The following is a 72,089-nucleotide window of genomic DNA, read 5'->3' on the forward strand; positions in this document are numbered from 1 at the left end:
ATCACGGTGGCTAGGAGATGTTAACTACCTCGTCTGTTATCATCACGGTGACTAGGAGATGTTAACTACCTCGCCTGTCGTCATCACAGTGACTAGGAGATGTTAACTACCTTGCTTGTCATCATCACGGTGACTAGGAGATGTTAACTACCTTGCCTGTTATCATCACGGTGACTAGGAGATGTTAACTACCTCGCCTGTTATCATCACGGTGACTAAGAGATGTTAGCTACCTCGCCTGTTATCATCACGGTGACTAGGAGATGTTAACTACCTCGCCTGTTATCATCAGGGGGACTAAGAGATGTTAACTACCTTGCCTGTTATCATCACGGTGACTAGGAGATGTTAACTACCTCGCCTGTCATAATCACGGTGACTAGGAGATGTTAACTACCTCGCCTGTTATCATCACGGTGACTAGGAGATGTTAACTACCTCGCCTGTCATAATCACGGTGACTAAGAGATGTTAGCTACCTCGCCTGTTATCATCACGGTGACTAGGAGATGTTAACTACCTCGCCTGTTATCATCACGGTGACTAAGAGATGTTAACTACCTTGCCTGTTATCATCACGGTGACTAGGAGATGTTAACTACCTTGCCTGTTATCATCACGGTGACTAGGAGATGTTAACTACCTCGCCTGTTATCATCACGTTGACTAAGAGATGTTAGCTACCTCGCCTGTTATCATCACGGTGACTAGGAGATGTTAACTACCTCGCCTGTCATAATCACGGTGACTAAGAGATGTTAGCTACCTCGCCTGTTATCATCACGGTGACTAGGAGATGTTAACTACCTCGCCTGTTATCATCACGGTGACTAAGAGATGTTAACTACCTTGCCTGTTATCATCACGGTGACTAGGAGATGTTAACTACCTCGCCTGTCATAATCACGGTGACTAAGAGATGTTAGCTACCTCACCTGTTATCATCACGGTGACTAGGAGATGTTAACTACCTCGCCTGTCATAATCACGGTGACTAGGAGATGGTATCTACCTCACCTGTTATCATCACGGTGACTAGGAGATGTTAACTACCTCGCCTGTCATCACAGTGACTAGAAGATGTTAACTACCTCGCCTGTTATCATCATGGTGACTAGGAGATGTTAACTACCTCGCCTGTCATCATCACGGTGACTAGGAGATGTTAACTACCTCGCCTGTTGTCATCAAGGTGACTAGGAGATGTTAACTACCTCGCCTGTTGTCATCAAGGTGACTAGGAGATGTTAACTACCTCGCCTGTTGTCATCAAGGAGACTAGGAGATGTTAACTACCTCGACTGTTGTCATCAAGGTGACTAGGAGATGTTAATTACCTCGCCTGGCTTACAGGAGATCGTCGGTTTGCGCCCAGGCCCTGAGCACGCTTGCTCCTGCTGCTGTATATTTGGAGTCTGCGTCTCTCTCCCCATGTTGATTGCGTGGATTTGTCTCAGGGTCCTCCGATTTTTCCCGATACGGGGCCATCCATTTAGTTCGTTGTCATGGAGGGGGTTACCCAAAATGCGTACGCTTGCGTATGGGGGATCTACTCACAATGTACGCATAGGAAACGGGGGGGGGGGGGGGGTTGAAGCCTCGATAATAATGCAGCCGGCGGTGGACTATCTGTTTGCTTAAACACGTTAATATTAATAATTGATCGTTTCTGCGTGGATTACATATCGGCCGTTCTACAGGATTCTAGGGGGTGGGGGGGGGTGATGCGTCAGGCGAACGTACGTAGGCAGGTGGGGGGGGTGTGTAAAAAGCCCGCGTGCGTACGGGGTCAGGTTTTGACAGATTTTTGCGTACCCACGAAAGGGATGGCCCCTACACATTTAGATACTGTACAGCACTGTACACGGAGTGATCCCAGCTGTCCGGCAATGGTTTGTGTGATCACTCTCTGTACTACAGAGTGGCATGTGTGTGATCTCCATTGGTTTCCTCCGAGTTTCCCTCCCATAGCTAAACCCACAAACACAGTGGAACTGGTACTTGCCAGAACCACATCCCAAAGATAACAGATTACCTGGAAATGGCTCAGTGGGGGGATGACAGCAACATCGCCCCCTCTTGTGCAAACTTGGCAGGACCCCTCCTGAAGAAGAGTTGAGACTCAGTGGGGCTTTCCTGAGCAACAGGCGTATTCATACATTAACAATACGGATGAATACAGACGGCACATTGAGTGTGGCATGCAGTCATTATCCTCTGCCATTGTCAATCGACTTCTGGAACGAAAACCTCCCCAATTCGTCCCAATCTCAAGTGGTGAGGACTCAACACAGCCAGTCAGCCACTGACAAGCTCACTCACCCATTAACTCACTCACCCACCACACTGCAGGTCACAGCAGCACATTCGCGCAGCTAGTCAGCCACTGACAAGCTCCCTCACCCACTAACTCACTCATCCAACCACCCACTCATCACATTGAAGGTTACGACAGCACGCTAAGCCAGCCAGCCACTGACAGGCTCACTCACCCACTAATTCACTTGCACCCACTCACCAAACTGCAAGCACAACAAGACACTCACTGAGCCAACCAGCCACTGACTAGTTCACTCACTCACCCACGAACGCATCCACCTACCCACTCACCACATTGCAGGTCACGACAGCACACTAAAGCCAGTCGGCCACTCACAGGCTCACTCACCCACTAACTCACCCACTCACCAAACTGCAGGCACAACAAGACACTCACTGAACCAGTCAGCCACTGACAAGTTCACTCACCCAGAAACCCATCCACTCACCCCACCACCCTGCAGGTCACAACACACTCACCCTCGCAGAGGTTTTTGGGCAAGCGTTGCGCACTTTCAGATGCGCTTCTGCGTCCGTCTGGAACCATTTTCCTTCCGTTATTAGGAATCCACTGAAACTGTGCATTTTAAAATCATCTCGATTGAAAACTAATTTCTTTTGCACTGGTCTTTGTGTTTAGTTTCTTGTCCTCTACCCGTACCTCCGATTAGCACGGTTCGCTCTGTACGGTGTGAAATAAGTTCAACGTGCATACACCCAGCCCATCAGCCACTTACAAGTTTGCTCACTCACCCACAAACTCATCCACCCACTCACCAAACCGCAGGTCAGAACACTCCCCCTGCTCAGCAATTTATCCTCTAAAACCGTCGCTCTCCCAACTGATTTCTGTTTGCTTCGCCATCGTACTTTACCTCACTTGCTTCCGTCATTACGCTGACCAAGATCTCTCGCTGCCCTTAACGAACGAGACCGCACCCCGGCGCTCTCTCTGGAGCTCTCAGCCGGTCAATAAACGGCAGGAGCTCGCAAAAAAAAACGCGAACGCTTTTCGCGCGCTCCATGCGAAAACGTGTTTCACCCGCGATTCGTTTCCCTCAACCAGAACGGCGGCGACTGGAACAGAAGAACTGGCGGCCCCCCGGGGCCAGTGGTCAGGCGGGGAGGAAATGTCGGCGCACGAACAAATTCTGGTGTGCAACTTGAGGAAGTGCCGGCGCATTGTCGGCGACTTCGCCTGGGTCACCTCCTGCTCGCATCTCTTTTGCGACGAGGACGGCGAACGCGAGTTCAAGACGGGGGCGGCCGCCTGCCCGGCGTGCGGCGCCTTGCCGCGCGGCAGCCTGGACGTGGTGCGGGTCTGCTTGAACCCCCCCGAGGAGCACAAGTCCATGGTGCTGGCGGGCCTAGGGCCGGACGTCATCCAGGAGATATGTTCGCGGGCGCTTTCATTCTGGATCTTTCAGGTATCGGCGACGGATCGGTGACTTTTTAAAAATAAAAATTATTTTTAAAAAGTAACAAACTGAAATGTTTTATATTTTAGCGGATAAAGTCCCACTGAGCTACGTAACCTCTTTTTTTTGCAGAAGCGACCTGGCCATCACGAATGATAGCCCAACCCAAGCGGCTGTTATCATCACGTGGAAATTTACAGCAGTCAAATACTCTAAAACGCGTTAGATGTCGTTTCTAAACATTGGGAGGGAAAAATCAGAGGACCTGGAGAAAATCCACACGGCCACTGGGAGAACGTGCAAACTCCAAACATAAGTAGTGACTAACTCGGAGACAAAAAGACTTGGAGGCATTTCTTTATTTAGCGAGCACCATTGGAATGACGCAGTTAATATTTAGTCCGTCTATTATCGGTGGCACTACTTAGAACATGTACAGCGTTTAAGATGTCACTCTTGAATTAATTTGCGTGATTTATGAATATTTTTCTCCTGCTGGGTTCTTTCGGTAAAGTCACGTAGAATGGAGATAAAATAATAAAAATAATAACAGAATTTATTATGTTATTATTATTTTAATTTTTATTACAGAATAAATTCTGTTTTATTTTTTTATCTCAATTCTACGTGGTGACTTTACCGAAAGAACCCAGAAGATGAATCCCTGCAGTCACGAAAGCTTTAAATTGAAAATTATGAATATTTGTTTTTCATTCTTTCGAATTTTTTTTGGAGCTTCGTCATTCCCAGAGGCTTCGCTAACCGAGTTATTCTTCTACACGTAAGTCCCCTTGCGCGTACGGCTCTTTAACCGATAAAAAATACGTTTAATCAAATTTTCCATCTCGCAGGTGCACCAGGAGAGACTGTATCAGGAACACTTGGCCGTGAAATCAAAGAGGCTCAGGGTGCAGTCTGAGGACCGCTTCAAGCAGGAGATCCAGAACAAGGTCACGGAGGTCGCCACTCTGAAGCGGCAGTTCTCGCTTGCTAAGAGCGAGCTGGCCAAGTTCAAGAAGAGGTACAACGAGGCTGCCGAGAAACTGCTGGAGAGGGACCGGGAGCAGAAGAAACTGCAGGTTTCCTACGATCGCCTCCGCCTGCGATTCTCCGCTATCGACGAGGGGAGACGCGCTGAGGAGGAGGAGGCTCTGAACGGCGCGGCGTCCTCGCCATTCATAGTGAGATTCGGTAGGGCCGTTTGAACTTTAGTAATAGGTTTTTACCCTTTTAGCTGGCACAAAAACTGACACCTTTATTCAAGGCATCATGTTTGCAATAACCACAACACAAGCAGTCAAAATGCAAACAAAAGAGACAACTCTGATAATAATATGCACTGTCCTTGAATTTGATTGGTCCACACCCGAGACGGCTTTTCTTAGAGCCTAGTCTCCACTGGTGTTGGACCAGAAGACGCCAAAAGGCGTACAACTCAAAAACAGCGCACCATCAGGGAGTATTGAGGGCTCGGGCTAAACCTTTTCATTATGAGACTTCCTTTGCCAGTAACAAGATATAGGAATAGGTTTTTACCCTTTTGGCTGGCACAACAAAAACTGACACCTTTATACAAGGAATCATGTTTGCAATAACCACAACACAAGCAGTCAAAAATGCAAACGAAAAGAAACAACTCTGGTAATGATATGTTTGAACTTTGTTAGGAACCGACCAAGCAGGGAAAATGGGGATAGGTTCATACGGTGACGTTTTGTACGTAATGTAATTTTTTCCCCCACCCCCCCCCCCCCCTGTAGCAGAGACGTCGACCCCGCGAACATCGCAAGGCGCGGAGGGAAACGCGTGGAGCTGGATGATGAAGACGCCTCCGTGCTGCCGCCCTGAGGGGACGGAGTTTGCGCCGAGGCCGTTGTTTTTCGACGGCAGCCCCCCGGGCAGGTCGCCGCAATCCGACGGCTTCCTCCGCTTCCCCTTCCCCGCCAAAGCCGCGGTGACCGGAGCCAGGAAGTGACCTCCCCCCGGTAACAACGCGAGAGTCCTTCCCTTCGCGCCCGCCTCCTCGCCCTCCAATGCGGTCGCAAGGGGTTCCCCAAAAAAAAAACTCGTGGGGAAAAAAAACGACGCAAAAAGGACCTCGCCCACTGGCCTCACCGCTCATCAGATTCCTGTGGTCTTAACGCTGCCCGCAGGTCATCTGCCTACTACCCTGTGGCGCTTGGCAGGAGCCTCTCGTCGTCACCGCCAGTCGATTGCCTCCTCTGAGCGCAAACGGAATCCGAATCGGAAATATTTATTTACGCTGGAGGTAGGAATCCGACAAGCTGTGAAGCTCTTTTCCCACAGACTTCTGGTCGGGGGCCCCGGGGTAAAAACGTTACAGCGACAAACAAATACAAAAAACCACGTCGTGCACAAGCGTCACGGGGTCCACGCGTGCGAGCGCGCGCCTCGTCGCCCCCGTCAGTTGTGTTCGGAGAGCCGCTCGCTGGAGATTCTCACGCACGACGACGACGATAACGCCGCGTCATTGAGCTATCGTTTGTGATGGCCAGGTCGCTTATGAAAATAGCTGCGTGGGTCGGTGGGTCCTCGGCCTGGTAAAATGAAAAATAAATTTGTTGAGTTTAATAGTTTCAATTCGTTACTACTTTAGCGCACACCAATTGTGTTCTGGGAGAGCAAACCCACAACGTTGACAGTGGAGTTTGACGTCCCGCTTGGTGATCACCACCAGCGGCAGTAACTGAACGACCGCACTCCGTTCACGTGACAAACGTCTCCCATTGGCCGTGCCGGGTGGGGCTCACAGGGTTACGTCACTTTCACATCCATCAGAAACTTTTGTCTATACTGGAGGAATCCGTGCAGCCCTACAGGAGGTTGTAGGTGCGATCCCAATTCTGACAGCTGCTGCCGTATATTTGGAGCTTGCGTCTCTCTCACTCTCTCATCATCATCATCATCACCACAGTGGCTATGAGATGTTAACTACCTCACCCGGTCTACAGGAGGTCGTGGGTTCGATCCCGACTCTGACAGCTGCTGCTATAAACCGTGGCCGATGAGCTCCCGCTTTCGACCCCGCCGATTTGCGTGCTGGAGAGTAAACCCATGACATTTACCGCTTGAGCACCGTTAATTTTTTCCAGCGGGTAGGTTACCAGGTGTCGTCGTTGGCGTTCGGGGGAGGGGGGACAGGTCGGTGGTGGCGGCGCTCGTGACGGCACAGAGGGGTTTGCCGTTTAGAATCTCGCTGCGGCCGACCCAGGAGTTACCGTGGTGCGCGTTATGTCTCAATGTTGTGTTGGAGTAAGTGCTGTTCACAAGAGGGAACCTGTTCCATTTGTTTTTCATTAAAAAGTTTAGGACTTTGCGGCCGCCAAAAACACTTCCTTTACATTACACAGACCACCCATACAGGTCGACACAACAACCGCCATTCGCCACTAAGTGGCGGTGACCTCACCACATCGCTTGTGCCAGGCTATGTGCATGTTGAGGCCACGTGAAGTGTCGAAGGCCCACTGGTAGGAGGTTATGGGGCAGACCCAGGTGCCAGGGGTCCACTGACTGAAATGAATGGCCGATGCACCACCTGTGCCCCGTACTGTGCCAACTTGCTGTGCTTCAGCCACCCAATTGCCCAGCAGCAGCATTCACGAGCCTCCTCCAATTCGGCCGATCTAGACACCACTGGTACCAGTCTACTCAGCTCCACATCCTCTTGTACCACATCACTCCATCTCTTCTCGTTTAGCCCCCTCTATCTGGCTGAACAAAAGCTGTTTAGGCATGTGGGCTACATGACCCAACTAATGCAACCTTGCCTGCCAGAGGAGCTCACCGATGGGATTTTGTCCAGATCTTTTAAAGATCTGTGAGCTCCTCACACAATCCAGCCTGGTTAAACCCAGGATGGATCTTAGGCAGGCCAGCCTAAATGTTTCTAACAAGGGAAGATTTTCCTTTAGGGGGGTTTACATTTTGCAAGCGTAGAGAAGGGAGGGCATGACTGGCCGAGAAGATCCGAAGCTTCATAGGAAGTGACAGACCAGGTAGCTTTACGCAACTGATGGAAAGTTAATGCCGCTTGACTGATTCGGAATGAGACCTCTGTTGTCAAACCGGAGCTGGTCATGAGCACACTGCCCAGGTATGGAAAACTCTTCACTCTCTCCACAAACACAAAGATCCCCCATATAGCCTTAACAGGCCGGCATGGCACATGAAGGGGTGAGTGGCAAGCACAATGCCACGTCAGAATTGGGTATTACAGATAGGTAGCCTGCCGCCAACAAAAGAAAAGCTCCAGCAGAATTGCTTCATTATTTAGTTCTATCCATGGCTGGGTGAGCACGTCCCTACTTATCAAGCATTGTGCTCACCATTGTACCGAGTCACTTAAACGCAGGCGAGCTGCTGCTTCTCTACTGCATGAAAGTGACATGGCATGTTATCGTGAAACACCTCTATAGGCTTATCTTCCAAAGCCTCCAATTTGTGCGCAAGCTTTAACCCGCATTACATCGCCAATACTAACTAAAATAGCGCCTTCATCTACTGGCAGAAATTTAGTAACACGCTTTTCAAGATGATTACAAATCAGAACCTCTGAGTGCGTGTGATCCAGCCACCGTTTAACGCACTAAAACATCACCTATTGATAATACTCATGTTTAGTTTCATATCGCATCATCATTCATTGCAAATTGCATCTCACCATCGCTGAGGAACCTCAGGCATACAGGCTGTGAGCCAACACCAACAATTAGCCAAGCTCTGCAGTCCTCTGCAAATTAAGTTAATGAGTGTTGATCCCTCCAATTTGCACAATTGGCTCCGTACCGTGCAAAAGAAGTTCAACATACACGCATACAGAAGGGATCTACAATATTTAGTCTGCACTTTGCTGTACTGCCTTCTTCCGGCGTGCCGGGGAGTGGCACCTCGACGTCCATGGGAAGGGATTTTCGCAAAACGTGTGCGGTCCAGCCACCCTCACTGCCTCTGCGGTGCTGGATTAGAGGCTACATACAGCATAGCCATCACCACCAAGCTATCTGTGATCCCCGAGATGCCTTTGTCCGTCTCCAAATTACACGCACTTTGCCCGTCTTAATGCAATGGACGCCACAAATACAGACTCTGAAATATCGAATCTCACGAATGCTTACCTACCCTGCTTGGTGGGTTAGCACAGGGGCCCCCAACCCCCTGTTAGGAACCGGGCCGCACAGCAGCAGGAGGTGAGCAGTGAGTCCGCGTGTGGCCCGCCCCCATTATTTTATTATTTACCACTTCCGTCCGCGCCTCTTTCCCGCACTGCGCATTTGTCTCAGTCACAGTGTTGGTATAAAGCCCACAAGCTCTAACCCCCTAGTAGCCACAATGTGTAATAAACAAACGTCGCTGGAGAGCTTCTTTGAAAAGGGGGAAAGACCCAATGATGAACCCCCCCCCTCCCCCGGTCCGTGAAAAAAATTGTCTTCCACGAAACCGGTCCCTGGTGCCAAAAAGGGTGGGGGCCGCTGGGTTAGCACATTCCAAATGTAGCGTAATAGCGCCGTCTGCCGACTGAAAGTTATAAATACAGTGTACGGCAGTACATACGTCAGCAGGCGACAGTACACATGGGGGGAAGACCACTAGGACAGAGTTCATGGCCCCGATGATGGCAGCCTCGGCCGGTTGGTGCGCCCTGTTTTGTCCAGTTTTGTCTTGAGAGGGGCTTGCTGTTCAACACACTCGTGCTGGTGAGAGAGGCCTGCTGTTCATCACACCCGTGCTGGTGAGAGAGGCCTGCTGTTGAGAGGCCTGCTGTTCATCACACCCGTGCTTGTGAGAGAGGCCTGCTGTTCAGTACACCCGTGTTGAGGGGCCTGCTGTTCAGCACACCCTTGCTGGTGAGAGAGGCCTGCTGTTGAGAGGCCTGCTGTTCAGCACACCTGCGCTGGTGAGAGAGGCCTGCTGTTGAGGGGCCTGCTGTTCAGCACACCCGTGCTGGTGAGAGGGGCCTGCTGTTCATCACATCCGTGTTGGTGAGAGGGGCCTGCTGTTCAGCAAACCCGTGCTGGTGAGAGAGGCCTGCTGTTCAGCACACCCGTGTTGAGGGGTCTGCTGTTCAGCACACCCGTGCTGGTGGGAGGGGCCTGCTGTTGAGGGGCCTGCTGTTCAGCACACCCGTGCTGGTGAGAGAGGCCTGCTGTTCAGCACACCCGTGTTGAGGGGCCTACTGTTCAGTACACCCGTGCTGGTGAGAGGGGCCTGCTGTTCAACACACCCGTGCTGGTGAGAGGGGCCTACTGTTCAGCACACCCGTGCTGGTGAGACGGGCCTGCTGTTCAACACACCCGTGCTGGTGAGAGGGGCCTGCTGTTTAACACACCCGTGCTGGTGAGTGGGGCCTGCTGTTTTAACACACCCGTGCTGGTGAGAGGGGCCTGCTGTTCAGCACACCCGTGCTGGTGAGAGGGGCCTACTGTTCAGCACACCCGTGCTGGTGAGAGGGGCCTGCTGTTCAACACACCCGTGCTGGTGCGAAGATGGCGCCGATGATAGTAGCCTCAGCCGGTCGGTGCGCCCTGTTTTGTCTTGTTTTGTCTGTCAATTCAGTGTTTTGCCAAGATTTTCGGAGTTCTTTAAGAAGAGACGAACTTTTAAATATCAGGGAAACAACTCCTGTGGATTTAATTCCTACTTTTCTGCTTCCAGCGGCAGAATTAGTAGGCATTCTTGTCAATGCCGCGCTAGGCTTTGCTCAAGCAGCAAAACGCCGCCCAAGGGGTAAACGGTCGGGGGCTCTAGTACGGCTACGCAGACGCGGGATCCGAACAGTGCTTCTGAGCTTTTTCCTCTCCAACGTACGTTCACTGTACAACAAAATGGATGAACTTCAGCTACTGATGGTAAAAAACAAAGACTTTCTTTCAGCTTCTGCTTTGTGCTTCACGGAAACATGGCTGTGTGATTTGATTCCGGACACTTCGCTACAACTAGCAGGATTCCATCTTGTAAGATCGGATCGTGACATAGCACTCTCCGGCAAGACGAAAGGCGGTGGTATTTGTTTTTACATTAATAGTGGCTGGTGTGTAGATGTCACAGTGATTCTGCAACATTGTTCTCCACTCCTTGAATCAATTTTTATAACCTGTAAACCGTTTTACTCGCCTCGCGAGTTCGCGTCGCTCATTTTGGTCGGAGTTTATTTGCAGCCTTGTCCTCAGGTTAAAGAGGCCCAACGCATGCTCGCCGATCAGATTCTGAGTGTGGAGCGAGCAAATCCAGATTCGTTGGTTATCGTACTTGGCGACTTTAACAAAAGTAATCTCAGCCACGAACTCCCCAAATACATACAATTCATTAAATGCCCAACCAAAGAAGGGAACACTCTGGATCACTGCTACACTACAGTCAGTAGAGCCTACCACGCCATCCCCCGAGCAGCACTAGGACACTCTGACCATGCCATAGTCCACCTGATTCCTGCATACAGGCAGAAACTAAAACTCTGTAAACCTGCTGTGAGGACATCTAAACAGTGGACCAGTGAGGCTGTGGAAGATTTGCGGGCGTGCTTAGACTGTACTGACTGGGATATGTTCACGACTGCTACCAATAGTCTGGATGAACTCACAGCGGCTGTGACGTCCTACATCAGCTTCTGTGAGGACTGCTGTATCCCAACACGTACCAGGGTGAACTTTAACAACAATAAGCCCTGGTTCTCAGCAAAGCTCAGAAGGTTGAGGTTGGAGAAGGAGGAAGCGTTTAGGAGTGGAGATAGAGACAGATTCAAGGAGTCGAAGAACAGGTTTAGCAAAGCGGTGAGAGAGGCTAAACGACTGTACTCAGAGAGACTAAAACACCAGTTCTCTACAAACAACGCTGCTTCTGTCTGGAGAGGGCTCAGGCAGATCACCAACTACAAACCCAGAGCCCCCCACACCACTAACGACTCCCGCCTAGCCAACGACCTGAACGAGTTCTACTGTAGATTTGAAAGACAATTGGACTGTCCTGAACCACCCCTTCCAACCCAAGAGGCCCCATCCCCCACCAATACTACAGAGACGACTATCTCCTTTCAGGAGGGAGAAGTTAATAGACTTTTCAAGAGGCAGAATCCACGCAAAGCAGCCGGGCCGGTCTCTGTCTCTCCAGCCACCCTCAGGCACTGCGCTGACCAGCTGTCTCCGGTGTTCACCAACATCTTTAACACCTCCCTGGAGACATGCCATGTACCAGCCTGTCTCAAGTCCTCCACCATCATCCCTGTGCCCAAAAAGCTAAGGCCAACAGGACTAAATGATTACAGACCGGTCGCCCTTACATCTGTGGTAATGAAGTCTTTTGAGCGCCTGGTCCTGGCACACCTCAAAGCCATCACAGACCCTCTCCTGGACCCCCTTCAGTTTTCCTACAGAGCCAACAGGTCTGTGGACGACGCAGTTAACATGGCCCTCCACTTCACCCTACAGCATCTGGACGCCCCAGCATCCTACGCCAGGATCCTGTTTGTGGACTTCAGCTCTGCCTTTAACACCATCATCCCTGCCCTGCTTCAGGACAAGCTCTTCCAGCTGAACGTGCCCTACACCACCTGTAAATGGATCACACTTCCTGTCTGACAGGAAGCAGTGCGTTAAGCTGGGAACACAAATCTCCGACTCCAAGTCCTTCAGCACCGGAACTCCTCAGGGCTGCGTCCTTTCCCCTCTGCTCTTCTCCCTGTATACCAACAGCTGCACCTCCAATCATCTGTCCGTCAAACTCTTGAAGTTTGCGGACGACACCACCCTCATTGGGCTGATCTCTGGTGGGGATGAGTCTGACTATAGGTGGGAAGCTGACAACCTGGTGACCTGGTGTAGCCAGAACAACTTAGAGCTAAATGCTCTAAATACAGTTGAGATGGTTGTGGACTTCAGGAAGAATACAGCCCCCCTCACCCCCATCACCCTGTTAGACTCCCCAGTCAAAATTGTAGAGTCCTTCCGCTTCCTGGGCACTATTCTCTCCCGGGACCTCAAGTGGGAACTGAACATCAGCTCCCTCACCAAGAGAGCTCAACAGAGGATGCACTTTCTACGGCAGCTGAAGAAATTCAACCTGCCAAAGACAATGATGGTACAATTCTATACAGCGATCATTGAATCCATCCTCACCTCCTCCATAACCATCTGGTACGCTGCTGCCACTGCCAAGGACGAGAGCAGACTGCAGCGTATCATCCACACTGCTGAGAAGGTAATTACCTGCAATCTACCAACCCTCGAGGACCTGCACACAACAAGGTCCATGAGGCGAGCGAGGAAGATTGTGGCGGATTCCTCCCACCCTGGACACTCTCTGTTTCAGCTACTCCCCTCCGGCAAAAGGCTTCGGTCCATCAGGACCAAAACCTCATGCCATAAAAACAGTTTCTTCCCATCTGCTGCTGGCCTGTTAAACGAGGCCAAGGGCTAACACTGATTCTAACATTTTATCTACATGATGACACCTTGCCGATATTAACTATGTTAACCTTGTTGTATTTTTTTATTTTTAAATTATATCTTAAAGCTATTTTATATTCGATATTTATTCAATTTTATATACTTCAGCCCCTTGGTGTTAGACTTTTAACCCTTATAATAGTAAGACTTGTTTAAAACTTATTTAAGATTTTAGATTCCTATATGTTGAATGTATGCACCATCCTGCCAAAGTAAATTCCGTATTGGTGTGAACTTTCATGGCGAAAAAAACCCTTTCTGATTCTGATTCATAGACTACAATGTTATCTCAATAGGAATCGATTCAAACGCTCTCCTTTTCTAACACAATCGATTCTCATGGTAGGTATCCCAATGGGATTCGATTCTATACGCTTTAAATCACTAGCTAGATCGATTCCTATGTTATTAGAACAAATCGCCATAATCAATTCCCATGTTATCGAAAATGTATTCGATTCCATTTTACACTCACGACCAACGTCAATTCCAATGCAGTCCCAATAGGGATCGATGCCATCGGCTCGATTTTTGACCACTATCGATTCGCATATGTTATCCCCATAGGAATCGATCCTAGTTTTTAATTTAACCTTGAATCGATTTCCTCAGCACGTGACTTGGGTGAGGCGGACGCGTGGCTGCGTGTGGGGTTAATGGCGATGTCGAAACTCTACAAACTTGGCCTACTCTTCCCCTTCATCCTGCCTCTCCTCCTCCTCCACCACCTCGTCACGTGCAGCAGCCACGGTGAGCAGAGCCCGAGGTGGTCGATAAATCGGGTGCCAGGTTGTGATTGTGGGGGGAGTGGTGGTGCAGTGGTTAGCGCACTGTGTGTGAGTGGGGAGTGGTGGTGCAGTGGTTAGCGCACTGTGTGAGTGAGGAGTGGTGGTGCAGTGGTTAGCGCACTGTGTGTGAGTGGTGGTGCAGTGGTTAGCGCACTGTGTGAGTGTGTGGGGAGTGGTGGTGCAGTGGTTAGCGCACTGTGTGTGTGGGTGGGGAGTGGTGGTGCAGTGGTTAGCGCACTGTGTGTGTGGGTGGGGAGTGGTGGTGCAGTGGTTAGCGCACTGTGTGTCTGTGAGTGGGGAGTGGTGGTGCAGTGGTTAGCGCACTGTGTGAGTGTGTGGGGAGTGGTGGTGCAGTGGTTAACGCACTCTGTGTTTGTGGGGAGTGGTGGTGCAGTGGTTAACGCACTGTGTGTGAGTGGGGAGTGGTGGTGCAGTGGTTAGCGCACTGTGTGGGTGTGAGTGGGGAGTGGTGGTGCAGTGGTTAACGCACTGTGTGTGTGAGTGAGGAGTGGTGGTGCAGTGGTTAGCGCACTCTTGAGTGTTTTTCCCCATCTGCCCAGCTCCGCTGTTCCCACTGAATATTCGTTTGGAGTCTCGAGACCTCCTGGCGACCCTTTGCTGGGACCCCGTTGAAGCGGCTCCCAGTGGGGATGGAGGGGATAGACCCCCACTTGTTGATCCTTTAACCATCAACTCGACCACCACGACCACGACCAACTCAACGTTCCTGAATGTTACATACACAGTTCAGAGCAAACTGTGAGATGCTCACTCACTCACTCAGCCACTCACTCACCAACCCACTCACTCACCAACCCATTCACTCACCCACTCACTCAGCCACTCACTCACAACCCACTCACTCACCCACTCACCAACCCACTCACCAACCCACTCACCCACTCACTCACCCACTCACTTACCCACTCACTCACCAACCTACTCACTCACCCACTCACTCACCAACCCACTCACTCACCCACTCACCAACCAATTACCCACTCACTCACCAACCCACTCACCCACCCACTCACCCACTGACTCACCAACCCACTCACCAACCCACTCACTCACCAACCCACTCACTCACCAACCTATTCACTCACCCACTCACTCAGCCACTCACTCACAACCCACTCACTCACCCACTCACTCACCAACCCACTCACCAACCCACTCACCCACTCACTCACCCACTCACTTACTCACCCACTCACTCACCAACCTACTCACTCACCCACTCACTCACCAACCCACTCACCCACTCACCAACCAATTACCCACTCACTCACCAACCCACTCACCCACCCACTCACCCACTGACTCACCAACCCACTCACCAACCCACTCACTCACCAACCCACTCACTCACCCACTCACCAACCAACTTACCCACTCACTCACCACCCCACTCACCCACCCACTCATCCACTCACTCACCAACCCACTCACCAACCCACTCACTCACCAACCCACTCACTCACCCACTCACTCACCAACCCACTCACTCATCCACTCACCAACCAACTTACCCACTCACCAACCCACTCACCCACCCACTCACCCACTCACTCACCAACCCACTCACCAACCCACTCACTGACCAACCCACTCACTCACCCACTCACTCACCAACCCACTCACCAACCCCCTCACCCACTCACTCACCAACCCACTCAATCACCCACTCACTCACCCATTCAATCACCCACTCACCCATTCACCCACTCACTCACCAACCCATTCACCCACTCACCAACCCACTCACCCACTCACTCACCAACTCACTCACCCACCAACCCACTCACTCACACACACACCCATTCACCCACTCACTCACCAACCCACTCACCCACCAACCCACTCACACACACACACACACGTCTCTCTCACCCACTGGCTCCTCACCACCCTCACCACTCCTCCCTGTGTCTCTGTCTGCGCAGCTTCAGACGAGCCCGCTGGCAGACCGTCTGCGCTGCCACAACGGAGACGCGGTGCGACGTCTCCTCGGCGCTGGACGATCCCGGTGGCCGCTACCTCCTCCGTGTGAGATTCTCCTTCTCATCCTCGCCATCGCGATCCTCACCCTGGGTAGCGGTTGTGGTCGTGCCCTTGAGGGAAAGTGAGTGGCACGAGATTGTACATATGCCTGTGTCTTTGTGTGTGTCTCTCTCTCTGTGTCTCTGTGTGTGTGTGTCTCTCTCTGTGTCTGTGTGTGTGTGTGTCTCTCTCTTTGTCTCTCTCTCTGTGTCTCTCTTTGTCCGTGCCTGTCTGGTGCTCACTAACAGCACTTGCCCCAACGGTGTTTTTCAGGCTACACGGAGGATCTTTGTCATCTTTGTCTGTGTGGGTCTCTCTGTGTGTTTGTGTCTCTGTGTATGTCTGTGACTTTTTCTGCCTGTGTGTGTGTCTTCGGCTCACAGGGAGAGATCACACTAACTCCACTCACTCGCTGTGTAGGACAGGGGAAGATCACACAAACTCCACTCACACTGTAAAACAGGGGGAGATCACACAAACTCCACTCACTCGCTGTGTAGGACAGGGGGAGATCACACAAACTCCACTCACACACTCTGTAGGAAAGGGGGAGATCACACAAACTCCACTCGCTCTGTAGGACAGGGGGAGATCACACAAACTCCACTCACTCACTGTGTAGGACAGGGGGAGATCACACAAACTCCACTCACACTGTAGAACAGGGGGAGATCACACAAACTCCACTCACTCACTCTGTAGGACAGGGGGAGAACACACAAACTCCACTCACTCGCTGTGTAGGACAGGGGGAGATCACACAAACTCCACTCACTCTGTAGAACAGGGGGAGATCACAAACTCCATTCACTCACTCTGTAGGACAGGGGGAGATCATACAAACTCAACTCACTCACTCACTCTGTAGGACAGGGGGAGATCACACAAACTCCACTCACTCACTCTGTAGGACAGGGGGAGATCACACAAACTCAACTCACTTGCTGTGTAGGACAGGGGGAGATCACACAAACTCCACTCACACTGTAGAACAGGGGGAGATCGCACAAACTCCACACACTCACTCTGTAAAACAGGGGGAGATCACACAAACTCCACTCACTCACTCTGTAGAACAGGGGGAGATCACACAAACTCCACTCACTCACTCACTTTGTAGGACAGGGGGAGATCACACAAACTCCACTCACTCTGTAGAACAGGGAGAGATCACACAAACCCCACTCACTCACTCTGTAGAACAGGGGGAGATCACACAAACTCCACTCACTCACTCTGTAGGACAGGGGGAGATCATACAAACTCCACTCTGTAAAACAGGGGGAGATCACACAAACTCCACACACTCACTCTGTAGAACAGGGGGAGATCACACAAACTCCACTCACTCTGTAGGACAGGGGGAGATCATACAAACTCTACTCACTCACTGTAGGACAGGGGGAGATCATACAAACTCCACTCATACACTCTGTAGAACAGGGGCAGATCATACAAACTCCAATCACTCACTGTAGAACAGGGGGAGATCACACAAACTCCACTCACTCACTCTGTAGGACAGGGGGAGATCACACAAACTCCACTCACTCTGTAGAACAGGGGGAGATCACACAAACTCCACTCACACACTCTCTAGAACAGGGGGAGATCACACAAACTCCACTCACTCAATCTGTAGAACAGGGGGAGATCATACAAACTCCACTCACTCTGTAGAACAGGGGGAGATCACACAAACTCCACTCACACACTCTGTAGGACAGGGGGAGATCATACAAACTCCACTCACATACTCTGTAGGACAGGGGGAGATAACACAAACTCCACTCACACTCACTCTGTGGAACAAGGGGAGATCACACAAACTCCACTCACTCTGTAGAACAGGGGGAGATCACACAAACTCCACTCACTCTGTAGAACAGGGGGAGATCACACAAACTCCACTCACTCACACTGTAGGACAGGGGGAGATCATACAAACTCCACTCACACACTCTGTAGGACAGGGGGAGATCACACAAACTCCACTCACACTCACTCTTTGGAACAGGGGGAGATCACACAAACTCCACTCACTCTGTAGAACAGGGGGAGATCACACAAACTCCACTCACTCTTTGGAACAGGGGAAGATCACATAAACTCCACTCACTCTGTAGAACAGGGGGAGATCACACAAACTCCACTCACTCTGTAGGACAGGGGGAGATCACACAAACTCCACTCACTCTGTAGGACAGGGGGAGATCACACAAACTCCACTCACTCACTCTGTAGGACAGGGGGAGATCACACAAACTCCACTCACTCTGTAGGACAGGGGGAGATCACACAAGCTCCACTCATTCACTCTGTAGGACAGGTGGAGATCACACAAACTCCACTCACAAACTCTGTCGGACAGGGGGAAATCACACAAACTCCACTCACTCTGTAGGACAGGGAGAGATCACACAAACTCCACTCACTCACTCTGTAGTACAGGGGGAGATCACACAAACTCCACTCATTCACTCTGTAGGACAGGGGGAGATCATACAAACTCCACTCACTCTGTAAAACAGGGGGAGATCACACAAACTCCACACACTCCTTCTGTAGAACAGGGGGAGATCACACAAACTCTACTCACTCTGTAGGACAGGGGGAGATCATACAAACTCCACTCACTCACTGTAGAACAGGGGGAGATCACACAAACTCCACTCACTCTGTAGGAATGGAGGAGATCACACAAACTCCACTCACTGACTCTGTAGGACAGGGGGAGATCACACAAACTCCACTCACTCTGTAGAACAGGGGGAGATCACACAAACTCCACTCACTCTGTAGGACAGGGGGAGATCACACAAACTCCACTCACTCACTCTGTAGCACAGGGGGAGATCACACAAACTCCACTCACTCGCTGTGTAGGACAGGGGGAGATCACACAAACTCCACTCACTCTGTAGAACAGGGGGAGATCACAAACTCCATTCACTCACTCTGTAGGACGGGGAGATCATACAAACTCAACTCACTCACTCACTCTGTAGGACAGGGGGAGATCACACAAACTCCACTCACTCACTCTGTAGGACAGGGGGAGATCACACAAACTCAACTCACTTGCTGTGTAGGACAGGGGGAGATCACACAAACTCCACTCACACTGTAGAACAGGGGGAGATCACACAAACTCCACACACTCACTCTGTAGAACAGGGGGAGATCACACAAACTCCACTCACTCACTCTGTAGGACAGGGGGAGATCACACAAACTCCACTCACTGTAGAACAGGGAGAGATCACACAAACTCCACTCACTCACTCTGTAGAACAGGGGGAGATCACACAAACTCCACACACTCACTCTGTAGAACAGGGGGAGATCACACAAACTCCACTCACTCTGTAGGACAGGGGGAGATCACACAAACTCCACTCACTCTGTAGAACAGGGGGAGAACACACAAACTCCACTCACTCGCTGTGTAGGACAGGGGGAGATCACACAAACTCCACTCACTCTGTAGAACAGGGGGAGATCACAAACTCCATGCACTCACTCTGTAGGACAGGGGGAGATCATACAAACTCAACTCACTCACTCACTCTGTAGGACAGGGGGAGATCACACAAACTCCACTCACTCACTCTGTAGGACAGGGGGAGATCACACAAACTCAGCTCACTTGCTGTGTAGGACAGGGGGAGATCACACAAACTCCACTCACACTGTAGAACAGGGGGAGATCACACAAACTCCATACACTCACTCTGTAAAACAGGGGGAGATCACACAAACTCCACTCACTCACTCTGTAGAACAGGGGGAGATCACACAAACTCCACTCACTCACTCACTTTGTAGGACAGGGGGAGATCACTCAAACTCCACACACTCTGTAGAACAGGGAGAGATCACACAAACCCCACTCACTCACTCTGTAGAACAGGGGGAGATCACACAAACTCCACTCACTCACTCTGTAGGACAGGGGGAGATCATACAAACTCCACTCTGTAAAACAGGGGGAGATCACACAAACTCCACACACTCACTCTGTAGAACAGGGGGAGATCACACAAACTCCACTCACTCTGTAGGACAGGGGGAGATCATACAAACTCTACTCACTCACTGTAGGACAGGGGGAGATCATACAAACTCCACTCATACACTCTGTAGAACAGGGGCAGATCATACAAACTCCACTCACTCACTGTAGAACAGGGGGAGATCACACAAACTCCACTCACTCACTCTGTAGGACAGGGGGAGATCACACAAACTCCACTCACTCTGTAGAACAGGGGGAGATCACACAAACTCCACTCACACACTCTCTAGAACAGGGGGAGATCACACAAACTCCACTCACTCAATCTGTAGAACAGGGGGAGATCATATAAACTCCACTCACTCTGTAGAACAGGGGGAGATCACACAAACTCCACTCACACATTCTGTAGGACAGGGGGAGATCATACAAACTCCACTCACACACTCTGTAGGACAGGGGGAGATAACACAAACTCCACTCACACTCACTCTGTGGAACAAGGGGAGATCACACAAACTCCACTCACTCTGTAGAACAGGGGGAGATCACACAAACTCCACTCACTCTGTAGAACAGGGGGAGATCACACAAACTCCACTCACTCACACTGTAGGACAGGGGGAGATCATACAAACTCCACTCACACACTCTGTAGGACAGGGGGAGATCACACAAACTCCACTCACACTCACTCTTTGGAACAGGGGGAGATCACACAAACTCCACTCACTCTGTAGAACAGGGGGAGATCACACAAACTCCACTCACTCTTTGGAACAGGGGGAGATCTCACAAACTCCACTCACTCTGTAGGACAGGGGGAGATCACACAAACTCCACTCACTCTGTAGGACAGGGGGAGATCACACAAACTCCACTCACTCACTCTGTAGGACAGGGGGAGATCACACAAACTCCACTCACTCTGTAGGACAGGGGGAGATCACACAAGCTCCACTCATTCACTCTGTAGGACAGGGGGAGATCACACAAACTCCACTCACAAACTCTGTCGGACAGGGGGAAATCACACAAACTCCACTCACTCTGTAGGACAGGGAGAGATCACACAAACTCCACTCACTCACTCTGTAGTACAGGGGGAGATCACACAAACTCCACTCATTCACTCTGTAGGACAGGGGGAGATCACACAAACTCCACTCACTCACTCTGTAGGACAGGGGGAGATCACACAAACTCCACTCACTCTGTAGAACAGGGGGAGATCACACAAACTCCACTCACACACTCTCTAGAACAGGGGGAGATCACACAAACTCCACTCACTCAATCTGTAGAACAGGGGGAGATCATACAACCTCCACTCACTCTGTAGAACAGGGGGAGATCACACAAACTCCACTCACACACTCTGTAGGACAGGGGGAGATCATACAAACTCCACTCACACACTCTGTAGGACAGGGGGAGATAACACAAACTCCACTCACACTCACTCTGTGGAACAAGGGGAGATCACACAAACTCCACTCACTCTGTAGAACAGGGGGAGATCACACAAACTCCACTCACTCTGTAGAACAGGGGGAGATCACACAAACTCCACTCACTCACACTGTAGGACAGGGGGAGATCATACAAACTCCACTCACACACTCTGTAGGACAGGGGGAGATCACACAAACTCCACTCACACTCACTCTTTGGAACAGGGGGAGATCACACAAACTCCACTCACTCTGTAGAACAGGGGGAGATCACACAAACTCCACTCACTCTTTGGAACAGGGGGAGATCACACAAACTCCACTCACTCTGTAGGACAGGGGGAGATCACACAAACTCCACTCACTCACTCTGTAGGACAGGGGGAGATCACACAAACTCCACTCACTCTGTAGGACAGGGGGAGATCACACAAGCTCCACTCATTCACTCTGTAGGACAGGGGGAGATCACACAAACTCCACTCACAAACTCTGTCGGACAGGGGGAAATCACACAAACTCCACTCACTCTGTAGGACAGGGAGAGATCACACAAACTCCACTCACTCACTCTGTAGTACAGGGGGAGATCACACAAACTCCACTCATTCACTCTGTAGGACAGGGGGAGATCATACAAACTCCACTCACTCTGTAAAACAGGGGGAGATCACACAAACTCCACACACTCCTTCTGTAGAACAGGGGGAGATCACACAAACTCTACTCACTCTGTAGGACAGGGGGAGATCATACAAACTCCACTCACTCACTGTAGAACAGGGGGAGATCACACAAACTCCACTCACTCTGTAGGAATGGAGGAGATCACACAAACTCCACTCACTGACTCTGTAGGACAGGGGGAGATCACACAAACTCCACTCACTCTGTAGAACAGGGGGAGATCACACAAACTCCACTCACTCTGTAGGACAGGGGGAGATCACACAAACTCCACTCACTCACTCTGTAGCACAGGGGGAGATCACACAAACTCCACTCACTCGCTGTGTAGGACAGGGGGAGATCACACAAACTCCACTCACTCTGTAGAACAGGGGGAGATCACAAACTCCATTCACTCACTCTGTAGGACGGGGAGATCATACAAACTCAACTCACTCACTCACTCTGTAGGACAGGGGGAGATCACACATACTCCACTCACTCACTCTGTAGGACAGGGGGAGATCACACAAACTCAACTCACTTGCTGTGTAGGACAGGGGGAGATCACACAAACTCCACTCACACTGTAGAACAGGGGGAGATCACACAAACTCCACACACTCACTCTGTAGAACAGGGGGAGATCACACAAACTCCACTCACTCACTCTGTAGGAAAGGGGGAGATCACACAAACTCCACTCACTCTGTAGAACAGGGAGAGATCACACAAACTCCACTCACTCACTCTGTAGAACAGGGGGAGATCACACAAACTCCACACACTCACTCTGTAGAACAGGGGGAGATCACACAAACTCCACTCACTCTGTAGGACAGGGGAAGATCATACAAACTCCACTCACTCACTCTGTAGGACAGGCGGAGATCATATAAACTCCACCCACACACTCTGTAGAACAGGGGCAGATCATACAAGCTCCACTCACTCACTGTAGAACAGGGGGAGATCACACAAACTCCACTCACTCTGTAGGACAGGGGGAGATCACACAAGCTCCACTCATTCACTCTGTAGGACAGGGGGAGATCACACAAACTCCACTCACAAACTCTGTCGGACAGGGGGAAATAACACAAACTCCACTCACTCTGTAGGACAGGGAGAGATCACACAAACTCCACTCACTCACTCTGTAGTACAGGGGGAGATCACACAAACTCTACTCACTCGCTGTGTAGGACAGGGGGAGATCACACAAACTCCACTCACTCTGTAGAACAGGGGGAGATCACAAACTCCATTCACTCACTCTGTAGGACGGGGAGATCATACAAACTCAACTCACTCACTCACTCTGTAGGACAGGGGGAGATCACACAAACTCCACTCACTCACTCTGTAGGACAGGGGGAGATCACACAAACTCAACTCACTTGCTGTGTAGGACAGGGGGAGATCACACAAACTCCACACACTCACTCTGTAGAACAGGGGGAGATCACACAAACTCCACTCACTCACTCTGTAGGACAGGGGGAGATCACACAAACTCCACTCACTCTGTAGAACAGGGAGAGATCACACAAACTCCACTCACTCACTCTGTAGAACAGGGGGAGATCACACAAACTCCACACACTCACTCTGTAGAACAGGGGGAGATCACACAAACTCCACTCACTCTGTAGGACAGGGGGAGATCATACAAACTCCACTCACTCACTCTGTAGGACAGGGGGAGATCATATAAACTCCACCCACACACTCTGTAGAACAGGGGCAGATCATACAAACTCCACTCACTCACTGTAGAACAGGGGGAGATCACACAAACTCCACTCACTCTGTAGGACAGGGGGAGATCACACAAGCTCCACTCATTCACTCTGTAGGACAGGGGGAGATCACACAAACTCCACTCACAAACTCTGTCGGACAGGGGGAAATAACACAAACTCCACTCACTCTGTAGGACAGGGAGAGATCACACAAACTCCACTCACTCACTCTGTAGTACAGGGGGAGATCACACAAACTCCCCTCACTCACTCTGTAGGACAGGGGGAGATCACACAAACTCAACTCACTTGCTGTGTAGGACAGGGGGAGATCACACAAACTCCACTCACTCACTCTGTAGTACAGGGGGAGATCACACAAACTCTACTCATTCACTCTGTAGAACAGGGGGAGATCACACAAACTCTACTCACTCTGTAGGACAGGGGGAGATCATACAAACTCCACTCACTCTGTAGGACAGGGGGAGATCATACAAACTCCACTCACTCTGTAAAACAGGGGGAGATCACACAAACTCCACACACTCCTTCTGTAGAACAGGGGGAGATCACACAAACTCTACTCACTCTGTAGGACAGGGGGAGATCATACAAACTCCACTCACTCACTGTAGAACAGGGGGAGATCACACAAACTCCACTCACTCTGTAGGAATGGAGGAGATCACACAAACTCCACTCACTGACTCTGTAGGACAGGGGGAGATCACACAAACTCCACTCACTCTGTAGAACAGGGGGAGATCACACAAACTCCACTCACTCTGTAGGACAGGGGGAGATCACACAAACTCCACTCACTCACTCTGTAGCACAGGGGGAGATCACACAAACTCCACTCACTCGCTGTGTAGGACAGGGGGAGATCACACAAACTCCACTCACTCTGTAGAACAGGGGGAGATCACAAACTCCATTCACTCACTCTGTAGGACGGGGAGATCATACAAACTCAACTCACTCACTCACTCTGTAGGACAGGGGGAGATCACACATACTCCACTCACTCACTCTGTAGGACAGGGGGAGATCACACAAACTCAACTCACTTGCTGTGTAGGACAGGGGGAGATCACACAAACTCCACTCACACTGTAGAACAGGGGGAGATCACACAAACTCCACACACTCACTCTGTAGAACAGGGGGAGATCACACAAACTCCACTCACTCACTCTGTAGGACAGGGGGAGATCACACAAACTCCACTCACTCTGTAGAACAGGGAGAGATCACACAAACTCCACTCACTCACTCTGTAGAACAGGGGGAGATCACACAAACTCCACACACTCACTCTGTAGAACAGGGGGAGATCACACAAACTCCACTCACTCTGTAGGACAGGGGAAGATCATACAAACTCCACTCACTCACTCTGTAGGACAGGCGGAGATCATATAAACTCCACCCACACACTCTGTAGAACAGGGGCAGATCATACAAGCTCCACTCACTCACTGTAGAACAGGGGGAGATCACACAAACTCCACTCACTCTGTAGGACAGGGGGAGATCACACAAGCTCCACTCATTCACTCTGTAGGACAGGGGGAGATCACACAAACTCCACTCACAAACTCTGTCGGACAGGGGGAAATAACACAAACTCCACTCACTCTGTAGGACAGGGAGAGATCACACAAACTCCACTCACTCACTCTGTAGTACAGGGGGAGATCACACAAACTCTACTCACTCGCTGTGTAGGACAGGGGGAGATCACACAAACTCCACTCACTCTGTAGAACAGGGGGAGATCACAAACTCCATTCACTCACTCTGTAGGACGGGGAGATCATACAAACTCAACTCACTCACTCACTCTGTAGGACAGGGGGAGATCACACAAACTCCACTCACTCACTCTGTAGGACAGGGGGAGATCACACAAACTCAACTCACTTGCTGTGTAGGACAGGGGGAGATCACACAAACTCCACACACTCACTCTGTAGAACAGGGGGAGATCACACAAACTCCACTCACTCACTCTGTAGGACAGGGGGAGATCACACAAACTCCACTCACTCTGTAGAACAGGGAGAGATCACACAAACTCCACTCACTCACTCTGTAGAACAGGGGGAGATCACACAAACTCCACACACTCACTCTGTAGAACAGGGGGAGATCACACAAACTCCACTCACTCTGTAGGACAGGGGGAGATCATACAAACTCCACTCACTCACTCTGTAGGACAGGGGGAGATCATATAAACTCCACCCACACACTCTGTAGAACAGGGGCAGATCATACAAACTCCACTCACTCACTGTAGAACAGGGGGAGATCACACAAACTCCACTCACTCTGTAGGACAGGGGGAGATCACACAAGCTCCACTCATTCACTCTGTAGGACAGGGGGAGATCACACAAACTCCACTCACAAACTCTGTCGGACAGGGGGAAATAACACAAACTCCACTCACTCTGTAGGACAGGGAGAGATCACACAAACTCCACTCACTCACTCTGTAGTACAGGGGGAGATCACACAAACTCCACTCACTCACTCTGTAGGACAGGGGGAGATCACACAAACTCAACTCACTTGCTGTGTAGGACAGGGGGAGATCACACAAACTCCACTCACTCACTCTGTAGTACAGGGGGAGATCACACAAACTCTACTCATTCACTCTGTAGAACAGGGGGAGATCACACAAACTCTACTCACTCTGTAGGACAGGGGGAGATCATACAAACTCCACTCACTCTGTAGGACAGGGGGAGATCATACAAACTCCACTCACTCTGTAAAACAGGGGGAGATCACACAAACTCCACACACTCCTTCTGTAGAACAGGGGGAGATCACACAAACTCTACTCACTCTGTAGGACAGGGGGAGATCATACAAACTCCACTCACTCACTGTAGAACAGGGGGAGATCACACAAACTCCACTCACTCTGTAGGAATGGAGGAGATCACACAAACTCCACTCACTGACTCTGTAGGACAGGGGGAGATCACACAAACTCCACTCACTCTGTAGAACAGGGGGAGATCACACAAACTCCACTCACTCTGTAGGACAGGGGGAGATCACACAAACTCCACTCACTCACTCTGTAGCACAGGGGGAGATCACACAAACTCCACTCACTCGCTGTGTAGGACAGGGGGAGATCACACAAACTCCACTCACTCTGTAGAACAGGGGGAGATCACAAACTCCATTCACTCACTCTGTAGGACGGGGAGATCATACAAACTCAACTCACTCACTCACTCTGTAGGACAGGGGTAGATCACACATACTCCACTCACTCACTCTGTAGGACAGGGGGAGATCACACAAACTCAACTCACTTGCTGTGTAGGACAGGGGGAGATCACACAAACTCCACTCACACTGTAGAACAGGGGGAGATCACACAAACTCCACACACTCACTCTGTAGAACAGGGGGAGATCACACAAACTCCACTCACTCACTCTGTAGGACAGGGGGAGATCACACAAACTCCACTCACTCTGTAGAACAGGGAGAGATCACACAAACTCCACTCACTCACTCTGTAGAACAGGGGGAGATCACACAAACTCCACACACTCACTCTGTAGAACAGGGGGAGATCACACAAACTCCACTCACTCTGTAGGACAGGGGAAGATCATACAAACTCCACTCACTCACTCTGTAGGACAGGCGGAGATCATATAAACTCCACCCACACACTCTGTAGAACAGGGGCAGATCATACAAACTCCACTCACTCACTGTAGAACAGGGGGAGATCACACAAACTCCACTCACTCTGTAGGACAGGGGGAGATCACACAAGCTCCACTCATTCACTCTGTAGGACAGGGGGAGATCACACAAACTCCACTCACAAACTCTGTCGGACAGGGGGAAATAACACAAACTCCACTCACTCTGTAGGACAGGGAGAGATCACACAAACTCCACTCACTCACTCTGTAGTACAGGGGGAGATCACACAAACTCCACTCACTCGCTGTGTAGGACAGGGGGAGATCACACAAACTCCACTCACTCTGTAGAACAGGGGGAGATCACAAACTCCATTCACTCACTCTGTAGGACGGGGAGATCATACAAACTCAACTCACTCACTCACTCTGTAGGACAGGGGGAGATCACACAAACTCCACTCACTCACTCTGTAGGACAGGGGGAGATCACACAAACTCAACTCACTTGCTGTGTAGGACAGGGGGAGATCACACAAACTCCACACACTCACTCTGTAGAACAGGGGGAGATCACACAAACTCCACTCACTCACTCTGTAGGACAGGGGGAGATCACACAAACTCCACTCACTCTGTAGAACAGGGAGAGATCACACAAACTCCACTCACTCACTCTGTAGAACAGGGGGAGATCACACAAACTCCACACACTCACTCTGTAGAACAGGGGGAGATCACACAAACTCCACTCACTCTGTAGGACAGGGGGAGATCATACAAACTCCACTCACTCACTCTGTAGGACAGGGGGAGATCATATAAACTCCACCCACACACTCTGTAGAACAGGGGCAGATCATACAAACTCCACTCACTCACTGTAGAACAGGGGGAGATCACACAAACTCCACTCACTCTGTAGGACAGGGGGAGATCACACAAGCTCCACTCATTCACTCTGTAGGACAGGGGGAGATCACACAAACTCCACTCACAAACTCTGTCGGACAGGGGGAAATAACACAAACTCCACTCACTCTGTAGGACAGGGAGAGATCACACAAACTCCACTCACTCACTCTGTAGTACAGGGGGAGATCACACAAACTCCACTCACTCACTCTGTAGGACAGGGGGAGATCACACAAACTCAACTCACTTGCTGTGTAGGACAGGGGGAGATCACACAAACTCCACTCACTCACTCTGTAGTACAGGGGGAGATCACACAAACTCTACTCATTCACTCTGTAGAACAGGGGGAGATCACACAAACTCTACTCACTCTGTAGGACAGGGGGAGATCATACAAACTCCACTCACTCACTGTAGAACAGGGGGAGATCACACAAACTCCACTCACTCTGTAGGACAGGGGGAGATCATACAAACTCCACTCACTGACTCTGTAGGACAGGGGGAGATCACACAAACTCCACTCACTCTGTAGAACAGGGGGAGATCACACAAACTCTACTCACTCTGTAGGACAGGTGCAGATCATACAAACTCCACTCACTCTCTGTAGAACAGGGGGAGATCACACAAACTCCACTCACTCTGTAGGAATGGAGGAGATCACACAAACTCCACTCACTGACTCTGTAGGACAGGGGGAGATCACACAAACTCCACTCACTCTGTAGAACAGGGGGAGATCACACAAACTCCACTCACTCTGTAGGACAGGGGGAGATCACACAAACTCCACTCACTCACTCTGTAGCACAGGGGGAGATCACACAAACTCCACTCACTCGCTGTGTAGGACAGGGGGAGATCACACAAACTCCACTCACTCTGTAGAACAGGGGGAGATCACAAACTCCATTCACTCACTCTGTAGGACGGGGAGATCATACAAACTCAACTCACTCACTCACTCTGTAGGACAGGGGGAGATCACACATACTCCACTCACTCACTCTGTAGGACAGGGGGAGATCACACAAACTCAACTCACTTGCTGTGTAGGACAGGGGGAGATCACACAAACTCCACTCACACTGTAGAACAGGGGGAGATCACACAAACTCCACACACTCACTCTGTAGAACAGGGGGAGATCACACAAACTCCACTCACTCACTCTGTAGGACAGGGGGAGATCACACAAACTCCACTCACTCTGTAGAACAGGGAGAGATCACACAAACTCCACTCACTCACTCTGTAGAACAGGGGGAGATCACACAAACTCCACACACTCACTCTGTAGAACAGGGGGAGATCACACAAACTCCACTCACTCTGTAGGACAGGGGAAGATCATACAAACTCCACTCACTCACTCTGTAGGACAGGCGGAGATCATATAAACTCCACCCACACACTCTGTAGAACAGGGGCAGATCATACAAACTCCACTCACTCACTGTAGAACAGGGGGAGATCACACAAACTCCACTCACTCTGTAGGACAGGGGGAGATCACACAAGCTCCACTCATTCACTCTGTAGGACAGGGGGAGATCACACAAACTCCACTCACAAACTCTGTCGGACAGGGGGAAATAACACAAACTCCACTCACTCTGTAGGACAGGGAGAGATCACACAAACTCCACTCACTCACTCTGTAGTACAGGGGGAGATCACACAAACTCCACTCACTCGCTGTGTAGGACAGGGGGAGATCACACAAACTCCACTCACTCTGTAGAACAGGGGGAGATCACAAACTCCATTCACTCACTCTGTAGGACGGGGAGATCATACAAACTCAACTCACTCACTCACTCTGTAGGACAGGGGGAGATCACACAAACTCCACTCACTCACTCTGTAGGACAGGGGGAGATCACACAAACTCAACTCACTTGCTGTGTAGGACAGGGGGAGATCACACAAACTCCACACACTCACTCTGTAGAACAGGGGGAGATCACACAAACTCCACTCACTCACTCTGTAGGACAGGGGGAGATCACACAAACTCCACTCACTCTGTAGAACAGGGAGAGATCACACAAACTCCACTCACTCACTCTGTAGAACAGGGGGAGATCACACAAACTCCACACACTCACTCTGTAGAACAGGGGGAGATCACACAAACTCCACTCACTCTGTAGGACAGGGGGAGATCACACAAGCTCCACTCATTCACTCTGTAGGACAGGGGGAGATCACACAAACTCCACTCACAAACTCTGTCGGACAGGGGGAAATAACACAAACTCCACTCACTCTGTAGGACAGGGAGAGATCACACAAACTCCACTCACTCACTCTGTAGTACAGGGGGAGATCACACAAACTCCACTCACTCGCTGTGTAGGACAGGGGGAGATCACACAAACTCCACTCACTCTGTAGAACAGGGGGAGATCACAAACTCCATTCACTCACTCTGTAGGACGGGGAGATCATACAAACTCAACTCACTCACTCACTCTGTAGGACAGGGGGAGATCACACAAACTCCACTCACTCACTCTGTAGGACAGGGGGAGATCACACAAACTCAACTCACTTGCTGTGTAGGACAGGGGGAGATCACACAAACTCCACACACTCACTCTGTAGAACAGGGGGAGATCACACAAACTCCACTCACTCACTCTGTAGGACAGGGGGAGATCACACAAACTCCACTCACTCTGTAGAACAGGGAGAGATCACACAAACTCCACTCACTCACTCTGTAGAACAGGGGGAGATCACACAAACTCCACACACTCACTCTGTAGAACAGGGGGAGATCACACAAACTCCACTCACTCTGTAGGACAGGGGGAGATCATACAAACTCCACTCACTCACTCTGTAGGACAGGGGGAGATCATATAAACTCCACCCACACACTCTGTAGAACAGGGGCAGATCATACAAACTCCACTCACTCACTGTAGAACAGGGGGAGATCACACAAACTCCACTCACTCTGTAGGACAGGGGGAGATCACACAAGCTCCACTCATTCACTCTGTAGGACAGGGGGAGATCACACAAACTCCACTCACAAACTCTGTCGGACAGGGGGAAATAACACAAACTCCACTCACTCTGTAGGACAGGGAGAGATCACACAAACTCCACTCACTCACTCTGTAGTACAGGGGGAGATCACACAAACTCCACTCACTCACTCTGTAGGACAGGGGGAGATCACACAAACTCCACTCACTCTGTAGAACAGGGGGAGATCACACAAACTCTACTCACTCTGTAGGACAGGGGGAGATCATACAAACTCCACTCACTCACTGTAGAACAGGGGGAGATCACACAAACTCCACTCACTCTGTAGAACAGGGGGAGATCACAAACTCCATTCACTCACTCTGTAGGACGGGGAGATCATACAAACTCAACTCACTCATTCACTCTGTAGGACAGGGGGAGATCACACAAACTCCACTCACTCACTCTGTAGGACAGGGGGAGATCACACAAACTCAACTCACTTGCTGTGTAGGACAGGGGGAGATCACACAAACTCCACTCACACTGTAGAACAGGGGGAGATCACACAAACTCCACTCACTCACTCTGTAGGACAGGGGGAGATCACACAAACTCCACTCACTCTGTAGAACAGGGAGAGATCACACAAACTCCACTCACTCACTCTGTAGAACAGGGGGAGATCACACAAACTCCACACACTCACTCTGTAGAACAGGGGGAGATCACACAAACTCCACTCACTCTGTAGGACAGGGGAAGATCATACAAACTCCACTCACTCACTCTGTAGGACAGGCGGAGATCATATAAACTCCACCCACACACTCTGTAGAACAGGGGCAGATCATACAAACTCCACTCACTCACTGTAGAACAGGGGGAGATCACACAAACTCCACTCACTCTGTAGGACAGGGGGAGATCACACAAGCTCCACTCATTCACTCTGTAGGACAGGGGGAGATCACACAAACTCCACTCACAAACTCTGTCGGACAGGGGGAAATAACACAAACTCCACTCACTCTGTAGGACAGGGAGAGATCACACAAACTCCACTCACTCACTCTGTAGTACAGGGGGAGATCACACAAACTCCACTCACTCGCTGTGTAGGACAGGGGGAGATCACACAAACTCCACTCACTCTGTAGAACAGGGGGAGATCACAAACTCCATTCACTCACTCTGTAGGACGGGGAGATCATACAAACTCAACTCACTCACTCACTCTGTAGGACAGGGGGAGATCACACAAACTCCACTCACTCACTCTGTAGGACAGGGGGAGATCACACAAACTCAACTCACTTGCTGTGTAGGACAGGGGGAGATCACACAAACTCCACACACTCACTCTGTAGAACAGGGGGAGATCACACAAACTCCACTCACTCACTCTGTAGGACAGGGGGAGATCACACAAACTCCACTCACTCTGTAGAACAGGGAGAGATCACACAAACTCCACTCACTCACTCTGTAGAACAGGGGGAGATCACACAAACTCCACACACTCACTCTGTAGAACAGGGGGAGATCACACAAACTCCACTCACTCTGTAGGACAGGGGGAGATCACACAAGCTCCACTCATTCACTCTGTAGGACAGGGGGAGATCACACAAACTCCACTCACAAACTCTGTCGGACAGGGGGAAATAACACAAACTCCACTCACTCTGTAGGACAGGGAGAGATCACACAAACTCCACTCACTCACTCTGTAGTACAGGGGGAGATCACACAAACTCCACTCACTCGCTGTGTAGGACAGGGGGAGATCACACAAACTCCACTCACTCTGTAGAACAGGGGGAGATCACAAACTCCATTCACTCACTCTGTAGGACGGGGAGATCATACAAACTCAACTCACTCACTCACTCTGTAGGACAGGGGGAGATCACACAAACTCCACTCACTCACTCTGTAGGACAGGGGGAGATCACACAAACTCAACTCACTTGCTGTGTAGGACAGGGGGAGATCACACAAACTCCACACACTCACTCTGTAGAACAGGGGGAGATCACACAAACTCCACTCACTCACTCTGTAGGACAGGGGGAGATCACACAAACTCCACTCACTCTGTAGAACAGGGAGAGATCACACAAACTCCACTCACTCACTCTGTAGAACAGGGGGAGATCACACAAACTCCACACACTCACTCTGTAGAACAGGGGGAGATCACACAAACTCCACTCACTCTGTAGGACAGGGGGAGATCATACAAACTCCACTCACTCACTGTAGAACAGGGGGAGATCACACAAACTCCACTCACTCTGTAGGACAGGGGGAGATCATACAAACTCCACTCACTGACTCTGTAGGACAGGGGGAGATCACACAAACTCCACTCACTCTGTAGAACAGGGGGAGATCACACAAACTCTACTCACTCTGTAGGACAGGGGGAGATCATACAAACTCCACTCACTCTCTGTAGAACAGGGGGAGATCACACAAACTCCACACACTCACTCTGTAGAACAGGGGGAGATCACACAAACTCCACTCACTCTGTAGGACAGGGGGAGATCACACAAGCTCCACTCATTCACTCTGTAGGACAGGGGGAGATCACACAAACTCCACTCACAAACTCTGTCGGACAGGGGGAAATAACACAAACTCCACTCACTCTGTAGGACAGGGAGAGATCACACAAACTCCACTCACTCACTCTGTAGTACAGGGGGAGATCACACAAACTCCACTCACTCGCTGTGTAGGACAGGGGGAGATCACACAAACTCCACTCACTCTGTAGAACAGGGGGAGATCACAAACTCCATTCACTCACTCTGTAGGACGGGGAGATCATACAAACTCAACTCACTCACTCACTCTGTAGGACAGGGGGAGATCACACAAACTCCACTCACTCACTCTGTAGGACAGGGGGAGATCACACAAACTCAACTCACTTGCTGTGTAGGACAGGGGGAGATCACACAAACTCCACACACTCACTCTGTAGAACAGGGGGAGATCACACAAACTCCACTCACTCTGTAGGACAGGGGGAGATCACACAAGCTCCACTCATTCACTCTGTAGGACAGGGGGAGATCACACAAACTCCACTCACAAACTCTGTCGGACAGGGGGAAATAACACAAACTCCACTCACTCTGTAGGACAGGGAGAGATCACACAAACTCCACTCACTCACTCTGTAGTACAGGGGGAGATCACACAAACTCCACTCACTCGCTGTGTAGGACAGGGGGAGATCACACAAACTCCACTCACTCTGTAGAACAGGGGGAGATCACAAACTCCATTCACTCACTCTGTAGGACGGGGAGATCATACAAACTCAACTCACTCACTCACTCTGTAGGACAGGGGGAGATCACACAAACTCCACTCACTCACTCTGTAGGACAGGGGGAGATCACACAAACTCAACTCACTTGCTGTGTAGGACAGGGGGAGATCACACAAACTCCACACACTCACTCTGTAGAACAGGGGGAGATCACACAAACTCCACTCACTCACTCTGTAGGACAGGGGGAGATCACACAAACTCCACTCACTCTGTAGAACAGGGAGAGATCACACAAACTCCACTCACTCACTCTGTAGAACAGGGGGAGATCACACAAACTCCACACACTCACTCTGTAGAACAGGGGGAGATCACACAAACTCCACTCACTCTGTAGGACAGGGGGAGATCATACAAACTCCACTCACTCACTCTGTAGGACAGGGGGAGATCATATAAACTCCACCCACACACTCTGTAGAACAGGGGCAGATCATACAAACTCCACTCACTCACTGTAGAACAGGGGGAGATCACACAAACTCCACTCACTCTGTAGGACAGGGGGAGATCACACAAGCTCCACTCATTCACTCTGTAGGACAGGGGGAGATCACACAAACTCCACTCACAAACTCTGTCGGACAGGGGGAAATAACACAAACTCCACTCACTCTGTAGGACAGGGAGAGATCACACAAACTCCACTCACTCACTCTGTAGTACAGGGGGAGATCACACAAACTCCACTCACTGACTCTGTAGGACAGGGGGAGATCACACAAACTCCACTCACTCTGTAGAACAGGGGGAGATCACACAAACTCTACTCACTCTGTAGGACAGGGGGAGATCATACAAACTCCACTCACTCTCTGTAGAACAGGGGGAGATCACACAAACTCCACTCACTCTGTAGGAATGGAGGAGATCACACAAACTCCACTCACTGACTCTGTAGGACAGGGGGAGATCACACAAACTCCACTCACTCTGTAGAACAGGGGGAGATCACACAAACTCCACTCACTCTGTAGGACAGGGGGAGATCACACAAACTCCACTCACTCACTCTGTAGCACAGGGGGAGATCACACAAACTCCACTCACTCGCTGTGTAGGACAGGGGGAGATCACACAAACTCCACTCACTCTGTAGAACAGGGGGAGATCACAAACTCCATTCACTCACTCTGTAGGACGGGGAGATCATACAAACTCAACTCACTCACTCACTCTGTAGGACAGGGGGAGATCACACATACTCCACTCACTCACTCTGTAGGACAGGGGGAGATCACACAAACTCAACTCACTTGCTGTGTAGGACAGGGGGAGATCACACAAACTCCACTCACACTGTAGAACAGGGGGAGATCACACAAACTCCACACACTCACTCTGTAGAACAGGGGGAGATCACACAAACTCCACTCACTCACTCTGTAGGACAGGGGGAGATCACACAAACTCCACTCACTCTGTAGAACAGGGAGAGATCACACAAACTCCACTCACTCACTCTGTAGAACAGGGGGAGATCACACAAACTCCACACACTCACTCTGTAGAACAGGGGGAGATCACACAAACTCCACTCACTCTGTAGGACAGGGGAAGATCATACAAACTCCACTCACTCACTCTGTAGGACAGGCGGAGATCATATAAACTCCACCCACACACTCTGTAGAACAGGGGCAGATCATACAAACTCCACTCACTCACTGTAGAACAGGGGGAGATCACACAAACTCCACTCACTCTGTAGGACAGGGGGAGATCACACAAGCTCCACTCATTCACTCTGTAGGACAGGGGGAGATCACACAAACTCCACTCACAAACTCTGTCGGACAGGGGGAAATAACACAAACTCCACTCACTCTGTAGGACAGGGAGAGATCACACAAACTCCACTCACTCACTCTGTAGTACAGGGGGAGATCACACAAACTCCACTCACTCGCTGTGTAGGACAGGGGGAGATCACACAAACTCCACTCACTCTGTAGAACAGGGGGAGATCACAAACTCCATTCACTCACTCTGTAGGACGGGGAGATCATACAAACTCAACTCACTCACTCACTCTGTAGGACAGGGGGAGATCACACAAACTCCACTCACTCACTCTGTAGGACAGGGGGAGATCACACAAACTCAACTCACTTGCTGTGTAGGACAGGGGGAGATCACACAAACTCCACACACTCACTCTGTAGAACAGGGGGAGATCACACAAACTCCACTCACTCACTCTGTAGGACAGGGGGAGATCACACAAACTCCACTCACTCTGTAGAACAGGGAGAGATCACACAAACTCCACTCACTCACTCTGTAGAACAGGGGGAGATCACACAAACTCCACACACTCACTCTGTAGAACAGGGGGAGATCACACAAACTCCACTCACTCTGTAGGACAGGGGGAGATCACACAAGCTCCACTCATTCACTCTGTAGGACAGGGGGAGATCACACAAACTCCACTCACAAACTCTGTCGGACAGGGGGAAATAACACAAACTCCACTCACTCTGTAGGACAGGGAGAGATCACACAAACTCCACTCACTCACTCTGTAGTACAGGGGGAGATCACACAAACTCCACTCACTCGCTGTGTAGGACAGGGGGAGATCACACAAACTCCACTCACTCTGTAGAACAGGGGGAGATCACAAACTCCATTCACTCACTCTGTAGGACGGGGAGATCATACAAACTCAACTCACTCACTCACTCTGTAGGACAGGGGGAGATCACACAAACTCCACTCACTCACTCTGTAGGACAGGGGGAGATCACACAAACTCAACTCACTTGCTGTGTAGGACAGGGGGAGATCACACAAACTCCACACACTCACTCTGTAGAACAGGGGGAGATCACACAAACTCCACTCACTCACTCTGTAGGACAGGGGGAGATCACACAAACTCCACTCACTCTGTAGAACAGGGAGAGATCACACAAACTCCACTCACTCACTCTGTAGAACAGGGGGAGATCACACAAACTCCACACACTCACTCTGTAGAACAGGGGGAGATCACACAAACTCCACTCACTCTGTAGGACAGGGGGAGATCATACAAACTCCACTCACTCACTCTGTAGGACAGGGGGAGATCATATAAACTCCACCCACACACTCTGTAGAACAGGGGCAGATCATACAAACTCCACTCACTCACTGTAGAACAGGGGGAGATCACACAAACTCCACTCACTCTGTAGGACAGGGGGAGATCACACAAGCTCCACTCATTCACTCTGTAGGACAGGGGGAGATCACACAAACTCCACTCACAAACTCTGTCGGACAGGGGGAAATAACACAAACTCCACTCACTCTGTAGGACAGGGAGAGATCACACAAACTCCACTCACTCACTCTGTAGTACAGGGGGAGATCACACAAACTCCACTCACTCACTCTGTAGGACAGGGGGAGATCACACAAACTCAACTCACTTGCTGTGTAGGACAGGGGGAGATCACACAAACTCCACTCACTCACTCTGTAGTACAGGGGGAGATCACACAAACTCTACTCATTCACTCTGTAGAACAGGGGGAGATCACACAAACTCTACTCACTCTGTAGGACAGGGGGAGATCATACAAACTCCACTCACTCACTGTAGAACAGGGGGAGATCACACAAACTCCACTCACTCTGTAGGACAGGGGGAGATCACACAAACTCCACTCACTGACTCTGTAGGACAGGGGGAGATCACACAAACTCCACTCACTCTGTAGAACAGGGGGAGATCACACAAACTCCACTCACTCTGTAGGACAGGGGGAGATCACACAAACTCCACTCACTCACTCTGTAGGACAGGGGGAGATCACACAAACTCCACTCACTCGCTGTGTAGGACAGGGGGAGATCACACAAACTCCACTCACTTTGTAGAACAGGGGGAGATCACAAACTCCATTCACTCACTCTGTAGGACGGGGAGATCATACAAACTCAACTCACTCACTCACTCTGTAGGACAGGGGGAGATCACACAAACTCCACTCACTCACTCTGTAGGACAGGGGGAGATCACACAAACTCAACTCACTTGCTGTGTAGGACAGGGGGAGATCACACAAACTCCACTCACACTGTAGAACAGGGGGAGATCACACAAACTCCACACACTCACTCTGTAGAACAGGGGGAGATCACACAAACTCCACTCACTCACTCTGTAGGACAGGGGGAGATCACACAAACTCCACTCACTCTGTAGAACAGGGAGAGATCACACAAACTCCACTCACTCACTCTGTAGAACAGGGGGAGATCACACAAAGTCCACTCACTCACTCTGTAGGACAGGGGGAGATCATACAAACTCCACTCTGTAAAACAGGGGAAGATCACACAAACTCCACACACTCACTCTGTAGAACAGGGGGAGATCACGCAAACTCCACTCACTCTGTAGGACAGGGGGAGATCATACAAACTCCACTCACTCACTCTGTAGGACAGGGGGAGATCATATAAACTCCACTCACACACTCTGTAGAACAGGGGCAGATCATACAAACTCCACTCACTCACTGTAGAACAGGGGGAGATCACACAAACTCCACTCACTCTGTAGGACAAGGGGAGATCACACAAACTCCACTCACTCTGTAGAACAGGGGGAGATCACACAAACTCCACTCACTCACTCTGTAGGACAGGGGGAGATCACACAAACTCCACTCACTGACTCTGTAGGACAGGGGGAGATCACACAAACTCCACTCACTCTGTAGAACAGGGGGAGATCACACAAACTCTACTCACTCTGTAGGACAGGGGGAGATCATACAAACTCCACTCACTCTCTGTAGAACAGGGGGAGATCACACAAACTCCACTCACTCTGTAGGAATGGAGGAGATCACACAAACTCCACTCACTGACTCTGTAGGACAGGGGGAGATCACACAAACTCCACTCACTCTGTAGAACAGGGGGAGATCACACAAACTCCACTCACTCTGTAGGACAGGGGGAGATCACACAAACTCCACTCACTCACTCTGTAGCACAGGGGGAGATCACACAAACTCCACTCACTCGCTGTGTAGGACAGGGGGAGATCACACAAACTCCACTCACTCTGTAGAACAGGGGGAGATCACAAACTCCATTCACTCACTCTGTAGGACGGGGAGATCATACAAACTCAACTCACTCACTCACTCTGTAGGACAGGGGGAGATCACACATACTCCACTCACTCACTCTGTAGGACAGGGGGAGATCACACAAACTCAACTCACTTGCTGTGTAGGACAGGGGGAGATCACACAAACTCCACTCACACTGTAGAACAGGGGGAGATCACACAAACTCCACACACTCACTCTGTAGAACAGGGGGAGATCACACAAACTCCACTCACTCACTCTGTAGGACAGGGGGAGATCACACAAACTCCACTCACTCTGTAGAACAGGGAGAGATCACACAAACTCCACTCACTCACTCTGTAGAACAGGGGGAGATCACACAAACTCCACACACTCACTCTGTAGAACAGGGGGAGATCACACAAACTCCACTCACTCTGTAGGACAGGGGAAGATCATACAAACTCCACTCACTCACTCTGTAGGACAGGCGGAGATCATATAAACTCCACCCACACACTCTGTAGAACAGGGGCAGATCATACAAACTCCACTCACTCACTGTAGAACAGGGGGAGATCACACAAACTCCACTCACTCTGTAGGACAGGGGGAGATCACACAAGCTCCACTCATTCACTCTGTAGGACAGGGGGAGATCACACAAACTCCACTCACAAACTCTGTCGGACAGGGGGAAATAACACAAACTCCACTCACTCTGTAGGACAGGGAGAGATCACACAAACTCCACTCACTCACTCTGTAGTACAGGGGGAGATCACACAAACTCCACTCACTCGCTGTGTAGGACAGGGGGAGATCACACAAACTCCACTCACTCTGTAGAACAGGGGGAGATCACAAACTCCATTCACTCACTCTGTAGGACGGGGAGATCATACAAACTCAACTCACTCACTCACTCTGTAGGACAGGGGGAGATCACACAAACTCCACTCACTCACTCTGTAGGACAGGGGGAGATCACACAAACTCAACTCACTTGCTGTGTAGGACAGGGGGAGATCACACAAACTCCACACACTCACTCTGTAGAACAGGGGGAGATCACACAAACTCCACTCACTCACTCTGTAGGACAGGGGGAGATCACACAAACTCCACTCACTCTGTAGAACAGGGAGAGATCACACAAACTCCACTCACTCACTCTGTAGAACAGGGGGAGATCACACAAACTCCACACACTCACTCTGTAGAACAGGGGGAGATCACACAAACTCCACTCACTCTGTAGGACAGGGGGAGATCACACAAGCTCCACTCATTCACTCTGTAGGACAGGGGGAGATCACACAAACTCCACTCACAAACTCTGTCGGACAGGGGGAAATAACACAAACTCCACTCACTCTGTAGGACAGGGAGAGATCACACAAACTCCACTCACTCACTCTGTAGTACAGGGGGAGATCACACAAACTCCACTCACTCGCTGTGTAGGACAGGGGGAGATCACACAAACTCCACTCACTCTGTAGAACAGGGGGAGATCACAAACTCCATTCACTCACTCTGTAGGACGGGGAGATCATACAAACTCAACTCACTCACTCACTCTGTAGGACAGGGGGAGATCACACAAACTCCACTCACTCACTCTGTAGGACAGGGGGAGATCACACAAACTCAACTCACTTGCTGTGTAGGACAGGGGGAGATCACACAAACTCCACACACTCACTCTGTAGAACAGGGGGAGATCACACAAACTCCACTCACTCACTCTGTAGGACAGGGGGAGATCACACAAACTCCACTCACTCTGTAGAACAGGGAGAGATCACACAAACTCCACTCACTCACTCTGTAGAACAGGGGGAGATCACACAAACTCCACACACTCACTCTGTAGAACAGGGGGAGATCACACAAACTCCACTCACTCTGTAGGACAGGGGGAGATCATACAAACTCCACTCACTCACTCTGTAGGACAGGGGGAGATCATATAAACTCCACCCACACACTCTGTAGAACAGGGGCAGATCATACAAACTCCACTCACTCACTGTAGAACAGGGGGAGATCACACAAACTCCACTCACTCTGTAGGACAGGGGGAGATCACACAAGCTCCACTCATTCACTCTGTAGGACAGGGGGAGATCACACAAACTCCACTCACAAACTCTGTCGGACAGGGGGAAATAACACAAACTCCACTCACTCTGTAGGACAGGGAGAGATCACACAAACTCCACTCACTCACTCTGTAGTACAGGGGGAGATCACACAAACTCCACTCACTCACTCTGTAGGACAGGGGGAGATCACACAAACTCAACTCACTTGCTGTGTAGGACAGGGGGAGATCACACAAACTCCACTCACTCACTCTGTAGTACAGGGGGAGATCACACAAACTCTACTCATTCACTCTGTAGAACAGGGGGAGATCACACAAACTCTACTCACTCTGTAGGACAGGGGGAGATCATACAAACTCCACTCACTCACTGTAGAACAGGGGGAGATCACACAAACTCCACTCACTCTGTAGGACAGGGGGAGATCACACAAACTCCACTCACTGACTCTGTAGGACAGGGGGAGATCACACAAACTCCACTCACTCTGTAGAACAGGGGGAGATCACACAAACTCCACTCACTCTGTAGGACAGGGGGAGATCACACAAACTCCACTCACTCACTCTGTAGGACAGGGGGAGATCACACAAACTCCACTCACTCGCTGTGTAGGACAGGGGGAGATCACACAAACTCCACTCACTTTGTAGAACAGGGGGAGATCACAAACTCCATTCACTCACTCTGTAGGACGGGGAGATCATACAAACTCAACTCACTCACTCACTCTGTAGGACAGGGGGAGATCACACAAACTCCACTCACTCACTCTGTAGGACAGGGGGAGATCACACAAACTCAACTCACTTGCTGTGTAGGACAGGGGGAGATCACACAAACTCCACTCACACTGTAGAACAGGGGGAGATCACACAAACTCCACACACTCACTCTGTAGAACAGGGGGAGATCACACAAACTCCACTCACTCACTCTGTAGGACAGGGGGAGATCACACAAACTCCACTCACTCTGTAGAACAGGGAGAGATCACACAAACTCCACTCACTCACTCTGTAGAACAGGGGGAGATCACACAAAGTCCACTCACTCACTCTGTAGGACAGGGGGAGATCATACAAACTCCACTCTGTAAAACAGGGGAAGATCACACAAACTCCACACACTCACTCTGTAGAACAGGGGGAGATCACGCAAACTCCACTCACTCTGTAGGACAGGGGGAGATCATACAAACTCCACTCACTCACTCTGTAGGACAGGGGGAGATCATATAAACTCCACTCACACACTCTGTAGAACAGGGGCAGATCATACAAACTCCACTCACTCACTGTAGAACAGGGGGAGATCACACAAACTCCACTCACTCTGTAGGACAAGGGGAGATCACACAAACTCCACTCACTCTGTAGAACAGGGGGAGATCACACAAACTCCACTCACTCTGTAGAACAGGGGGAGATCACACAAACTCCACTCACTCAATCTGTAGAACAGGGGGAGATCATACAAACTCCACTCACTCTGTAGTACAGGGGGAGATCACACAAACTCCACTCACTCTGTAGAACAGGGGGAGATCACACAAACTCCACTCACACACTCTGTAGGACAGGGGGAGATCATACAAACTCCACTCACACACTCTGTAGGACGGGGGGAGATCACACAAACTCCACTCGCACTCACTCTGTGGAACAGGGGGAGATCACACAAACTCCACTCACTCTGTAGAACAGGGGGAGATCACACAAACTCCACTCACTCTGTAGAACAGGGGGAGATCACACAAACTCCACTCACTCACACTGTAGGACAGGGGGAGATCATACAAACTACGCTCACACACTCTGTAGGACAGGGGGAGATCACACAAACTCCACTCACACTCACTCTGTGGAACAGGGGGAGATCACACAAACTCCACACACTCCTCTGTAGAACAGGGGGAGATCACACAAACTCTAATCACTCTGTAGGACAGGGGGAGATCATACAAACTCCACTCACTCACTGTAGAACAGGGGGAGATCACACAAACTCCACTCACTCTGTAGGACAGGGGGAGATCACACAAACTCCACTCACTCTGTAGGACAGGGGGAGATCACGCAAACTCCACTCACTCTGTAGGACAGGGAGAGATCACACAAACACCACTCACTCTGTAGGACAGGGGGAGATCACACAAACTCCACTCACTCACTCCGTAGGACAGGGGGAGATCACACAAACTCCACTCACTCACTCGGTAGGACAAGGGGAGATCACACAAACTCCACTCACTCTGTAGTACAGGGGGAGATCACACAAACTCCACACACTCACTCTGTAGGACCGGGGGAGATCACACAAACTACACTCACTCACTGTAGGACAAGGGGAGATCACACAAACTCCACTCACACACTCTGTAGGACAGGGGGAGATCACACAAACCCCACTCACTCTGTAGGACAGGGGGAGATCACACAAACTCCACACACTCTGTAGGACAGGGGGAGATCACACAAACTCCACTCACTCTGTAAACAGGGGGAGATCACACAAACTCCACTCACACACTCTGTAGGACAGGGGGAGATCACACAAACTCCACACACTCTGTAGAACAGCGGGAAATCACACAAACTCCACACACTCTGTAGGACAGGGGGAGATCACACAAACTCCACTCACTCTGTAAACAGGGGGAGATCACACAAACTCCACTCACACACTCTGTAGGACAGGGGGAGATCACACAAACTCCACTCACTCTGTAGGACAGGGGGAGATCACACAAACTCCACACACTCTGTAGAACAGCGGGAGATCACACAAACTCCACACACTCTGTGTAGGACAGGGGGAGATCACACAAACTCCACTCACACTCACTCTGTAGGACAGGGGGAGATCACACAAACTCCACACACTCTGTAGAACACGGGGAGATCACACAAACTCCACTCACTCACTCTGTAGAACAGGGGGAGATCACACAAACTCCACTCACTCTGTAGGACAGGGGGAGATCATACAAACTCCACTCTGTAAAACAGAGGGAGATCACACAAACTCCACACACTCACTCTGTAGAACAGGGGGAGATCACACAAACTCCACTCACTCTGTAGGACAGGGGCAGATCATACAAACTCCACTCACTCACTCTGTAGGACAGGGGGAGATCATACAAACTCCACTCACACACTCTGTAGAACAGAGGCAGATCATACAAACTCCACTCACTCACTGTAGAACAGGGGGAGATCACACAAACTCCACTCACTCTGTAGGACAAGGGGAGATCACACAAACTCCACTCACTCTGTAGAACACGGGGAGATCACACAAACTCCACTCACTCTGTAGAACAGGGGGAGATCACACAAACTCCACTCACTCACTCTGTAGGACAGGGGGAGATCACACAAACTCCACACACTCTGTAGGACAGGGGGAGATCACACAAACATCCCTCGCCATGACCCCCCCTCTCCCGTGTCTCAGCTGTGCTCAGCGCTCCGTCGTTCACCCTGAGGCTCGACAAACTGACGCTGGGGAAGGAGGAGGAGGGCGATGGTCATGGTGAGGAGGAGAAGGATGAGGAGTGCGGTGTTGTGGGTGACGATGAAGACAACGACGATGATGGCTACAACGACAACGACGATGACGATGTCCGTGACGGCGGTGATGACGACCGCCGTGACTATAACGTTGAGGTCGATGGCGACGACTTCGACGACGATGACGATGGCCGTGACGGCGGTGACGATGACCGCCGTGACTACGACGTCGACGTCGATGGCGACAACCTCGACGACGATGGTCCTGGGGAGGCTGGGGAGTTGGAGGCGGTGGTTGACGGAGAGCCGGAGGTGTGGAAGCTGTCGTTGTTGGTCTCCGTCGGGCGTGGGTTGAGGACGCTGGTGTCGCACGACGTGGAGTTCCACCATCAGGTTGACATCTCGACAAGAGGCGGCGTTCGACGCACGGTGAGAGGTTGCCGGAGTTGTGACGGGGGTCGGGAGGTTGTGGCGGGAGATGTGTGTGGTTGAGTGGGTGGGTGGTGATGCTGCTACTGATGATGATGATACTACCAATGACACTACTACTGATGATGCTACTACTACTGCTGCTGTTGCTGCTACTACTACTGCTGCTATTACTACTGATGATGATGATACTGATGATGCTACTACCAATGACACTACTACTGATGATGCTGCTACTCCTGATGATGATGCTGTTGCTGCTACTACTACTGCTACTACTACTGATGATGATGATGATACTGATGATGATGATACTACCAATGACACTACTACTGATGATGCTACTACTACTGATGCTGTTGCTGCTACTACTACTACTGCTGCTACTACTGATGATGATGATGCTTACTGCCAGGAGCGCTTCATCGGATGCCGGTACCAACACCAAATTATGCTTCTGCCGGGACGCGAGGATGAGTACTGCGTCCGCGTGAGAATGGTAGCCGACTTCCCACGGTGGAAGGCAGGGGAGTGGTCTCCACTGTCGTGTGTCTCCGTCCCTCCACCACACAGCACCGTGGGTGAGTGGGTGGCTGGGTGAATGAGTGAGAGGTATTTTTGTGCGTGTGAAGTGGGTCTCTGTGTGAGTAGCCTTGGGTCTCTATGAGTGGTCTATGGGTCTCTGTGTGAGTAGTCTATGGGTCTCTATGAGTAGTCTATGGGTCTCTGTGTGAGTAGTCTATGGGTCTCTATGAGTAGTCTATGGGTCTCTGCGTGAGTAGTCTATGGGTCTCTGCGTGAGTAGTCTATGGGTCTCTGTGTGAGTAGTCTATGGGTCTCTGTGTGAGTGGTCTATGGGTCTCTATGAGTAGTCTTTGGGTCTCTGCGTGAGAAGTCTATGGGTCTCTGTGTGAGTAGTCTATGGGTCTCTATGCGAGTAGTCTATGGGTCTCTGTGCGAGTAGTCTATGGGTTTCTGTGTGAGTAGTCTATGGGTCTCTGTGTGAGTAGTCTATGGGTCTCTGTGAGTAGTCTATGAGTGTCTGTGTGAGTAGTTTATGGGTCTCTATGAGTAGTCTATGAGTCTCTGTGTGGTCTTCCCACCCAGCCCCTCGTGTGGGTGTCGACACGGACGGCCAGGTCACGGCAGTCGTCGGCCAGAAGGTGGCGCTGCTGCGCTGCGTCCTGTGGGGTGCGGCCGTGGTGGTGGTGCAGGCCAACTGGCTGAACGCCTCCCGTGACGACGTCTGGGCGGGGGCCAATTTGGCCACGCTCAGCCCGCTGCACGGCACGGCGTACTCCAACTCGTCCCTCGCGGGCCGACTGCGGTTCCGCGTTGGGGGGCCTCCCGGCGACGTCTCGCTGGAGCTGCTGGACGTGCGGGCTGGCGACGGGGGCCTCTTCCTCTGCCACGTGGCCACCTTCCCCCACGGCAACTTCGAGGGGAGGGTCAACCTCTCTGTCATCGGTGAGGATTGGCACTGCCCCACGCAGAGACCCATAGACTCATCACACAGACACCCATAGACTACTCACACAGAGACCCATAGACTCATCACGCAGAGACCCATAGACTACTCACACAGAGACCCATAGATGACTCACACAGACACCCATAGACTACTCACACAGAGACCCATAGACTACTCACACAGAGACCCATAGACTCACACAGAGACCCATAGACTACTCACACAGAGACCCATAAACTACTCACTCAGAGACCCATAGACTACTCAACGCAGAGACCCATAGACTCACACAGACACCCATAGACTACTCACACAGAGACCCATAGACTACTCACAGAGAGACCCATAGACTCACACAGAGACCCATAGACTACTCACACAGAGACCCATAGACTCATCACACAGAGACCCATAGACTACTCACACAGAGACCCATAGACTACTCACACAGAGACCCATAGACTACTCACACAGACACCCATAGACTACTCACACAGAGACCCATAGACTCATCACACAGACACCCATAGACTACTCACACAGAGACCCATAGACTACTCACACAGACACCCATAGACTACTCACACAGACACCCATAGACTACTCACACAGAGACCCATAGACTACTCACACAGACACCCATAGACTACTCACACAGAGACCCATAGACTACTCACACAGACACCCATAGACTAAATTTCGATTTAAAGCTTTCGTGACTGCAAGGATTCATCTTCTTTGGTTCTTTCGGTAAAGACACGTAGAATGAGAATAAATAATATATTGATGAAATAAAATAACACAATAAAATTCTCATGACGTTCTGGCCAAAACACAAGCGGCCTTCATCAGGTGAAGGGACGAGACTGTCTGGAGGACAGCGCTGGAGCGAACAAAGCCACGCTCAGATCGCGACCTTTAAGCTGTGTGAGAAGAAACAAAGCGCCTTGACAAAGGAATTAGCATAGAATTTAGCATTGAAATAGCTGAGTGATTAGCTTGTGACTGGTCACAGAAATGGCTATGTTAAAGTCAATGCATACACATCTACAGAGACACCCCTTGACAAAGGAATTAGCATAGACTTTAGCATTGAATTAGCTGAGTGATTAGCTTGTGACTGGTCACAGAAATGGCTATGTTAAAGTCATAGCATACACATTCACAGAGGCACCTAGTACAAATCAAACAGGAGAATTTAGCATTGAAATAATTAGGAGAATTTAGCATTGAAATAACTGAGTGATTAGCTTGTGACTGGTCACAGAAATGGCACAGTAACTGGGTATACACTACACTATATAATGAATACTATATAGTAAACCAATAAAAAACTAAAATATAAATTACCTCAATGTTATCAATGAACTCTATATATTCTCCAATCAGCTAAGCTACCACAATAAGTCGTTATATATCACAATGCTATCTGGTGAAAAAATGGGTGGATTCTTACCCTCAACTTTAGCATCACGGATAGCTAAGAGCCCCGTTCAGACGGACGAGTTCATCCATGGTCAGAACGGAGGAGGGGGAGAGAGACAGCTGCGAGGCGCTGTTATACTCCATGTTGTAAACCACACCATTAACCGTGGTGTGAGAGGTATTAAGAGTCAATGCCAGCGAAAGAGCTGCGGTCTGAAGGTCATCGTAAAATACAATTAATTAAGAACGAAATGGTTTAAAACATCTTTCCAATGGTTACTAAGCCAGAATCCATCTTCTCGGTTGAAATTGTCTCTGTGCTTGTATATGTGAATGGCCTCATGAACGAATCTCTCATGGTAGCCACTGTCATCATGGACAAAACAGAATATAACAACACAATTCAAGAACTGCTCAACGATGGCAGCTATACAAAAATAAAAAGAGATCCCACCAACAGCCTGGTTACCAAAACGAACAAAATCATCTCTGATTCAACAGCATTAATTGATCAGACCAAACAGTTCTCGTTGAAACCCTCTGCTGCCAGACCACCAAGATTATATGGCCTTCCAAAGGTACACAAAGAAGATACACCCTTTCGTCCCATAGTCTCTACTATCAACTCCCCCACCTATAAACTGGCACGTTTTCTTGCTGATATACTGCGACCTTTCACTGGAAAAACCACCTCTGCGGTACTAAATTCGACTCACCTTGTATTGACAATCAAAGGCATTTCCCTGTCCCCAGACGACCTGCTTGTCAGTTTTGATGTGGTGTCCTTGTTCACCAAAGTCCCGGTACCTGACACCATCGCTATCATTGAAGACCTGGTTCATCAAGGACTGCATACTGATGTACCCCCGCCTGGTGAGACATTGCTTAACCAACACAAACTTCACCTGGAATGGAACTTTCTACAAACAAACTGAGGGCACCCTAATGGGCTCCCCCCTATCTCCGGTTGTAGCCAACATATTCATGGAAAAATTTGAAACTGACGCCATCCAGACTGCCACTCTACGCCCGACCTTATGGAAGAGGTACGTGGATGACACCTTTGTCATCTGGCCACATGGCCAGCCTGCTCTAGACCAATTCTGCGACCACATCAATTCCATACACCCAGCCAACAGATTTACCATGGAGGTCGAAAAAGATGGCAAACTACCCTTTTTGGATGTCTTAATTAAAAGGACACATGATGGTTCAATGAGCCACTCTGTCTACAGGAAAGCTACCCATACAGATGCTTACTTGAAACCGGATTCCCACCACCATCCATCCCAGAAGAACTCCCTCATCAAGACTCTATACCATAGAGCCCAATGCATTTCCGACCAGGAACACATTACCAGTGAACTCAAGCACGTACACCAGGCTCTCAGGGCTAATGGTTACTCCGACTACACAATCCGCAAAGCCATCACTCCAGTCATGAAGAAGGATCCTCTTGTGGAGCCACTCAAAACCATCACCTTACCCTACATTGCAGGGGTCACTCAAAAGATCTCCAAAATCCTGAATAAACACAAGATCCAGGTCCGATTCAACACAGTACATAAAATCCGTGATCTGGTTCCATCTGTAAAAGATGCTGTTCCAGACATACAGTACCCGGGCGTTTAGAAACTAAAGTGCCTCTGTGGTAGTAGCTACATTGGAGAAACCAAAGGACATATCTCGGACCGCATCTGCGAACATAAAGCAGACTTGAAACACGGTAGAACGAACTCCTCTGCCGTGGCAGGTGACTGTTATAATTCAGTGGGCTCACATGACATTGACTTCTCCAAGACGGAGGTTCTTTCCAAACCAACCGGCAACCATGAGAGATTCGTTCATGAGGCCATTCACATATACAAGCACAGAGACAATTTCAACCGAGAAGATGGATTCTGGCTTAGTAACCATTGGAAAGATTTTTTAAACCATTTACGTTCTTAATTAATTGTATTTTACGATGACCTTCAGACCGCAGCTCTTTCGCTGGCATTGACTCTTAATACCTATCACACCACGGTTAATGGTATGGTTTACAACATGGAGTATAACAGCGCCGCGCAGCTGTCTCTCTCCCCCTCCTCTGTTCCGACCATGGATGAACTCGTCCGTCTGAACGGGGCTCGTAGCTATCAGTGGTGCTAAAGTTGAGGGTAAGAATCCACCCATTTTTTCGCCATATAGCATTGTGATATATAACGACTTATTGTTGGTAGCTTAGCTGATTGGAGAATATAGAGTTTATTGATAACATTGGGGTAATTTATATTTTAGTTTTGTATTGGTTTACTATCTAGTATTCATTATATAGTGTAGTGTATACCCAGTTACTGTGAATTGCTCAGATGTGTAGGCTTTGACTTTAACATAGCCATTTTTGTGACCAGTCACAAGCTAATCACTCAGTTATTTCAATGCTAAATTCTCCTAGTTATTTCAATGCTAAATTCTCCTGTTTGATTTGTACTAGGTGCCTCTGTGAATGTGTATGCTTTGACTTTAACATAGCCATTTCTGTGACCAGTCACGAGCTAATCACTCAGCTATTTCAATGCTAAAGTCTATGCTAATTCCTTTGTCAAGGGGTGCCTCTGTGGATGTGTATGCTTTGACTTTAACATAGCCATTTCTGTGACCAGTCACAAGCTAATCACTCAGCCATTTCAATGCTAAATTCTATGCTAATTCCTTTGTCAAGGCGCTTTGTTTCTTCTCACACAGCTTAAAGGTCGCGATCTGAGCGTGGCTTTGTTCGCTCCAGCGCTGTCCTCCAGACAGTCCCGTCCCTTCACCTGATGTTGTGGCCGAAACGTCGTGAGAATTTTATTGCGTTTTTTTATTTTATAAATTTATTATTTTATTCTCATTCTACGTGACTTTACCGAAAGAACCAAAGAAGACCCATAGACTACTCACACAGAGACCCATAGACTACTCACACAGAGACCCACAGACTCACAAAGAGACCCATAGACTACTCACATGGAGACCCATAGACTACTCACACAGAGACCCACAGACTCACACAGAGACCCATAGACTACTCACACAGAGACCCATAGACTACTCACACAGAGACCCATAGACTCAGACAGAGACCCATAGACTCATCACACAGACACCCATAGACTACTCACAGAGAGACCCATAGACTCACACAGAGACCCATAGACTCATCACACAGACACCCATAGACTACTCACACAGAGACCCATAGACTCACACAGAGACCCATAGACTCATCACACAGAGACCCATAGACTACTCACTCAGAGACCCATAGACTCACACAGACACCCATAGACTCACACAGAGACCCATAGACCACTCACACAGAGACCCATAGACTCACACAGACACCCATAGACTCACACAGAGACCCATAGACTACTCACACAGAGACCCATAGACTCACACAGAGACCCATAGACTCATCATACAGACACCCATAGCCTACTCACACAGACACCCATAGACTACTCACAGACACCCATAGACTCACACAGAGACCCATAGACTCATCACACAGACACCCATAGACTACTCACACAGAGACCCATAGACTCACACAGAGACCCATAGACTACTCACACAGAGACCCATAGACTCATCACACAGACACCCATAGACTACTCACACAGACACCCATAGACTTCTCAGACAGAGACCCATAGACTCACACAGAGACCCAAAGCTGATGTAGATGCTACTGGTTCTTCACGTTCTGCAGATGTAGATGCCACTGGTTCTTCACGTTCTGCAGATGTAGATGCCACTGGTTCTTCACGTTCTGCAGATGTAGATGCCACTTGTTCTTCACCTTTTACAGATGTAGATTACACTAATTCTTCACGCTCTGCAGATGTAGATGCCACTGGTTCTTCACGCTCTGCAGATGTAGATGCCACTAATTCTTCACGTTCTGCAGATGTAGATGCCACTGGTTCTTCACGTTCTGCAGATGTAGATGCCACTGGTTCTTCACGTTCTACAGATGTAGATGCCGCTGGTTCTTCACGCTCTGCAGATGTAGATGCCACTGGTTCTTCACGTTCAGCAGATGTAGATGCCACTGATTCTTCACGTTCTGCAGATTAGATGCCGCTGGTTCTTCACGCTCTGCAGATGTAGATGCCACTGGTTCTTCACTGTCTGCAGATGTAGATGCCACTGGTTCTTCACGCTCTGCAAATGTAGATGCCACTGGTTCTTCACGCTCTGCAAATGTAGATGCCACTGGTTCTTCATGTTCTGCAGATGTAAATGACACTGGATCTTCACGTTCTGCAGATGTAGAGGCCACTGGTTCTTCGCGTTCTGCAGATGTAGATGCCACTGGTTCTTCACGTTCTACAGATGTAGATGCCACTGGTTCTTCACCTTCTACAGATGGAGATGCCACTGGTTCTTCACGTTCTACAGATGTAGATCCCACGGACGTCGGCGGTGCCCGCGGGGTCATCTTTGTGACGACCTGCCGCTGTGCCCCCCCCCACCACCCCCCCCACTACCCCCTCACTACCCACATGCGTGCAGGGAGGATTCCCACACTCTCCCCAAGGCACCGCGGAGAAACGCGGAGGGCGACCGTGGCTATGTGAGTGGCACACCGCCAGGACACAGAGGGGTGTATAGTGTAGTGTATAGTGTAGTGTGTAGTGTAGTGTGTAGTGTATAGTGTAGTGTGTAGTGTAGTGTATAGTTTAGTGTGTAGTGTAGTGTATAGTGTAGTGTATAGTGTAGTGTATAGTAGTGTATAGTGTAGTGTGTAGTGTAGTGTATAGTTTAGTGTGTAGTGTAGTGTATAGTGTAGTGTATAGTGTAGTCTATACTAGTGTAGTGTATAGTGTAGTGTATATATAGAGACACACTTAGACTCGACCTAAAGCTTTTGTGACTGCAGGAATTCATTTTCTTTGGGTCTTTCGGTAAAGTTGTGCCCACTTCGTTTATGACCCTTGGGCTACACCCAACTTTAAAACTTTAAAACAGCCTGCTGCCTGCTCAGCAGCTTTCTTACCCCTCGTTTCTCCTCCTGATGACGATTGCCAAAATAATACCCACAGACTCACCACACAGAGACCCACAGACTCACCACACAGAGACCCATAGACTCACCACACAGAGACCCATAGACTCACCACACAGAGACCCATAGACTCACCACACAGAGACCCATAGACTCACCACACAGAGACGCATAGACTCACAACACAGAGACCCATAGACTCACCACACAGACACCCACAGACTCACCACACAGACCCACAGACTCACCACACAGACACCCACAGACTCACACAGACACCCACAGACTCACCACACAGAGACCCACAGACTCACCACACAGACCCACAGACTCACCACACAGACACCCACAGACTCACCACACAGACACCCACAGACTCACCACACAGAGACCCACAGACTCACCACACAGAGACCCATAGACTCACCACACAGAGACCCATAGACTCACCACACAGAGACCCATAGACTCACAACACAGAGACCCACAGACTCACCACACAGAGACCCACAGACTCGCCACACAGAGACCCACAGACTCACCACACAGAGACCCATAGACTCACCACACAGAGACCCACAGACTCACCACACAGAGACCCACAGACTCACCACACACTGTGCGTGTTGTGGGGATGCTCCGTGTGTAGTTGCTAACGCTAGAGAGTGGCAACACCGCAGCCTCAGCACCAAGACAGCGGAGCTGGCAGCTACGACTACACGGTGAGGAGGGGTGGGTGGCGAGCGAGCGGTGAGCGAGCGGTGAGCGAGCGGCGAGTGAGTGTCCGCCCACATCACCGATGCTCCTGCTTAGGCTGAGTGAGCGATCTGCTTCTGGCCACCCCAGTGGGTGGGTGGGGGGTGGGGTCGGTCACCGTCTCTCTAATTTATTCCGACCCGCGCAGGTTTTCACAGACGAAGATGACGACGAGTGGAAGGAAGATTTTTGAGAAGCGGCTCGGGGTGGGGCGGGGGGGTGGGGGAGCGAGAGTGCTCCACCTTGCCGTGCTCCACCTTGCCGTGCTGCACCTTGCCGTGCTCCACCTTGCCGTGCCCCACCTTGCTGTGGTTGCCGGCGGCAACGCCGGGGATTGTCGCTTCGCGAGCGGGTGAACCCCCCCCCCCCCCCCCGAAAGAACCAAGAAGAATTGTTGTTGTTGTTGTTTGATCCCAACTGAGCGATGTTTTTCAGCATTGGGGGATATTTGCCTCGTGCCGGTTACAATCGGTGCCCCGAGTTTGGCTTTTAACTTTTTTTTTTTGGGTGGGGTGGGGGTGGGAATTTGTTTTACGAAAGAGCTCTCCGTAAACCGGACGCAGTGTTTTTGTTATTTTATTTTAGTCTTCGCGACGGTCTCTCACCTCCCAGCGCTTTCCCCCGGCGTTGGTGTGCCGCTGGACGGGAGGCGACTGGGCGTCGTGCCAGGGAGCCAGGGAGAGGGGGGTGGGGGGTGGGGGGAGAATTTAAATTCTCCCTCGCGTGGCCGGGGGTCAACGAGCGGCGACATTGGCACGGTCCGTCACGACGTCCGGCACCGAGGGAGTTCCGCGTGTTTATATTATATTGTTTTGTCGGGGCGACAGGCGGCGTCACGATGGCGCGTACAACGCCGTGAGCCTTCGTGCGCCACGTCAGCGTCTCAGTTTTTTATTTCTCCCCGAGCCCGGCCAGTTTCATCGGCCACTCCCGCGATGCCGCGGCACTTTCGTAGTTTGACGCTGTTGGTTTTCGGCGAGCCGATATCGTCCGGGTTAGATCGCTGTCGCCCGATGAAGCTGGTTGTTGTGATTGCTGGCGAAATGTCACGGTATCCAGAGTGCAAATGTTGTTGCTTGGCTCGCTAACCCACCAGTGTGATGTGTTAGTGTACTACACTACACTATACACTACACTATACACTACTCTATACACTACACTATAAATTACACTATACACTACACTATACGCTACACTATACACTACACTATACACTACTATACACTACACTATACACTACACTATACACTACACTATACATTACACTATACGCTACACTATACACTACACTATACACTACACTATACACTACACTATACACTACTATACACTACACTATACACTACACTATACTATACACTACACTGTACTATACACTATACACTACACTATACACTACACTATACACTACACTATACACTACACTATACACTACACTGTATACTACACTATATACTACACTATACATTACACTATATACTACACTGTACACTACACTATACACTACACTATATACTACACTATACACTACACTATACACTACACTATATACTACACTATACATTACACTATACACTACACTATACACTACACTATATACTACACTATACACTACACTATACACTACGCTATACACTACACTATACACTACCCTATATATACTACACTATACACTATACTATACACTACACTATACACTACACTATACACTACACTATACACTACACACTACACTCCACTACACACTATATATACTACACTATATACACTACACTACACACTTTATATACTACACTATTTTGTTGCTAGGCTCGCTAACCCACCAGTGTGCTGTACTAGTGTACTACACTACACTATACACTACACTATACACTACACTATATACTACACTATACACTACACTATACACTACACTATATACTACACTATACACTACACTGTACACTACACTATACACTACACTATACACTACACTACACACTATATATACTACGCTCTGTTGTTGCTTGGCTCGCTAACCCACCAGTGTGCTGCACTAGTGTACTACACTACACTATACACTACACCATACACTACACTATACACTACCCTATATATACTACACTATACTATACACTACACTATACACTACACTCTATACTATACACTACACTACTCTATACACTACACACTATATATACTACACTACACACTATACACTACACACTATATATACTAAACTACACTATATACTACACTATACACTACACTATACTACTATACACTACACTATATACTACATTATACACTACGACACACTACATTAGTAGGATCCGTCAATAATTGTTCACATTGTTTTGTGATGTTCTTCTGCCCGTTCACCCAGAGCCTTACCGTTTATTCATATTCTCTGGTTCTTTCAGTAAAGTCACGTAGATAGAACAAATAAAGTGAATAAAAAATACCACGATATTTAGATCGCAACACAGAGAGCCATCGACTCACACGGAGAGCCACAGAATCACAGAGACATAGACTCACACGGAGAGCCATAGACTCACACAGAGAGCCATAGAATCACAGAGCCATAGACTCACGCAGAGAGCTACAGACTCACACAGAGCTACAGACTCACACAGAGAGCCACAGAATCACAGAGCCATAGACTCACACAGAGAGCCACAGAATCACAGAGAGCCACACAATGACAGAGCCATCGACTCACACAGAGCCACACAATGACAGAGCCATAGACTCACACGGAGAGCCACAATCACAGAGACAGACTCACACGGTGAGCCACAGAATGACAGAGCCACACAATGACAGAGCCATAGACTCACACGGAGAGCCATCGACTCACAGACAGCCACAGAATCACAGAGCGATAGACTCACACAGAGACCCATAGAGACCCATAGACTCACACAGAGACCCATAGACTCGCACGCAGCCAAAACAAACTACAAAACAATTCACGGCCAAACACATCCGAAGAGAGGCGCCCGACAGACACCCGAGTTCGATTCCCGCTCACGGATGCGCCCTACCTAACACCATCAAAGACGTAACCGGTCAAACTGGGGGGTGAGGGGGGGGAGACAAAGGCGGCCGGGCGTGGTTGCTGGCCCACACCCCTGTCTCGTGTGACGTCTTTAAATGCAAAAGCGCTGAAGCTGGCGCGTGTCTTGACAATGGCGTCCTCTAGTGGCTGCTCACGCGTGGCGATGGCGCTTTGTTGATAAATTAGAGACAACGATCCCCCGCGCCCCCCCCACCACCGGAGGGGAGGCGGTGGGCGGGTCTCGTGATGGGGGGAGGGGCAGTCACGTGCCTCTACGGGTGGGCGGGTCTCGTGATGGGGGGAGGGGCAGTCACGTGCCTCTACGGGTGGGGGTGGGCGGGTCTCGTGATGGGGGGAGGGGCAGTCACGTGCCTACGGGTGGGGGTGGGCGGGTCTCGTGATGGGGGGAGGGGCAGTCACGTGCCTACGGGTGGGGGTGGGCGGGTCTCGTGATGGGGGGAGGGGCAGTCACGTGCCTCTACGGGTGGGGGTGGGCGGGTCTCGTGATGGGGGGAGGGGCAGTCACGTGCCTCTACGGGTGGGGGTGGGCGGGTCTCGTGATGGGGGGAGGGGCAGTCACGTGCCTCTACGGGTGGGGGTGGGCGGGTCTCGTGATGGGGGGAGGGGCAGTCACGTGCCTACGGGTGGGGAGTTTGGTGATGTGAGGTGACGAGAAGAAAGTGATTTGAGGTGCGGAGTTTAGGCGAGAGAGAGGAGGTGAGGCGAGAGAGAGGAGGTGAGGCGAGAGAGAGGAGGTGAGGCAAGGAGAGAGAGGAGGTGAGGCAAGGAGAGAGAGGAGGTGAGGCGAGAGAGGAGGTGAGGCGAGAGAGAGGAGGTGAGGCGAGCGAGAGGAGGTGAGGCGAGAGAGAGGAGGTGAGGCAAGGAGAGAGAGGAGGTGAGGCAAGGAGAGAGAGGAGGTGAGGCGAGGAGCGAGGCGTGAGGGGGCTGAAATCCGGCAAGTGGAGGGAGCCACATTGCATTCATGGCTTTTATTTTGGTGATTTCGAAAACGTTTTTTTGGTTTTGGCCATGTTTTTGTTTATTGTAGTACGGAGTTAGACTGATGGCCTTAATCTAAGTTGTCTTGTTGTTGTTTGACTTGCATCCCACTGGGATTTTTGCACACAGCGTTGGTGTACGGTGCTATTTCAGGAATATTTTGATGTTTTTTTCCTGGATTTTTCTGTTTGCACGGTCACACAAAGTCACTTCAAGATGTTTTCTTGTTCATGTTTGTTTTGTTTGTTGCGATTGCACCCGATTCAAGAGCCGAATGGCTCACAGGGCTATACCAACATAAATGAACTATGAACTAACTATGAACTATGCTTCGCCGTTCTTACCCTCACCGCGATCACGGCGGCAGCAAGCAGCGGCAAGCAGGGGCGGCACCGCTCCCCCATCGCCATGAGCCTCCTCCACTCAAGCCGCCGGCCGCGCCTGCACCGCCTCGTCCAGGTCCCGGCGTGGCTGGCGCCGCGCGCCACGCTGCGGTGCGATCCCCGCTGGGCCAGGACGCTCCGCGGCTCCGAGCTGATGGAGGCGCCGCGGTTCGCGTGCGGCACCGACGGCTTCTACGCGGCGTGGCGGGGCGAGGGCCGGGGCGCCGGGGGCGCCGGGGCGGGCGGCGTCGTGGACGAGTGCCGCTTCCGTTGCCGCTCGCCGACGCGACCGGAGCGGTACTGCGCTCCGCCTCGCGGCACGGGGGGGGGGCCTTGAGGCACGGGGGGGCCTCGAGGCACGGGGGGGCCTCGAGGCACAGGGGGGCCTCGAGGCACGGGGGGGCCTCGAGGCACGGGAGGGCCTCGAGGCACGGGGGGGCCTCGAGGCACAGGGGGGGTCCTCGAAGCACGGGGGGGCCTCGAGGCACAGGGGGGCCTCGAGGCACGGGGGGGCCTCGAGGCACGGGAGGGCCTCGAGGCACGGGGGGGCCTCGAGGCACAGGGGGGCCTCGAGGCACGGGGGGGCCTCGAGGCACGGGAGGGCCTCGAAGGCACGGGGGGGCCTCGAGGCACAGGGGGGGTCCTCGAAGCACGGGGGGGCCTCGAGGCACAGGGGGGCCTCGAGGCACGGGAGGGCCTCGAGGCACGAGGGGGCCTCGAGGCACGGGGGGGGCCTCGAGGCACGGGGGGGCCTCAAGGCACGGGGGGGGCCTCAAGGCAAGGGGGGGCCTCGAGGCACGGGGGGGGCCTAAAGGCACGGGGGGGGCCTCAAGGCACGGGGGGGCCTCAAGGCACGGGGGGGCCTTACTGACGAGCGCGCCGTGAAGAAAAAACAAAATAATTTAAAAAAATCCTTCTAGAAAAGAAGAGAAGGGAGGGTGGGGGGTTACGTAAAACAAAGCATTAAAAAATCCCCCAAAAAATCGAGTGCAACTGGGTTAAATGTTAATTAACCAAGTCACCAGGAATGTGTCCGATCTCACGCGATCTCGGAAGCTCAGCACGGTTGAGTCTGGATCGTGCGTCGATCGGTGACCACCATACAAACCTGAAATGAAACTATGAACTAACTATGAACTATGCTTCGTTGTTCTTACCCTCACCGCGATCACGGTGGCAGCAAGCAGCGGCAAGCAGGGGCGGCACCGCTCCCCCATCGCCATGAGCCTCCTCCACTCAAGCCGCCGGCCGCGCCCGCACCGCCTCGTCCAGGCCCCGGCGTGGCTGGCGCCGCGCGCCACGCTGCGGTGCGATCCCCGCTGGGCCAGGACACTCCGCGGCTCCGAGCTGATGGAGGCGCCGCGGTTCGCGTGCGGCACCGACGGCTTCTACGCGGCGCGGCGGGGCGAGGGCCGGGGCGCCGGGGGCGCCGGGGCGGGCGGCGTCGTGGACGAGTGCCGCTTCCGTTGCCGCTCGCCGACGCGACCGGAGCGGTACTGCGCTCCGCCTCGCGGCACGGGGGGGGGCCTCGAGGCATGGGGGGGCCTCGAGGCACGGGGGGGCCTCGAGGCACAGGGGGGCCTCGAGGCACGGGGGGGCCTCGTGCAGGCTGCTGTTATGCTTCATGGTGGGCAGCTCTATCATCTTAATGCTCCTGCTCTCACCATAATCCTCACAACTCACATGGTGGAAAGCCCTCATCCAGTGGTGAATTAATAAAGTGATGTACAAATATACGACAACGGTCTGATTTGCTCCCCAAAAAGGTAAGATTAAATCCCCATTAGCCTAATAAACTTAAAAAGCAATGTTTAAACAACCAAACTCGTAATTTGTTATATTGCTGGGGAGATGCTTTATCGCTAGCCATGCTATCTTAATGTTTTACAGCTGTAATCCTCTTGTTACGTGTGTAAAGTCACGTAAATGGCAACATGTAGTGTAATTTAAGGTGAATAACGTTAGTATCAATATTATGTACGAGAAGTAATACCCACTGTAGATTGTAGTCTGTTTTTTTATCGTAGCGAGTGTGTAGATTCCTATGTTAACTTATTCTTGTTTCGATTTAAAGCTTTCGTGACTGCAAGGATTCATCTTCTTTGGTTCTTTCGGTAAAGTCACCACGTAGAATGAGAATAAAATAATAAATTGATAAAATAAAATAACAATAAAATTCTCACGACGTTTCGGCCACAACACAAGCGGCCTTCATCATGTGAAGGGACGAGACTGTCTGGGGGACAGCGCTGGAGCGAACACAGCCAAGCTCAGACCGCGACCTTTAAGCTGTGTGAGAAGAAACAGAGCGCCTTGACAAAGGAATTAGCATTTGGTATTACCTTAGAGTCGCGGCTTTAAATCTAAATTTAACCGCCTCTATGGGGAGGGATTCCACATAACCTTAAGATCATTCAACAGACTCCGGGATAAGAAGGCTCAACTAATCGAGTCTCTCACCTTTCTGAAGAGATGCCGCGACTTATTCTTGTTGCTGAGTTTTGTCCTATTTCGTCTGATGTAAGTGTGTTTGTTCTATTTTATTGTGGTGATGAGATGTCTCATCAAGGCCTGGCTCCTTCCTTCGCGGTCGGGTGTCGCCTTTGTCTATCTCGGTGGGAGTCGTGTTCTCTCCCTTTGTCGTTTTATTGCTACCGCATGTGGCTAGGAGACAAGGCGGCCGATAGGCTTCCTCTATGGAATCCTTTTCTCTCGGTCCCGTGATCAACCCATCTCGCTCCATCTCCTCTGGGTGACCCTTGGCTTAACTCTAATAATCATTATTTGCTTTATGTTTTCCAAGATTCATCTTTAATTTTTAATTTGTTTACCCACCTAAGGTGTTGTTAACAACTTCACTGATTTTGATTTAAAGCTTTCGTGACTGCAGGGATTCATATTCTTGGTTCTTTCGGTAAAGTCACTACGTAGAAGGGAAACAATCAAATAATATTGTTTTATATTGAGTATAATTTTGTTGTTTCCCTTCTACGTGACTTTACCGAAAGAACCAAGAATATAACTTCACTGATACCGAGATGTCTTCGATGGCAGATTATCAGTCATCTTTAAGTGCAATAACCTCGACTTAAAGCTTTCCTGACTGAAGGAATTAATATTCTTCTGGTTTTTCGGTAAAGTCACGTAGATAGGTTCAACGAAAATAACAAAAATATTTTTTTAACACAAAACATTTTTTTGTTATTTTCTTTGAACCTATCTATGTGACTTTACCGAAAGACCCAAGAATATGCAATGACCTCGTTTAATAATAATTATCATGACAGATTAAGAACAATAATGGTAACAATGATAACATTAACAATAATGAACAATAAGGATAACAAGGATAATTTTAACAATTTATGATAATCGTAATGATGATAGCAATGATACGGATACTGATAATACGGATGATCGTGATAAAGATATTATAACGATACAGATAATGACAATAATACGGATACGGATAATCGTGATAAAGATATTATAACGATACAGATAATGACAATGATACGGATACTGATAATATGGACAATCGTGATAAAGATATAACGATACAGATAATGACAATGATACGGATACTGATAATACGGACAATCGTGATAAAGATATAACGATACAGATAATGACAATGATACTGATAATATGGATAATTGTGATAAAGATATTATAACGATAATGACAATGATACGGATACGTGGCTGTGTTCCACTCCAGCGCTGTCCTCGAGAAAGTCTGGTCCCTTCACCTGATGAAGGCCACTTGTGTTGTGGCCGAAACGTCGTGATTTTTGTTTTATTTTTTACCTACGTGACTTTACCGAATAGAACCAAAGAGTATGATAATAACTCTTATATTTTATTTTAAACAAACCCCCCGCCCCCCAGGAAAGAGAATGCCGTGAATGTTGAAGCAATGGATCTCCCAAACGACGTGGAGACTCACCACGTCGGCGGCGGTGCTCACACCCAGCTCCACTTAGCCCAGCGGAGCATTACCTTGGAAGGGCTTTGTGTGGTGGTGGAGGAGAAAGAGGAGGAGGTGGAGGACGAGGCAGAGGAAAAGGAGGAGGGACAGCAGATGGAACGTGACCCGTGGGATGAGTTAGACAAGCTGGAGTGTGCCTCGTGGGATGAGTTCGACAAGCTGGACGATGAGGTGCAGCGTATCCTGTGTGATGAGTTAAACGAGGTGGGGGAGCGTGTCCTGTGGGATGCGTTTGACAAGGTGGGGGAGCGTGTCCCATGTGATGAATTAGACGAGGTGGGGGAGCGTGTCCCGTGGGATGAGTTAGATGAGGTGGAAGATGAAGTGCAGCGTATCCTGTGGGATGAGTTTGACAAAGTAGGGGAGCGTGTCCTGTGGGATGAGTTTGACAAGGTGGAGGAGTGTGTCCCGTGTGATGAGTTAGACGAGGTGGGGGAGCGTGTCCCGTGGGATGAGTTAGACGAGGTGGAAGATGAAGTGCAGCGTATCCTGTGGGATGAGTTTGACAAGGTGGGGGAGCGTGTCCTGTGGGATGCGTTTGACAAGGTAGGGGAGCGTGTCCCATGTGATGAATTAGACGAGGTGGGGGAGCGTGTCCCGTGGGATGAGTTAGACGAGGTGGAAGATGAAGTGCAGCGTATCCTGTGGGATGAGTTTGACAAGGTAGGGGAGCGTGTCCTGTGGGATGAGTTTGACAAGGTGGAGGAGTGTGTCCCATGTGATGAGTTAGACGAGGTGGGGGAGCGTGTCCCGTGGGATGAGTTAGAAGAGGTGGAAGATGAAGTGCAGCGTATCCTGTGGGATGAGTTTGACAAGGTGGGGGAGCGTGTCCTGTGGGATGAGTTTGACAAGGTGGAAGAGCGTGTCCCGTGTGATGAGTTAGACGAGGTGGGGGAGCGTGTCCCGTGTGATAAGTTAGACGAGGTGGGGGAGCGTGTCCCGTGTGATGAGTTAGACGAGGTGGAGGACGTAGGCTACAAGTGCTCTCCCATGGAGTCGATTGGAGACGAGGCTTTGCCGTGTTCCGACGGAGGGGACCCCTGGGAACGGATCTTTGACGTCGCCTCCGCCGTGACCTCCTCCACCGCCTCCACTTCGACGTCGTCGACTCTCGGAGGTCTCCCCTCGGAGGCCATCGACGACGCGACCCGAGGAGGCTCCTCCTGGACAGAGTCGGATCTCGTTATTTTCAAGCTGATAGAAAACGCCCGGCGTGGCGGCGGCGGGGACGACGACGATAGCCCCGGGGAGGTCGCGGCCGCGTCTCTCTGCGGCCCCGGCGCTCCGGGCGAGCCGTTTGAGGACGCTCGGCGGGGCACCTCTTTCCGCGGGGAGGACGCCCACGCCGAGGAGGAGGCCGGGGTCGGCGGCGCTTGTCGTCTCGCGGCCGCCGCCTCGGGCGCGAGGATGCGAGCGGCGGGCCGACCTCCCCCTCGGCGGAACCTTGGTGGGCCGCGACTGGACGCCGGCCGGGCCTCCGCCGCGGAGCTCGCGAGCCGAGGCGGAGCTCCGCCGGTTCACCCTGGCGCGAGCTCGGAGCCGGCGCGGCCCATCGTCGGCGGCGTCCGTCAAATCGTGCGGAACCCGTGGGGCGCGTTTCTTCCCGTCGGCCCGGCGGGGTGCGGTCTCTCACGATTCGACGACGCGGAGGCCGCCGCCGCCGCCTCCTCGTGGCGCTCGCCCGACGCCGGCCGGCAGCGCCGGCGGCTTTGGGAGGAGTTGTGCCGGGCGACGCGGGGCCCGCCGCCGCCGGTGCCGGCCGGTCTCCCCCCCGCGCCCCCGAGCCAGCCAGGGACGTACGCTGGGGGGCGGCCTGCGGATGACAGTCCCCGCCGAGGCTCTGGGGAGGTTGCAGCCGAGGCCGCGGAGCCGCCCAAGGAGAGAAAACAGCGAGCCAGGAGCGTCTTCACTCGGCGTATGTGTACACGGTGACGGTAGCGGTCGCAGCGACGGCGTCGGTTGTTTTGGCGGTTTCCGTTTGACTCGGGGTGCAAGATGGAGGAGAAGTGAAGCCAATCACCAAGGCAGGGAACTCCTCTGCTTACAAACATCACTTCAGATAATCCCCTACTTATGAACGTTACTGCGAGGACTCCCCTACTTACAATCATTACCGCAGATACTCCCTTATGAGCATCGCCAGAGGGATTCTTCTATTTACTATCACTGCTGCAGGGATTCCCTTACATTACCGCAAGACGCCCCTGTTTACAAGCATTAATATAGAGACGCCCCTACTTACGAACATTACTTCAGAGATTCCCATACTTGAGAGCGCTACGACGTGGATTCCCCTAGCTACGAACATCACAGCATGTACTCTATGTACGAACATTACTACAGGGACTTCCTTACTTATGAACATTCGACTTACGAACTTTCAGAGATGCGAACAAACCTGGTCCGTATGTCTACTTGCAGCTGCTCGTACCGAGAGTCGTAAGTTCAACCGGCGCGCAACAGATGGTGGTGGCATCTACAGTGAGGGAAAAAAAAAGTATTTGATCCCTTGCTGATTTTGTACGTTTGCCCACTGACAAAGAAATGATCAGTCTATAATTTTAATGGTAGGTTTATTTGAACAGTGAGAGACAGAATAACAACAACAAAATCCAGAAAAACGCATGTCAAAAATGTTATAAATTGATTTGCATTTTAATGAGGGAAATAAGTATTTGACCCCCTCTCAATCAGAAAGATTTCTGGCTCCCAGGTGTCTTTTATGCAGGTAACGAGCTGAGATTAGGAGCACACCTGTCCACAGACGCAATCAATCAGATTCCAAACTCTCCACCATGGCCAAGACCAAAGAGCTCTCCAAGGATGTCAGGGACACGATTGTAGACCTACACAAGGCTGGAATGGGCTACAAGACCATTGCCAAGCAGCTTGGTGAGAAGGTGACAACAGTTGGTGTGATTATTCGCAAATGGAAGAAACACAAAAGAACTATCAATCTCCCTCAGCCTGGGGCTCCATGCAAGATCTCACCTCGTGGAGTTGCAATGATCATGAGAACGGTGAGGAATCATCCCAGAACTACACAGGAGGATATTGTCAATGATCTCAAGGCAGCTGGGACCATAGTCACTAAGAAAACAATTGGTAACACTACGTCGTGAAGGACTGAAATCCTGCAGCACCCGCAAGGTCCCCCTGCTCAAGAAAGCACATATACATGCCCGTCTGAAGTTTGCCAATGAACATCTGAATGATTCAGAGGACAACTGGGTGAAAGTGTTGTGGTCAGATGAGACCAAAATGGAGCTCTTTGGCATCAACTCAACTCGCCGTGTTTGGAGGAGGAATGCTGCCTATGACCCCAAGAACACCATCCCCACCATCAAACATGGAGGTGGAAACATGCTTTGGGGGTGTTTTTCTGCTAAGGGGACAGGACAACTTCACCGCATCAAAGGGACGATGGACGGGGCCATGTACCGTCAAATCTTGGGTGAGAACCTCGTTCCCTCAGCCAGGGCATTGAAAATGGGTCGTTGATGGGTATTTCAGCATGACAATGACCCAAAACACACGGCCAAGGCAACAAAGGAGTGGCTCAAGAAGAAGCACATTAAGGTCCTGGAGTGCCCTAGCCAGTCTCCAGACCTTAATCCCATAGGAAATCTGTGGAGGGAGCTGAAGGTTCGAGTTTCCAAATGTCAGCCTCGAAACCTTAATGACTTGGAGAAGATCTGCAAAGAGGAGTGGGACAAAATCCCTCCTGAGATGTGTGCAAACCTGGTGGCCAACTACAAGAAACGTCTGACCTCTGTGATTGCCAACAAGGGTTTTGCCACCAAGTACTAAGTCATGTTTTGCAGAGGGGTAAAATACTTATTTCCCTCGTAAAAATGCAAATCAATTTATAACATTTTTGACATGTGTTTTTCGGGATTTTTTTGTTATTCTGTCTCTCACTGTTCAAATAAACCTACCATTAAAATTATAGACTGATCATTTCTTTGTCAGTGGGCAAAGGTACAAAATCAGCAGGGGATCAAATACTTTTTTTCCCTCACTGTACATCTGTAGAACGTGAATAACCAGTGACATCTACATCTGTAGAACATATAAAACCAGTGGCATCTACATCTGTAGAACATGAAGAACCAGTGGCATCTACATCTGTAGAACATGAAGAACCAGTGGCATCTACATCTGCAGAACATGAAGAACCAGTAGCATCTACATCTGAAGAACGTGAATAACCAGTGGCATCTACATCTGCAGAACGTGAAGAACCAGTGGCATCTACATATGTAGAACGTGAAGAACCAGTGGCATCTACATCTGCCGAACGTGAAGAACCAGTGGCATCTACATCTGCAGAACATGAAGAACCAGTGGCATCTACATCTGTAGAACATGTAGAACCAGTGGCATCTACATCTGCAGAACGTGAAGAACCAGTGGCATGTACATCTGCAGAATGTGAAGAACCAGTGCTATCTACATCTGTAGAACGTGAAGAACCAGTGGCATCTACATCTGTAGAATGTGAAGACCAGTGGCATCTACACCTGCAGAACGTGAAGAACCAGTGGCATCTATATCTACTGAACATGAAGAACCAGTGGCATCTACATCTGCAGAACGTGAAGAACCAGTGGCATCTACATCTGTAGAATGTGAAGACCAGTGGCATCTACACCTGCAGAATGTGAAGAACCAGTGGCATCTACATCTGCAGAACGTAAAGAACCAGTGACATCTACATCTGCAGAACGTGAAGAACCAGTGGCATCTACATCTGCAGAACGTGAAGAACCAGTGGCATCTACATCTGCAGAACGTGAAGAACCAGTGGCATCTACATCTATAGAATATGAAGAACCATTGGCATCTACATATGTAGAATATGAAGAATCATTGACATCTACATCTGCAGAACACGAATAACCAGTGGCATCTACATCTGCAGAACGTTAAGAACCAGTGGCATCTACATCTGCAGAACGTGAAGAACCAGTGGCATCTACATCTGCAGAACGTGAAGAACCAGTGACATCTACATCTGCAGAACGTGAACAACCAGTGGCATTATGAGACCTCCTTTGCCAGTAACAAGATATAGAAATAGGTGTTACCCTTTTAACTGGCACAAAAACTGACACCTTTATTCAAGGCATCATCTTTGCAATAACCACAACACAAGCAGTCAAAATACAAACAAAAAAGACAACTCTGATAATATGCACTGTCCTTGAATTTGATTGGTCCACACCCGAGACGGCTTTTCTTAGAGCCTAGTCTCCATTGGTGTTGGACCAGAAGACGCAAAAAGGCGTACAACTCAAAAACAGTGCATTATCAGAGTATTGAGGGCTCGGGGTGAGCATTTACATTATGAGACCTCCTTTGCCAGTAACAAGATATAGGAATAGGTTTTACCCTTTTAACTGGCACAAAAACTGACACCTTTATTCAAGGCACCATGTTTGCAATAACCACAACACAAGAAGTCAAAATGCAAACAAAAAAGACAACTCCGATAATAATATGCACTGTCCTTGAATTTGATTGGTCCACACCCGAGACAGCTTTTCTTAGAGCCTAGTCTCCATTGGTGTTGGACCAGAAGACGCAAAAAGGCGTACAACTCAAAAACAGTGCACTATCAGAGTATTGAGGGCTCGGGGTGAGCATTTACATTATGAGACCTCCTTTGCCAGTAACAAGATATAGGAATAGGTTTTACCCTTTTAACTGGCACAAAAACTGACACCTTTATTCAAGGCATCATGTTTGCAATAACCACAACACAAGAAGTCAAAATGCAAACAAAAAAGACAACTCCGATAATAATATGCACTATCCTTGAATTTGATTGGTCCACACCCGAGACAGCTTTTCTTAGAGCCTAGTCTCCATTGGTGTTGGACCAGAAGACGCAAAAAGGCGTACAACTCAAAAACAGTGCACTATCAGAGTATTGAGGGCTCGGGGTGAGCATTTACATTATGAGACCTCCTTTGCCAGTAACAAGATATAGGAATAGGTTTTACCCTTTTAACTGGCACAAAAACTGACACCTTTATTCAAGGCATCATGGTTGCAATAACCACAACACAAGAAGTCAAAATGCAAACAAAAAAGACAACTCCGATAATAATATGCACTATCCTTGAATTTGATTGGTCCACACCCGAGACAGCTTTTCTTAGAGCCTAGTCTCCATTGGTGTTGGACCAGAAGACGCAAAAAGGCGTACAACTCAAAAACAGTGTACTATTAGAGTATTGAGGGCTCGGGGTGAGCATTTACATTATGAGACCTCCTTTGCCAGTAACAAGATATGGGAATAGGTTTTACCCTTTTAACTGGCACAAAAACTGACACCTTTATTCAAGGCATCATGTTTGCAATAACTACAACACAAGCAGTCAAAATGCAAACAAAAAAGACAAATCTGATTAATAATATGCACTGTCCTTGAATTTGATTGGGCCACACCCGAGACAGCTTTTCTTAGAGCCTAGTCTCCATTGGTGTTGGACCAGAAGACGCAAAAAGGCGTACAACTCAAAAACAGTGTACTATTAGAGTATTGAGGGCTCGGGGTGAGCATTTACATTATGAGACCTCCTTTGCCAGTAACAAGATATAGGAATAGATTTTACCCTTTTAACTGGCACAAAAACTGACACCTTTATTCAAGGCATCATGTTTGCAATAACCACAACACAAGCAGTAAAAATGCAAACAAAAAAGACAACTCTGATAATAATATGCACTGTCCTTGAATTTGATTGGTCCACACCCGAGACGGCTTTTCTTAGAGCCTAGTCTCCATTGGTGTTGGACCAGAAGACGCAAAAAGGCGTACAACTCAAAAACAGTGCACTATCAGAGTATTGAGGGCTCAGGGTGAGCATTCACATTATGAGACCTCCTTTGCCAGTAAAAATATATAGGAATAGGTTTTATCATTTTAACTGGCACAAAAACTGACACCTTTATTCAAGGCATGATGTTTGCAATAACCACAACACAAGCAGTAAAAATGCAAACAAAAAAGACAACTCTGATAATAATATGCACTGTCCTTGAATTTGATTGGTCCACACCCGAGACGGCTTTTCTTAGAGCCTAGTCTCCATTGGTGTTGGACCAGAAGACGCAAAAAGGCGTACAACTCAAAAACAGTGCACTATTAGAGTATTGAGGGCTCAGGGTGAGCATTTACATTATGAGACCTCCTTTGCCAGTAACAAGATATGGGAATAGGTTTTACCCTTTTAACTGGCACAAAAACTGACACCTTTATTCAAGGCATCATGTTTGCAATAACTACAACACAAGCAGTCAAAATGCAAACAAAAAAGACAAATCTGATTAATAATATGCACTGTCCTTGAATTTGATTGGGCCACACCCGAGACAGCTTTTCTTAGAGCCTAGTCTCCATTGGTGTTGGACCAGAAGACGCAAAAAGGCGTACAACTCAAAAACAGTGTACTATTAGAGTATTGAGGGCTCGGGGTGAGCATTTACATTATGAGACCTCCTTTGCCAGTAACAAGATATAGGAATAGATTTTACCCTTTTAACTGGCACAAAAACTGACACCTTTATTCAAGGCATCATGTTTGCAATAACCACAACACAAGCAGTAAAAATGCAAACAAAAAAGACAACTCTGATAATAATATGCACTGTCCTTGAATTTGATTGGTCCACACCCGAGACGGCTTTTCTTAGAGCCTAGTCTCCATTGGTGTTGGACCAGAAGACGCAAAAAGGCGTACAACTCAAAAACAGTGCACTATCAGAGTATTGAGGGCTCAGGGTGAGCATTCACATTATGAGACCTCCTTTGCCAGTAAAAATATATAGGAATAGGTTTTATCATTTTAACTGGCACAAAAACTGACACCTTTATTCAAGGCATGATGTTTGCAATAACCACAACACAAGCAGTAAAAATGCAAACAAAAAAGACAACTCTGATAATAATATGCACTGTCCTTGAATTTGATTGGTCCACACCCGAGATGGCTTTTCTTAGTGCCTAGTCTCCATTGGTGTTGGACCAGAAGACGCAAAAAGGCGTACAACTCAAAAACAGTGCACTATTAGAGTATTGAGGGCTCGGGGTGAGCATTTACATTATGAGACCTCCTTTGCCAGTAACAAGATATAGGGATAGATTTTACCCTTTTAACTGGCACAAAAACTGACACCTTTATTCAAGGCATCATGTTTGCAATAACCACAACACAAGCAGTAAAAATGCAAACAAAAAAGACAACTCTGATAATAATATGCACTGTCCTTGAATTTGATTGGTCCACACCCGAGACGGCTTTTCTTAGAGCCTAGTCTCCATTGGTGTTGGACCAGAAGACGCAAAAAGGCGTACAACTCAAAAACAGCGCACTATCAGAGTATTATACTCTGATAGTGCGCTGATATACTCTGATAGTGCGCTGTTTTTGAGTTGTACGCCTTTTGGCGTTTTCTGGTCCAACACCAATGGAGACTAGGCTCTAAGAAAAGCCGTCTCGGGTGTGGACCAATCAAATTCAACGACAGTGCATATTATCAGAGTTGTCTTTTTTGTTTGAATTTTGACTCCTTGTGTTGTGGTTATTGCAAACATGATCCCTTGAATAAAGGTGTCAGTTTTTGTGCCAGTTAAAAGGGTAAAACCTATTCCTATATCTTGTTACTGGCAAAGGAGGTATCATAATGTAAATGCTCACCCCGAGCCCTCAATACTCTGTATCTACTTTATGTATTTTTGGTAAGCCGTATAATCTTGGTGGCCTGGCAGCAGAAGGTTTCAACGAAAACTGTTTAGATTGATCAATTAATGCGGTTGAATCAGAAATTATTTTGTTGGTTTGTGTGACGAGGCTGTTGGTGGGATCTCTTTATTTTTGTAATACATTTTATTTATTAAAACATTTCATTTACTTTAACGTAGGTATAAAATAAAATTAATTTAAATAAAGTAATGTAA

The 72,089-nt window shown here is 49.8% G+C and overlaps 2 protein-coding genes across 3 annotated transcripts; both read left to right on the forward strand.

Annotated features, from left to right (window-relative positions):
• The first annotated feature begins 3,404 nt into the window (after positions 1 to 3,404).
• On the forward strand, positions 3,405 to 7,074 carry LOC116937322 (E3 ubiquitin-protein ligase CCNB1IP1-like). Of its 2 annotated transcripts, none has more exons than XM_032944382.2 (3): positions 3,405 to 3,746; positions 4,589 to 4,928; positions 5,498 to 7,074. In XM_032944382.2, exons 1-3 carry the CDS (start codon positions 3,450 to 3,452, stop codon positions 5,710 to 5,712), a joined length of 852 nt encoding a protein of 283 aa, XP_032800273.1. In that variant the 5' UTR covers positions 3,405 to 3,449; the 3' UTR covers positions 5,713 to 7,074. The 2 variants fall into 2 exon arrangements, with proteins under 2 accessions (XP_032800273.1, XP_075916513.1); XM_076060398.1 differs by having other exon boundaries at positions 4,589 to 4,918; positions 5,498 to 5,656.
• A 6,730-nt stretch (positions 7,075 to 13,804) lies between these two features.
• On the forward strand, positions 13,805 to 47,545 carry LOC142912123 (uncharacterized). The gene is made up of 6 exons (XM_076060441.1): positions 13,805 to 13,948; positions 14,547 to 14,745; positions 15,933 to 16,111; positions 45,535 to 46,019; positions 46,435 to 46,600; positions 47,127 to 47,545. The coding sequence occupies exons 1-6, from the start codon at positions 13,855 to 13,857 to the stop codon at positions 47,543 to 47,545; spliced, it is 1,542 nt and encodes a 513-aa protein (XP_075916556.1). The 5' UTR covers positions 13,805 to 13,854.
• The last annotated feature ends 24,544 nt before the right edge of the window (positions 47,546 to 72,089 follow it).

Source organism: Petromyzon marinus, unplaced genomic scaffold, assembly GCF_048934315.1.
Source record: "Petromyzon marinus isolate PM22_M1 ecotype Great Lakes invasive population unplaced genomic scaffold, UKy_Petmar_22M1.pri1.0 PM_G_Scaffold_19, whole genome shotgun sequence".
Classification (NCBI taxonomy): domain Eukaryota; kingdom Metazoa; phylum Chordata; class Hyperoartia; order Petromyzontiformes; family Petromyzontidae; genus Petromyzon; species Petromyzon marinus.

Excerpts from the sequence above, each read along its gene's own strand:
- LOC116937322 (XM_032944382.2), top strand. The coding sequence starts at position 3,450 with ATGTCGGCGCACGAACAAATTCTGGTGTGCAACTTGAGGAAGTGCCGG. Across the intron at positions 3,747-4,588 it reads TTTCATTCTGGATCTTTCAG|GTGCACCAGGAGAGACTGTA; the intron begins GTATCGGCGACG and ends TCCATCTCGCAG. Across the intron at positions 4,929-5,497 it reads GCCATTCATAGTGAGATTCG|CAGAGACGTCGACCCCGCGA; the intron begins GTAGGGCCGTTT and ends CCCCCCCTGTAG.
- LOC142912123 (XM_076060441.1), top strand. The coding sequence starts at position 13,855 with ATGGCGATGTCGAAACTCTACAAACTTGGCCTACTCTTCCCCTTCATC. Across the intron at positions 13,949-14,546 it reads CGTCACGTGCAGCAGCCACG|CTCCGCTGTTCCCACTGAAT; the intron begins GTGAGCAGAGCC and ends CCATCTGCCCAG. Across the intron at positions 16,112-45,534 it reads GGTCGTGCCCTTGAGGGAAA|CTGTGCTCAGCGCTCCGTCG; the intron begins GTGAGTGGCACG and ends CCCGTGTCTCAG.